This window comes from Pantherophis guttatus, chromosome 1 (assembly GCF_059756535.1).
Source record: "Pantherophis guttatus breed Tessera chromosome 1, ASM5975653v1, whole genome shotgun sequence".
In the NCBI taxonomy this organism is placed as follows: Eukaryota; Metazoa; Chordata; class Lepidosauria; order Squamata; family Colubridae; genus Pantherophis; species Pantherophis guttatus.
The window spans coordinates 7,582,634-7,654,722 of record NC_142063.1 but is presented as its reverse complement, the minus strand read 5'-3'; the positions used below and the strand labels follow the sequence as shown (position 1 = coordinate 7,654,722).

General features: G+C 42.2%; 2 protein-coding genes across 2 annotated transcripts; both read right to left on the bottom strand.

The window, feature by feature from the left end:
- Positions 1-42,529: 42,529 nt before the first annotated feature.
- Positions 42,530-55,691, bottom strand: LOC148116314 (vomeronasal type-2 receptor 26-like). The gene is made up of 4 exons (XM_087872934.1): positions 55,573-55,691; positions 53,457-53,511; positions 53,220-53,390; positions 42,530-43,556 (listed from the first exon to the last, which is right to left on the bottom strand). The coding sequence occupies exons 1-4, from the start codon at positions 55,689-55,691 to the stop codon at positions 42,627-42,629; spliced, it is 1,275 nt and encodes a 424-aa protein (XP_087729060.1). The 3' UTR covers positions 42,530-42,626.
- A 5,348-nt stretch (positions 55,692-61,039) lies between these two features.
- LOC148116313 (vomeronasal type-2 receptor 26-like) lies at positions 61,040-62,138 on the bottom strand. Its single transcript, XM_087872483.1, has one exon. The coding sequence runs from the start codon at positions 61,979-61,981 to the stop codon at positions 61,040-61,042; it is 942 nt and encodes a 313-aa protein (XP_087728609.1). The 5' UTR covers positions 61,982-62,138.
- Positions 62,139-72,089: the final 9,951 nt, after the last annotated feature.

Sequence of the window (72,089 nt, the reverse complement as noted above, 5' to 3'; positions counted from 1 at the left end):
CCAGCAAAATTTCTGACTTTCTATTACCTATTAGAGATTCATGCATATTTTTAAACATCTCAATTAATTTCTCACACATCCAAGACTCCATATTGCCAATTTAACAAATTGTTAAGACTTTTGAATTATGTCACATTTAATTAGAATTTAAAATCCATATAGTCTTTTTGTATTCTCAAATTCTAATGTCCAGTTCAAATATTTGTCCAGCCTAATCCAAGTTGAAGATTTGTTATCTTCCACAGCCATTGAGAATCGAAACCAAGCAATGTAGAAAGACAAACACTCCTTAAAAGTTCTCACAGTTTCCAACTTATCTTTTTCGGAAGTCAAAGTCACAGCTGTACTTTCTCTTCTAACTTCCACCAAGTATTGCAGTACTCTCTTTCCACCAGCAGATGTCTCTCTCAAATTCTCATTGCTCTCAAACCAACTAATTGTTAAAACTGTCAAAAATACTTTAAATCCACATAAAAAATACTTTTCCTCGGGTTCTTTTCTTTCATTATTTTTAGTTTCTCCAAATCCAATTATAGATGCAAAACCTTCTTGGGCTTTGATGTTTTAGTCTCCGCTTTGTCCTTCTCCCTCCGTGGAATTTCCCAAATGCCAATTAGCCAGTCATTTCAGCTCCGGGATACCTTTTAATATCCCTGTTCAAAATTTTCTTTTACCTATGAGTTGGCCAATCATTCACCCGGTACCAGCACTCCGTTCAAACACCGCTCCTGCACAAAAACTTAGTCCAGTTACCCCAGCTTCAGAGCAATCATTTTACAATGGCCACCCCACTCCCCCCCACCCCACTCCCACTGCCAGTCTGAAGAGCTGTTTCTGACCTATCGAGGAGCTTGCCTGTTCCTCTTGGTCATCCAAGATGCCTCTCCTTCTTTGCCATTCCTACAGACGGTTCCAGTCCAAAGACCCAAGAGTGGTTAGTTCGGCTGGATTTTCACAGAGTTCATCAGAGACCGCTATTTTTCCAGCCGGTGTCCCCATGAAGCTTCAGGTTTGTCAAGACTTGCAAATTTCTGTTGCTCTAGCCTAAGGGTAGCAATTGTCCTCTGGGTCTCTCTTTTGGTCTTTCGGAGTACTGCTCCCCAAATTGTCAGGTCTTTTCTTGAAGATTCATTCACAGGGCCAGTTGGAATTGTTACTACTGTACCAGCCTTCTCGCTGCACAGCAGCCTTCATGTCTGAGCCTCTGGAGGGCATGTGACAGTTGACTGTGGGGTTCCCGAGGCTTATGGTCTTGAGGGATATCCATTTGCCATCTCTGGGGCTGGCCTTCGAGGCATTTCACCATGACCACCATCCTTCTTGGCTCAACTCAAAACTGACCACTTCCAACCTGATCTAAGGAGGAGTTGCCCTGGTCCGCTTTGTCCTGGCCAGATCATGGCCTGAAGACTTTGAGATTCTTTTATGCTGCCCCTCTCTGCAGGGGGTGGATCTATTTGATCAGTCTACTCTTTGAGACTGATGGGGTTTCAAATGGAACTGAGGATTATACCCCAGGCTCTGCTGCATGGTCCTTCTGAGGCCTTGGCCACTACCTGGAATAGGAAAGCTACTGAGATCTTGGATAGGATCACTCACATACAACCTCTCTTGGTCCATTGTTCCCAACATGGCCCATGATTCAATTGAGGGAGCTGAAAAGGATCAAGAGACATCCAGAGCTCTGCTAAAGGAACATGAGGGATGAAACTGACTGAACATGAGCTAGATCAGGGGTGTGAAACTCAATTTCATTGAGGGTCAGATCAGGATTGTTGTTGCCCTTGGTGGCCAGGGTGGTGGTGACTGGGTGGTTGCAACTGCCTGGGTGGGCATGGCCAGTGTGGGTGTGACCAGTTCAATGTCCTCTTGTGTTGGGGGTGGGTCCAGGGTGGGCGCCAGGCCCTGATCCACTGGCGGACTCTCACTGATCCTCTCAGGCCACGTGGGCAGGCCCTGGAGGGCAGCATGGGCTACCTGGGGCCCTGGGCAGCAGGCACCCAACACTAGAGTTCCCAGGGCACAGGGACTCTACTGCCCAGCCCCATTTCCCTGAGGGGATGCCCGGGCCTGCTTGCCTCCTGATCCTGGCGGCTGCTGCTGCCACTGCTGCAAGGTGAGGCAGGAAGCAAAGCGGGGGTGGCCTGGCTGTGGGGCCCCAAAATCCATGAGTGCAGGGTGTGTGGGTCAGCTCTGGAGCTGGGTTCGGGTGGTGCAGAGTGGGGAGGGGAGTCCCAACTGCTTCTTGGGGATGAGGCCTTCCTGCCCTCCTGGACTCAGAACTCTTTCTAGTTGCATAATTTCTTAAAGTGTGCCAGTTGGACCTTTTCCTGGATCGTGATTCCCTGGGCTCAGTCACTCATGCCCTGGTCCTCTTGCATTTGAATTCACACAATGGGCTCTACGTAGGGCTACCTTTGAAGAGCATTTGGAAGCTACAGCTGGTGCTGAATGAAGCAGGGTGGACAATGTTATCTATCCCTAGAATGGCTCATGTCATAGCCCTGTTTTACAAGCTGCATTGGTTTCTGCTTTGCATCCATGCCCAACTCAAGGTTATCACATTGAAAGTCCTCCATGGCATCCTCTTTGAAACAATAAACACATCTTTTTGCAGTTTAACGTTTTTTATTAGGTTATTAGATAGAATACAAAATACAAAAGTAAAGAGGAAGACACACTGTGTGTGAGGGGGAAACAGGGAGAGAAAAACGAGGAATAGAATAGAATAACAGAGTTGGAAGGGACCTTGGAGGTTTTCTAGTCCAACCTCCTGCCCAGGCAGGAAACCCTACACCAGGAGAAATTGGGGAAAAGAAAAGAAGAAACATTGACTTCTGACTCCCTCTGTTGAAGAAAGAAAAAAAAAAGCATTAACTTCAAACCACAACTTTTTGTTTTTCCATAGTAATATAAACTAGCCATTTCTAGAAAAACATATCAATCTAATCGGTAAAATCCAAATCAAAGTTTCATTTTTTTCCACCTCAAGCATAAAGTTCAGAATTTCTGTATGTGGAAATAAACATACTTATATTCTTTCCTTTAACCAAAATGATCAATTTTTTCCACTTCTGCCAACTCCATCAGCTTCCTCCATAGTGGGAATCTAAGTCTCCTTCCACTTTTGTGCGTATAATACTCTTGCTGCTTTCAATATATAAAAGATCAATTTTTTTCTCTATTTTTTTTTCTATTAAATCTAAAGGAAAAGTTTCTGGTTTCATTTTTATTTTCCTTTGAAGAATATTCTGTATTATAATATGAACCTTACTCCAAAATTTCTTTGCTTTATCACAGGTCCACCATAAATGGTAAAACTTCCTTTTTTCTTTTTCTTTATTTGAAATACCGTTATACATTCTGGATAACTTATCTGGTGTTAAATGCCAGCGATACATCATCTTATCAAATTTTTCTTTGAAATTATACTTTAGTGTAAATTTTAAACATTTCATCCACATATTTTCCCATTGTTCAAGCATCACATTATATCCGAAATTCCTTAGCCAGTGAATCATACAGTGCTTTACATGTTCACTTTCGAAATTCAATTTCAATAACATTTTATAAATCTTAGCAATAATATGCTCATCATTACCACACAGTAATATTTCCAATTCATTCTTAGCAAAATCAAACCCACAACTCTTTTTATTTGATTTAAGCCATTCTTCCAGTTGTTGGTATGTAAACCAATGGCAAACATAACCTTCTAATTCAAATTCTTCCCTCAACTTTAATGTAGGTTCACCAGAGTTTGAAGATAATATTTTACCACACGTCCAGCCGTCTGGCTTCACCACCATTTATTTTCTTAAAAAAGCTTCTTGTGGGGACACCCAAAAAGGCAACTTCGTATAGAACCTTGTTTTATATTTATTCCAAACTCTAAGTATGGCACATCTAGCAAAGTAATTATTAAAATCAACATTAACTTTAACTTTATCATACCATAAATAACCAAACCTTAATTCGTGGCCCCCTAATCCAAGTAGCCTCTTATTCTGGAGGTTCACCCACTCTTTTAACAAGGCCAGACAACATGCCTCAAAATATAATTTCAAGTCTGGAAAACCCAAGACCCCTTTTTCCTTACAATCTTGCAGTAGTTTGTATCAGATTCTTGGTTTTTTCCTTTGCCATATAAACTTAGAAATATCCAAAATAATAAACACATCTTTAACAAGAAGTTTTCCTTCCATACAGGGCACTGGACCTCACTAAGGACACTTTGAAAACATGAAAAACAAAAGACTGACCAGAGGAATATTGTAAGCAGTTGCAAAACTTGATAAGGAATTCTTTTATGGATAAATTCCTCCTTCATGTCATCATTTATTAGAAATCTTATCACTTTCTAAACATGCCAGAAAGACAAATATAAATGAGGCAACTCCTTGCCTTGGTTAGATATTCTTGTTTCTTACTATATTTTCTCTACAATTGAGATCGGGCCTCAGCAGAATAATGTAGCATTTGGGGAAAAAAATACAAGCCAAGAGACCAGCCCCAGAGGCCAAAATGGAGAAGATCTCCACAGCCACCATGGACTTCCCTTTGGTGCTCAGGTAGGTGGGGAGGAAGCTGATCCAAACACTGCAAAAGACCAGCATGCTAAAAGTAATGAACTTGGCTTCGTTAAAACTATCAGGCAATTTCCTAGCTAGAAATGCCACAGTGAAACTAACAAAAGCCAAAAAAGCTAGATAGATGAGGACAATGTAAAACATTAAAGCTGAACCTTCCTTGCATTCCAAGACGATCTCTCCAAACAAGGAGTGGAAGTCCAAGTTAGGAAATGGGGGAGAAGTTGTCAGCCAGGTGGCACAAAGTACTGCTTGGACCAGAGGACAGGCTAAAACAATGAAGTTGGTCAGTGGTTTTCCTAAGAGTTTCCTTGTCTTGTTCCCCGGTTTGGTGGCCATGAAGGCCAGAACCACCATGACAGTTTTTGCCAACACAGAGGAAACTGCCAGGGAAAAGAGAATGGCAAAGGCAGATTGTTGGAAGAGACAGGTGACCTTCCCTGGTTGACCAATGAAGAGGAAGGAGCAGAGGAAGCAGAGCAGGAGGGAGACCAGGAGGATGTAGGTGAGTTCTCTGTTGTTGGCCTTAACAATCGGTGTGTCATGATATTTATAGAAAATCACCAGGACTGCAGATGTGCTCACAGAGAGAAAAAGAGTGAGAGAAACTAAAGTGTTTCCAATGGTGTCTTGATAGGCAAGGAAGTGGATCTTCTTGGCAATGCATTGGTCCTTGTCCTTGTTGGAATATTCGTCTTCTGGGCAGGGTTCACATTGAGCTGCATCTGAAATCAAGAATCTTTGTTTAAGAAGATGTTTAAGAAGATGTTCATTCATTCAAGGAAATCATGCTGCACTTATAATGATTCTAGAATAGATTAGCCAGTGACGAGGATTAGTTCAGTTCCAGCTATCCATTCACTGTGGACTTCCACAAGTAATGTAGTTTTCAGTTTGAGATTGCTGGCTGTTTTCTCCCTTACTTTATAATGGAACCCAAAGAAGATCGATAGACCTGTTATCCAGGAATGTTGCTATTTGTTTATCTGTACATGATCCCTGCCTTAACCTCTCTGCTTTGTGCTTCAAATCTGTTCATTCACACTTATTTGATTGCTCCTACTCTATCAAAGAGGCACAGATAGATGAATCTCCTCTTTCTCTGGCAGGTCTATTTCCTCGGAGGTTGATAGTATTGATCGATAAAGCATGCATTAAGTAATAAGAATTAAAGCTTGGACTGAAAACCCCACTTCCTCAGGAAAAGATTAGAATTTGGGTTTCATAATCAGATATTAGAAGAGGAGTTGAAATGCAAGTTGGAGATTCATAAATTCTGCCCTAAAACTATCCTGCATGGAACTGCTGAGGATTGGGAAAGGTGACTTCTGTGGCCAGGGCAATTTAGATGCATCAACTGAAAGGTTCTGCTGAAAAGTACGAGTGCATGTCAATCATATCAAAAATGATCACAATAAACAAAATAGATTCAATGAATGTGCTATGGAGGTTTGTAGACCGCAACCTTATCTCTTTATAATTCACCAAACAGACAAGTCTCAGAAGAGCTTAAACTAAACTGTTTTTATTTACACGAATAAAACAAAGTCTATTAAAAGAACATCAGTAGTCAAGTTTCCTTTTGCAATGTCCGGTCAGCTCTTTCTGCAATCGCTCTGTGCGATTGGAGTCCGGGTCTTTCTTCCTCAGAAGGAGGAGGCTTTAGTGACTTCAGCTCTGCCTCTGATCCCGAACTGTTTTGCCTGCTGGCAAGCAGCTCCTTATATACTGTCTCAGTGGCAGTTAGAAAAGCCCGGGAGATTCAAAACTAGGAGCTGCGCTCTGATTGGCTTATTCAATTATTTAAGCCAAAGGTCATTAATAGGCACAGCAACTGGGAGGGAATTTTTCTCTCACAGAATCTCTTCTTTGATCCTGGAAGATAGCTCAACGCACGTTCCTTCCCCCCTCCCTAGAATGGCCTAAGGCACCTTCCTTCCCCACTCCCTTTTTCCCACAAGGTACAGCAAAGCAATGCAAACAAAACCTGCACAACCCCCCACCCCAAGCCTCCCCCTCCCACCAGTATGGCAGCATCCCAATAGAGATCTATGGGACCGGACATGTAACCAGTTGCAGCACATGAAAAGGAATTTTTTAATGGACAAGTTCCTCCTTCTTGTCAACTTTTTTTTTAAAAAAAATCAGATTCTAAATGTGCCTGAAAGACAAATATAAATGAGGCCAATCTTTGCATTAGTTAGAAATTCTTGTTTCTTACTATATTTTCTATTTCCTCAGAGGCTGATAGTGGGGACGGAAGGAGCTTATCCTGAATAATAAAAATTAAAGCTTGGACCTCAAACCCCACTTCCTCAGGAAAGATTGGAAGGCAGTTTTTCCAATTGGATGTTAGAGTAGCAGTGGACATCCAAGTTGGAGATTCATAAATTCTGCCCTAAAGCTATCCTGCATGGAACTGCTGAGGATCGGGAAAGGTGTCTCTGTGGCCAGGGCAGTTTAGATCTGTAAACTGAAAGGTTTTCCTGAAAAAATATTGTTTCATGTCAATCTTCTTAAAATGACAAACATGACATAATGAATGTTTTCTTTGATCCTGGAAGATCTATATTTGAAGTCTTGTCTACCTGTCTGATTAGAAAAGGTCCCTTCGGGACAACCCTCACAATGGTAGCAGCAAACCTGCTTTCCCTCTGGAACTCTTCTCCTCTCTCCTGCATGGCACCTCTTGATGCCACACCTGGCAAAGGGCACCTTCTGAAAGAGAAAAGAGAAACACTTGAGATGACCTAAGCAATCAACCTGCTGCATTCATGCTTTTCCCCATTCCTATTTCCCTCCCTTATTCCTTCTTCTGTGTTCAGATTCTCTTCTAAAGAAACATATTGCCACTGTCTGTCAGAAATCAAGAACAGTCCTGAGGGATTCAGGCCAGTGGCATTCCTGACACACCCATGGATGTGGGAGATTGAAACTGGAGTCTCAGCCTGCAGAGGAAGTCTTGTGATGGGACAAGAGAATTTCTAAAAGAAAGAACTGTCAGGATACAACTGAGAGGAAGTGGTTCGTGGAAATCACTGTTGCTTCCTTTTAATTGCATCCTGTGTTTCAAGCAGAAGTCAATTCCAAGTCTAATTCTTTATGGAATGACATAAATCAGACCTCAAACGTGTTGTGTACAAAGCAGATTTTTCACCAAATGCCATAATTTCTGATTCAATTGATTATTTTTCAAGTTAGGAACATGTGCTGCATCTCAGGAAGAGAATGACTCTTTCCCTGAACTTACAACATTTCGTTGCAGCTCACCTTTCTGGCCCAGACGATTCCATCAGAGTTAATGGTGAAATCTTGGCCTGGGGGAGCCTTAGGATTTACTTGCCCAACTTTTATGGGAACAAAGGATTGATTCGGGAGGAGAATCCAATTCAAAAGATCATAACGAGCAGATCCCAATCCATCTTCTGAGATGGAGACTTCATCTCCAGCGCTGTTGTTGAACTGCACATTCCTCAAATAGGCAAGAATCTGAAATAAAAGAGACCTTTAGAAATAGGACTATTTAGTTAGAGCTACAGTTATGGCCCTCTTTATGGATTACTGCCGTGTTGTGGCAAAGGGGTTTGCATAGCTCAATGAAGCTATGAGCTATGCCATTCAGGGCCACCCAAGATGGACAGGTCATAGTAGAGAGCGCTGACAAAACGTGATCCACTGGAGAAGGAAATGTCAACCCTCTCGAGTATTTTTGCTATGAAAACCCCATGGACAGTAGTACCAAAAGGCAAAAAGATATGACGCTGGAAGATGAGCCCCTCAGGTTGGAAGGTGTCCAATATGCTACTGGGGAAGAGCAGAGGGCTAGTAGTAGTAGCGCCAGAAAGAATGAAGCGACTGGGCTGAAGCCAAAAGGAAACTCTGCTGTGGATGTATCTGGTGGTGAAAGGAAAGTCTGATGCTGAAAAGATTTTTTCTCCATAGGAACCTGGAATGTAAGATCCATAAATCAAGACAAGCTGGACGTGGTCAAACAAGAGATGACAAGACTGAACATCGACATCTTAGGAATCAGCGAACTAAAATAGACAAGAATGGGTGAATTTAATTCAGATGACCATCAGGTATACTACTGTGGGCAAGAATCCCTCAGAAGAAATGGAGTAGCCTTCATAGTCAATAAAAGAGTAGGAAAAGCAATACTGGGACACAATCTCTTTTCATTTTAACTTTAGTAATATTATTAAATAGAATTAGAGCAAACCAAGAGATAAAGGGAATGAAAATTAAAAGAGAAGAATACAAGGCACAGGCCTTTGCTGACGATATGGTATTTATTATTGAGGAACTTCTGGAATCTGGCCCCTCCCTAATACGGGAAATAGAAACATATGGGGAAGTATCAGGACTTAAAATTAATAGAGGGAAAACCAAAATGATAGTTAAAAATCTAACAACAACTCAGAAAAAAAGAATCAGAAAAAGAAATGGACTTACAAATTGTTAAGAAAATTAAATATCTAGGGATATGCTTAAAAGCGAGGTGTTCCTCGCTAAAGGAGGATAACTATATGGTGCTGGTCTAACAAATTAAGAAAGATTTGGAAAAGTGGGAAATGTTACAAATATCGCTTTTAGGTAGGATAGCGACTATTAAGATGAATATCCTATCTAAACTATTACATTTATTTCAAACAATCCCCATCCCATTAGATAGAAATTTTTTTATGGAACTTAATAAAATTATTACTAATCTTTTCTGGTCCGGAAGAAAGGCAAGGATAAAATTACGCTTTCTCCAAGATAGTAGAAATAGGGGTGGTTTTGGTCTTCCAGCATGGGAACTATACCACAAAGCGGCGACGTTAGTTTGGATAAGGGATTGGGTCAATTTAAGGAATAGAAGAATCTTAATTCTGGAAGGACACAATTTACAAAAGGGGTGGCATGCTTTTATGTGGGACAAAGGGAATAGGATACATTCACACTTTTACAGACATAAAATAAGAGATGTACTGATATGAATTAGGGAAGATATAAAGAAGAAACATTATATGAAAATTCCCGGTTGGCTATCTACCATGGAAGCTATGATCCACCCCAACACATTAGACATTAGTAAAATGCCTAGATACACAGAAATCTTACATAAACAGGGAAAGCTGAAAAGTAACCAGGTATTAAACCAGGTATTAAAAGAACAAGGAATATCCATTGACTGGTGGCCATACTTACAACTACAATCCAGATACAAAAACGATAAGGAGGAATATGGAATAGATTTGGAACCAAGACAATTAGATAAATTGCTGATTGGCCCTGAAAGAAAATTAATATCTAAATTATATAATTATTTATTAGAATTTGATAGAGCAGAGGAGGTGGTAAAAGAACTGATGATCGCATGGGCAAAAAATGTAGGGCATAACATAAACCTAGATGATTGGGAAACTATTTGGAATAAAAACTATATATTAACAAAATCAGTGGCTTATAAGGAAAATCAGTATAAAATGCTATATCGTTGGCACCTAGCTCCAGCAAGGCTGGCCAAAATGTACTGTGGGAAATTGGGAGGGGGGATTGTATGGAGCATGGGTGATGTATAGTAATACTAACATTCCTTTCTCAAGAAGTCAAGGACAACTTGCCCTGCACCTGGAAGGCTGGAACTGAGAGGCATCTCCAGTTGGAATGATGTTTGATTGGACCATGTGATGGACATGTGGGTGTTGGACAGGGACTTGAACTTTTCTGTGGGTGGAGAAAACTTGGAAACTTTCAGATTCGGGTTTTCCCAGATGTGCCAATATGACATCTCTAATAAAATGCAACTTTAAGGAAACTCAAGCCTTGGAGTTTTCATTAATTGGGGGTGTTACTTGGAACCCTGACAGGCAAGGGAGAAAGAGAAAGATATACCCAATTGAATGCAAAATTCTAGAGAATAGCTAGAAGAGATAAGAACGCCTTCTTAAATGAAGGGTGCAAAGAAGTAGAAGAAAACAATAGAATCGGGAGGACCAGAGATCTCTTAAGAAAATTGGAGATATGAAGGGAACATTTCATGCAAAGATGGGCATGATAAAGGACCAAAATGGCAGGGACCTAACAGAGGTAGAAGAGATTAAGAAGAGAGGGCAAAATTATACAGAGAGGGCAAAATTATACAAAATTCTTGTATTATTCTTATACAAGAATAAGCTTAGCTTATTCACAATGGGGTGGTCATTGACCTCAAGCCAGACACCCTGGAATGTGAAGTCAAATGGTCCTTAGGAAATCTGAGCAGCAACAAAGCTAGTGGAGATGACGGTATTCCAGCTGAGCTATTCAAAATCTTAAAGACGATGCAGTCAAAGTGCTACACTCAATCTGTCAGCAAATTTGAAAAACTCAACAGTGGCCGCAGGATTGGAAAAAGTCAGTTTACATTCCAATTCCAAAGAAGGGCAATGCCAAAGAATGTTCAAACTATCACACCATTGCACTCATTTCACATCCTAGTAAAGTTCTGCTCAAAATCCTACAGGCTAAACTCCAGCTGTATGTGGATCGAGAACTACCAGAAGTACAGGCAGGATTTTGAAGAGGCAGCGGAACTAGAGATCACATTGCCACCATACGCTGGATTGAGGAGATTCAGCTAGGAAGTTCCAGAAAAACATCTACTTCTGCTTCATAGACTATGCTAAAGCCTTTGATTATGTGGATCACAACAAATTGTGGCAAGTTCTTAAAGAGATGGGAGTACCAGACCATCTTATTTGTCTCTTGAGAAACCTATATGGGGGTCAAGAAGCAACAGTAAGAACTGGACATGGAACCACTGATTGGTTCAAAATTGAGAAAGGAGTTAGTCAAGGCTGTCACCCTGCCTATTTAACTTATATGCAGAGCACATCATGAGAAAGGCAGGGCTAGATGAATCACAAGTTGGAATTAAGATTGTTGGGAGAAATATCAACAACCTCAGATATTCAGAAGATACCACTCTAATGGCAGAAAGTGAAGAGGAACTACAGAGCCTCTTGATGAGGGTGAAGAAGGAGAGTGCAAAAGTTGGCTTGAAACTGAACATTAAGAAAACTAAGATCATGGCATCTGGCCCTCTCAATTCCTGTCAAATAGATGGGGAAGAAATGGAGATAGTGACATATTTTGTTTTCCTGTGCTCCAAGATCACTGCAGATGGGGACTGCAGCTAAGAAATTAAAAGATGCTTGCTCCTGGAGAGGAAAGCTATGGCAAATCTAGATAGGTTACTAAAAAGCAGAGACATCACCCTGCCACCAAAAGTGTGTATAGTCAAGGCTATCTTTTTCCCAGTTGCAATGTGTGGCTGTGAAAGTTGGACCATAAGAAAGGCTGAGCACCAGAGAATTGAGGCCTTTTAACTCTGGTGCTGGAGAAGACTCCTGCGAGTCCCTTGGACTGCAAGGCAATCAAACCAGTCAGTCCTAGAGGAGATCAACCCTGACTGCTCTTTAGAAGGCCAGGTCCTGAAGATGAAACTCAAATACTTTGGCCATCTAATGAGACGAAAGGACTCCCTGGAGAAGAGCCTAATGCTGGGAAAGATTGAAGGCAAAAGAAGAAGGGGACGACAGAGAATGAGGGGACTGGATGGAGTCACTGAAGCAGTAGGCATGAGCTTAAATGGACTTCAGGGGATGGTAGAGGACAGGAAGAATTAGAACAGTGGGACAAACTATGGACAAGGAACTATAAACTTACAACAGCAGTCGCCTACAAAGAAAACCTCTATAAAATGTTTTATAGATGGCATTTGCCCTCAGCGAGATTGGCCAAAATGTACTCAAATTTATCCCCCAAATGCTGGAGATGTAACTACAAATTTGGAACATTCCATCACATGTGGTGGATGTGCTCCATCACAAGGAAATATTGGTGAAAAATTCAAAAATGGCTGGAAGAAATTACAGAGCAAAAAACAGATTTGAAACCAGAACTATTTTTATTAGGAATACCGGACCCGAAAATGAATAAAAAACTTCAATACATCACACTACACATACTCAGTGCAGCAAGAATCATATTTGCAGAAAACTGGAAACAAAGTAATATACCCTCAGACAAAATAATAATTAGAAAAATTCTTGAATGGCACAGCACTAGCAGCCAGCCAGGCATACCACCCCACCAGGCCCTCACCCCCCGCGGCAGCCCACCTGCAATTTACCAAAAATTAGGAAGGCGACGGCAGTCAAGTGGGCGAGGAGCAAAGCAGCTGGGCCTGGGCCGGGTGGTTTGGGCAAGCAGCGACTGATAGCAAGCAAGGAGAGCAATAAGAAAGCATCCAACAGTTCAGTACGTGTGGTAAGAGGAGCTGCCCAGTGGGCATGTGCGCAGCAGGAAACAAACTTTCAGGTTCTGGTGCACACATGCGCACTGGCCAGCTAGTCTGATGATCTGAGCTTCAGGTTGCGAACCCGGAAGAGGAATGGCCGACGCCGCATGAGCCCTCCTCCAGCACTTCTCTGCCACCCCCTTGCCTCTTAGCACCCCCCTGCCGCCCCCCTTGCCTCTTAGCGCTCCCCTAAATCATCCCACTGCCCCCCAGGGGGCAGTACTTTCGTTTATACATTGATGTAAAGTTATTATACTACTATTGAGAAGTAAATAGATACGATAGAATAGAGAACCACAAAAGCAAAATACTTATGTCCATACAGGAAGCTATAAAATGACCTTAGATGGCATATATTGTTTGCTGTGTTTAGTTTAGTTTTTATGTATTTGTGGTTGTTTTTTAGGTTGTTTTTAAAGACAAAATTGTTTAATAAAAATTATTTTAAAATAACAACAACAATGGGTCTTATGGACAGCTGCTTTGCTTGCATCTCTTCCCCCCCCCTAAACCCTTCCAACAAATTCACATTTTTCTAATAATTGTTTTTAATATGCATTGATATAATAACATGCAGATATTTAATCAGTAATTGAAGAAATGCATATGGGAAGCTTCCTCTCAAAGGAAGCCAAAGAAATTACCTGCCATGACTGGATATTTGAGATCCTCTTTCCAAGCCTCATCATGGTCGGTTGGGCTCTGGATCCAAACATTGCATGTAAAGCGTGTGCCACAACATAAATGGCATTGTAGATCTTGTAACTTTCACTTGTCATGCTTGTTTCAAAAACGTAATTTGGCAGTTTCTGCAGATTCTCCTTTCCTGTACATTGTTTTGTCCCGATTGGAGGGATCTTGCCTGGTTTGTGGAGTATGCAATCAAAGACATGTTCCCACAATCCTGGGAGAAAGATGGCTTCTTGTGGGTTCCAGGGGTCTAAAGACAGGAGGAAATGGCTGAATTCGGAGACTTCCCTGATATGGTCCCTAAAATGCAGGACTCCATGGAAAGGCTTTAGAAATAGCAATGTTTCTTCAGATTCATGCAAACTAATTTTCCAATGGAAGGTTAAGATCCAAACATTCTGCAATGTTGTGTTGTTCAATTTTTCATGTAAATATAAATGTGACTGTACAGTGTAACTACAACCATAGTCTCCAAACAGAATAATCACTTCAGTTTTTGACCAAGTCTGTAACTTGAGAAGCATTTTTTCTATTCCAATCTGAAGATCATCTAATTTCAACCTTTCAGTGAAGGCCAGGCAGATCTCCTTCTCCTGGAGCATTGGCGTCAGAATTGAGATGAAATGTTCTCCTCTGTCATCTTCAGGGGCCAGAAGCCCAACCCAGTTCCACTGGAAATACAGGAGCAGCTGGACTAAACGCACATACTGAGGAGATTCCTTGGGATTAATCCGGAAGAAGGAAGGATAAACTCTCCTCTCTCCCTGAGAGAACTCAAAGCCAACATCGAGCTGAAAAACAGTGAAATTCATTTTTCAAAGACAAAGTAAAGTCTTATGGCAACTTTACAAATCACCATTGTGTGGATTTTGCTCCACCAGTCAACCTGGCAAGCTTCATCTCCTTCCCTTCTTAGGGAGAGCCACCACTTCCACATCTTGACTGATTGTCAGAAGACAAGAGAAGAAACCAACAACCTGATGCAGGAAATAAATATCACTAAAATGATGGCTGCCCTTTTATGAAGAATAAACAGAGAGTCACAGGCTCATGTGCCTCCCCCAAACTACCTTCAATTTCCTCTTGGTTTATGTGTGTGTTTTGATCTTTGTCTGTTCCATACTTTATCCAGTGGAGGTCTCTTACCTGTGGGACCTTAAAGATGCTGAAGATGGAGGCCATCTGCCTTGAGAACCTGGCACTGAGATCACCAATGACAGAGAGCAGAGTATCCTGCTGGTCACATTTGTAACCTGGAACCACTTGGCCTCGTGAGGAGAGCATGGAGAGGCTGTTTAAAGAAATAAATATCTCAGTCTGGAAATGTGCATAGATGTGGAAGCCAAGGGAGATGTTGGGGAGCAGAAGAAAATCCTTATTGACCTTGGAGACAGCAAACATCAATGCAAGGAACTGCTGGTAGTTACTGCTGATGAATCTGTAGTGAGCAATACATTGGCAAACATTACAGGAAAGCTTGTACATGGCTGTAGAATTTGCTTCACTGTTTGGGGGGACTTTTGAGGGCAGAAACTCCCAAATTTCAATGGGTTTGGGGTTTTTTTCAGAGGATTTTCCATGGCTAAACTTGGATGACTTTGTGAGAAAGGAGACAAGTTTTTCCATAGATATCATGGACTGTTTTATACTCTCTATCATCCCTGCCATATTCACTTTGCTGCGGTGGCTGTAATCCTATCCAACTGCTTCACTTTCAATGTAATTACTTAAAGTCACTCTTGGAGCAGCTTCTTCAGGTGTGGTAAGGATTGCTCAGCACAGAAAAACAGTGAGGGTCACCTCCAAGATTTACTGAAGGCCACTATTCATCAGCAGTGCTGATTCCAACACTGAGAGCGATTTTTGTAACTCCTGAACACTTGAAGAGTGCTGAGCTTTTATTTGAACTTTCTACCAGAAGTTTCTGTTCAGATTAATATTATAATTCAACTTCGTTACTAGGCCAGCACAGCTTCCCTCTTCATTTTTGTTCTTTATCATCTTCCTGATGAAGAGATTGAGAATTCCAGCCTCTTTGAAGAGCTCACTACTTTATGGAGAAAAGAATAAATGTGAACGACACCAGGACAGTACAAATAGTAGAAGTATTTTTGGAAAAAAGTCCCTGAATTTAAAGCAAAGAGAATAAGTATCTTCATGTTTTCCCTCCAGCTGAAACTTACCCAATTTGGAAACGATGATTCACTTTATTAAAGTCTTGGACAACAGACCCGTAAATGGCTCCCAAGGGCAAATTCCCACCAATAATGAGATCACCAGGCCTATAGGAGCTTTCCTTTAACTGGATATAATCCCTGAGCACACAAATGGTTTGCAGCCCCTTTGCTGTAGTTGGAGTCAGGAGCCAGAAGAGCAGCAGAAGCATCAGCAATGACTCCTGCCTGGTCATTCTTCTCACTTTCCCTCCTAGAAGAGAAATCAAGGTTTATGCAGAAACTGATTTGAAGGTTGCTCCTTCAAAGGAGGACATCACCTGTGCCACCTGGATGTCCCCAGGACCAATTTATAGCAACAATGCTTCCTCTTACCTGTGTTTGGGCTATGACCATAGAGAAACAAAGGGATGTGAGTCTCTTCAAACCCAGGAGTGAGTTCTTTGCAAGGCAGGTTAAGTTGATATGTTCTTCCCCACATCTGGTGAATTCAGAGATATTTTTAAAGCAGGTTTTATCCTGGAAGATCTTTGTGTCTAGAAATCCACAGGGGATACATGAAGAATGACTGTTTTTCTGATAATTACAGGGAAAGCCATTGTCGTATCCCCTTAGTAACAGCTTCTCTTCATACAGCAGAATGGAAATCATGTTTGTGTCTCTTGTAATTCACAGAGCAGATGGAGTGATGGGGAAGTTGTGTTGTTGACCTACATGAAAGTGACCCCTGAACACAAGATGGATTTTGGCTGGTCCCCTAGTTTGGTCAGATAATAGGAGTGCTACTTGGGAATAGTGGCACAAGGCATAAATGGAATTTGAGGAAGAATCTCAGGATATTAACTGCAATTTTTTGGCTAGATTTGAAAATTTCTCTTGCTGGAGCCTAAGGGTAGGAATTGTCATCCAGGTGTCTCTTTTGGAATTCATTCACAGGACCAGTTGGGATTGTTACTACTGTACCGGGGGTGAAATCTAAAATTTGTTACTACCGGTTCTGTTGCCGTGTCTTGGTGTGTGTGGGGGGGTAATGTGATTGGGTGGGCGTTGCCATTTTTTTTTTTTACTTTTAAAACCATTTTTTACATGTAAAACCATGTAAAAAAATGCTTTCAAAAGGCTCTGACGATCCCAGCTGAGTTGCCTGATCAGCAGGCGACTCAGCTGGGATCGTCAGAGCTTGGATCGTCAGAGCCATTTAAAAGGAAAAAAAAAGGCTCTGATGATCGCGTGGCTCAGCTGGGCATGGGGGAGGGGGCGCAGGGATTTTTGCTACCAGTTCTCCGAACTGCCTGCCACCATTGCTACCTACTCACCCGAGCCGGTCCAAACCGGGAGCATTTCACCCCTGTACTGTACCAACCTTCTTGCTGCACAACAACCTCCATGTCTAAGCCTCTGGAGGGCATTTCACAGCTGCTGAGGGACAATGGGGCTCCTGCTGGAGGTCTCTGCTTCTGCTGGTGCCACTGCTTGAAGGTGAGGCAGGGGGTGAGGTGGGGGTGGCCTGGCTGAGGGGTCCCAATGTACGCTGGTGTGGGGCATGTAGGTCAGCTCTAGGGCTTGGCTCAGGCAAGGCAGAGTAGGGAGGGGAGTCCTGACTGCCTCTTGGGGATGGGTCTCCCTGCCCTTCCCATATACTGAGGCCATTGTGGGTGTGAAAGTGAGTGAGAGGCTCATCCCACATGTCTGGTGGAGCTGGAGGAAGAGGTTTGGAAAGCACAGGCTGAGCCCCATGATGGCAGCAGCAGCAGGTGGAAGCAGATCCCTGGGGGAAGGCATGAGGTTTGGTCTACAAGAGGACCATGCAACTGCCTGCCCCGTCCCAGCTGGGATGGCCATGCGACAGAGTGGCTGAGTGAGTGTGCAGCCATCTGGTGCATTCAGCAGGCCTGATCACGTGCCTCCCCCCACGGCTCTGCCTCCCCCTTTTGCTTGGAGGGCCAACCTGGCAGTCCCAGTGCTTGGACCCACCTGCCCAGCATGGGCTGTGACTACTGCCAGACGCTGTTGGACCCTGTGCACTCGTCCCCTCCTGTGTGCGGACTGGGGTGGGGGGGGCCTTGTGTTTGACATATCTGAGCTAGAGCTCCTATTAAGGCCCACCTCATGGCACTACAAGCCTCAAAATGTCAATATTTCTCCATTCTTTTTGCACTTCTTATAACACTGAGTGACACCCGTGGCCTTTTTAAAGATGATCTGGAACCTTCTGGGTAAGGGTCATGTGTAGGTTTTCCTTCAGGCCTCACAGGATGTTATAAAGGTGGTGGACCATAACTTTATATGTTTACAATCTATTAAATAAATGAGCCTCATGAAGATTTTTAAACTAAACTGTTTTATTTACGAAAATAAACAAAGCCTATTCAACAGAATATCAGTTGTCAGTCTCTTCCTTAAGTATCTTGTCAGCTCTTTCTCCAGTCGCCCTGCACGATTGGAGTTTGGGCCTTTCTTCCTCAGAAGGGAGAGGCTTTGGTGACTTCAGCTCTGCCTCTGATCCCGAACTGGGTTAGCCTGCTGGCAAGCAGCTCCTTATATACTGACAGTTAGTGACAGTTAGTGACAGTTAGGGAAGGCATAGAAAAAGCCCGGGAGATTCAAAACCAGGAGCTGCACTCTGATTGGCCTATTCAATTATCTAAGCCAAAGGCCATTAATAGGCACAGCAACTGTGAGGGAATTTTTTTTTCTCACACTCACAGAGGAATTCTGGTTGATAAAATTGCTTGGATCTCTTCCCAGTTGGAGGCCAAGCGTGGTGTGGATCCTATGGAGAAGGCTGGGGAAAGGATTTACCCAGTTATCTAGCAACAGTTTGATCCAGTTAATCCCAAAGATGTCAACAGAGTCCATGGGATGTAGTTGTGACCACCTGTGAACTGGATCTATGCCCCCCACCCCTGTTAATGACATGGTTGTTAAATGAATCTGGCTTCCCCATTGACCTGGCTTGTTGGAAGGTCGCAAAAGGGGATCACGTGACCCCAGGACACTGCAACCGTCATAAATATGAGCCAGTTGCCAAGGGCCCAAATTTTGACCACATGCCCATGGGAATGCTGCAATGGAATATGGAAACTTCCGTCTTCAACATGGCCGCTGCATGTTAAGCCTCTGCCGAGGGGTAGCAATTCTGGTTAAACAGGACTGCCGAGGGGGGCGTTGTTACAGCACCCCCCCCCCCCGACATGGGTGGAGAGAGGTTTTACCAGAGGACCGGACTAGCTGTCTGGGGTCTCTGAGGAGGCTCGCTGCTGCCTGGGCGAGGGGTGAGACGGCTGCGGTGGGACTCAGCAAGTCGCGGATGGCACCCGGGCTCTCAGTGATGGAATCGGGCGGTCGGCGACGGAGCTGCAAGGTCTGGAGAGGCTGGAGCAGTGGAGTCGGCAGGCCAGGTCGTTGGGAGGCCGAGGAATGAGGACGGTGCGGACCCTCCCCAGGAACGTCGGAGAGGGTCTCCTGGAAAGCCTGAGAGGTCTCGAGCCAATCGGCGGAGGAGACGAAGGCTGGAGGGGCAGAGCCGAAGGGAGTTGGAGGTGGCTCTCTGCCCCGGGCCTTGTTCTGCTGATGCCGAAGGCGACTGTGAGGCCTGCTGTACCCATGGAACATCAAGGGACCGCCTCTGCCCTCTGCTGGTTGCCGCTGAGATTACCCACTGGAGCTGTATTAGCTGTGCCCATTGTGTTTCCTGGGCACTCCCTGGGCAAGAGGGGTCTTTGGAGGGCAGTAACCCCACAAGACTTCTCTATCCCCCCCCCGAGAGGGGGCAATAGACCTTGGGCCCCATTTAGTCCATCTGGGGATTCTGCCTAGGACCAGCGAGCTGGAACTCAGATTTGGACGGCTGTGAGGGCGCTGGTTTTACATCTTCCATGGAACTGGCTTGTCCTGTGTGGGGACTCCCACTGCTGTGAGAGGGCAGTGGTGGTTCTATGTCATCGAACTGGCCATGCAGAGGTGGGAGCTCTGCAGGGGCTGAGAAAACTGCTGGACAGAACTCCCAGTTGATGTTCAGGATGCCGTCGTGATGTGAGGACGACGGTAGTTACCAGCTATACCTCACCCAGGTGTTGTGAGGGGATGCCTAGGTGAGGAGGTTCCTGATGTTTGGGAGAATTTTAATCAGTTCCCAGTCCACTATCAACATCTTCTGTTTGCCATTTGTCGCACCCTCTTCCATGGTTGTTATGGCTCCATGACTATATGCAAAATTGGACTTATGGGCTTTGAGGAATGTCCCCATTCCTGGAAGTGGCCTATTGGCCTTGCCAAAAAGTACCTCAAAGACAGGTCCTGGAATCCTGAGAGGTGGCACGAAGGCATTGGGGATTTTAAAAGTGCTTTGTATTCATTTTTAATTCATTTTTTAAGGGGTGGGAGGGAAAATGTAATTTGTACGACCGGAGTGGGTTTGGGGGCCAACCCACAGGTGTCAGAGGGGGTTGGGGGGCTCAGTTCCTATAGGGGGGAGGGTGTTTCCATTGGCATTGTGGGTGGGAGGGGCAGATATGGCGGGAGTAGGGGGCCACATCGTGTTAGGGGAGGACGCACTCGCTACTTGCGAGCGATTGCGTGCTCCGGCCCACAATGCTCTTCTCTCTCCCCAGGTTGTTCAGACCCTCAGGCCCAGGGCCTACGGTTGATGTTGTGCAATGCCAGGTCCATGGTAAATAAAGCCCCCCTCATTTGTGATCTGACTGAGAAGGGGGGTGCGGACCTGGTAGGTATTACCTGGACCTGGTTGGGCCAGGAGGGGGGGTCCCCCTCGTTGAGATGTGCCCACCAGGTTTCTGTGCATTCCATTAACCAAGGGCCCAGGGGAGGGGTGGGGGGGTGGCAGATCTTGTGAAGGAGGGTCTTGTCCCAAGAGAGGCCACTACACCTCAGATAGCCAGATGTGAGTCTCTCCTGGTGAAGTGGGGACAAGGGAGGCAGATGGGCTTGCTGATTACATACCTGGCTCCCTGCCACGTGTCGGCTGCCCTGCCCGAGCTATTCAACGTGATTGCCGAGGTGGCGGTGGAGACCCCCAGGCTTATGGTCATGGGGTACTTCAACCTGCCATCTGTCGGCGAAACGTTGAGGTGGCTCGGGAGTTCATGGCTTCCATGACAGCCATGGACCTGACCCAGTTAATTCATGGACCCACTCACACAGGAGGGCACACTCTAGACTTGATTTTTGTCTCTGGGCAGTGGATGAATGATCTCGAGATAGGGGCAGTAGCGATTGAGCCCTTTTCATAGTTGGATCATTCCCTTCTTAGGCTTCACTTTCTAACCGCTACACCCCGCCGCAGGGAGGCAGAACAAACTAGATGGTTCCGCCCCAGGCGCCCGATGGATCCTGATAGGTTCCAGATAGAGCTTGGGCCATTTCCTGAGGCTCTGACTCATGACTCGACTGAGGAACTGGTGGCCGCCTGGGATAGGGCGGCCGCTGGCACTTTGGACTGAGTCGTGCCTTTGCGGCCTCTGACCTGTCGCCGAGTCTACTTGGTTCCTTGGTTCTCTGAGGAGCTGAGGGAGATGAAGCGCCGGAAAAGACGCCTAGAGAGTAGTTGGAGGTCTAGCCGGTCCGAATCTGACTGAACACGAATAAGAGCTCATATTAAGACCTACCTAGTGGCGATAAAAGCGGCAAAATTTAATTATTTTTCCGCTCTTATCGCATCGTCAGATAATCGCCCAGCCACCCTGTTTAGGGTGACCCGCTCCCTCCTCCATTCGGGAGCATGGGAGGATCCCTTGCAGGGTCGTGCTGAGGATTTTGTTCAGTATCTGCACGATAAAATCACTCAGATTCGGGAAGGCCTGGTCTCCGACTGGGTAGCTACAGGAGGAGTTCGATCCTGTTGCTCCCGAGGACGTGGACAGGATACTGGGGTGGCTGAATGCGACCACATGTTTATTGGACCCGTGTCCCTCCTGGCTGGTACTGGCCTCCCGGGAGGTTACGCGAGACTGGCTCCAGGGTATTATCAACGCTTCTTTGGGTGAGGGTGTCTTGCCATCAGCCTTGAAAGAGGCGGTGGTGAGGCCCCTCCTCAAGAAGCCTGCTCTGGATCCGGCTGTTTTGGCTAACTATCGTCCGGTCTCCAACCTTCCCTTCGTGGCGAAGGTTGTTGAGAGTGTGGTGGCACGACAGCTGCCTGGGTACCTGGATGAAGCTGTCTATCTGGATCCACGCCAGTCTGGCTTCAGGCCTGGGCACAGCTTGGAAACGGCATTGGTCGCATTGGTGGATGATCTCTGGAGGGCTCGGGATAGGGGTTGCTCCTCTATCCTGGTCCTATTAGATCTCTCAGCGGCTTTTGATACCATTGACCATGGTATCATGCTGCGCCGGTTGGAGGGGCTGGGAGTGGGGGGCACCATTCTATGGTGGTTCTCCTCCTATCTCTCCGACCGGATGCAGTCAGTGTTGGCAGGGGGGCAGAGGCCGACCCTGAGGTGCCTTGTGTGTGGGGTGCCGCAGGGATCGGTCCTCTCACCCCTTCTGTTCAACATTTATGTGAAGCCACTGGGCGAGATCATCCGTGGCTTTGGGGTGGAATTCCATCAGTACGCTGACGATACTCAGCTGTAGATCTCCACTCCAGGCCATCCCAACGATGCCCTTGAAGTGATGTCCTGGTGCTTGGAGGTCGTGCGGATCTGGATGGGGAGTAACAGGCTTCAACTCAACCCTTCCAAGACCGAGTGGCTGTGGCTTCCGGCGTCCTGATATAGCCAGCTGGCGCCATCGCTGGCTATTGGGGGCGAGTTATTGGCCCCCACGGAGAGGGCTCGCAACTTGGGTGTCCTCCTGGATGCACGACTGTCTTTAGAAGAGCATATGACGGCTGTGGCCAGGGGGGCTTTTCATCAGGTTCACCTGATTGGCCAGTTGCATCCCATTCTGGATCGGGACTCCTTACGCACAGTCACTCAGGCACTCGTAACTTCCCGCCTGGACTACTGCAATGCTCTCTACATGGGGCTCCCCTTGAGGTGCACCCGGAGGCTCCAGCTGGTCCAGAATGCAGCTGCGCAGGGGATTATGGGAGCAAGAGGGTGCTCCCATGTGACACTTCTCCTGCGCGAGCTGCATTGGCTCCCGGTGGACTTCCGGGTGCGCTTCAAGGTATTGGTTACCACCTTTAAAGCGCTCCATGGCATTGGACCTGGGTATTTGCGGAACCGCCTTCTGCCGCCAATAGCCTCCCACCGGCCAGTACGCTCCCACAGAGAGGGACACCTCAGGGTGCCGTCAGCTAGTCAGTGTCGGCTGGAGACCCCCAGGGGGAGGACCTTCTCTGTGGCAGCACCTGCCCTCTGGAACGATTTGCCCCCGGAGATACGGAGGATATCAGATCTCTGGGCTTTTTGCCACGCCCTAAAAACTTTTTTCTTCCATCAAGCAGGGCTTGCGTGAACCCCCCCCCCGTTTTTGAGATATTAGATTTTTTAATTGTTTAATGGGTTTCAGTCGTAAGGTTCTTAATTTTCGGCCAAAGGATATAATTCTTTTAATTTTTTAAATTTTGTATTGGATGTTTTTTACTTGGCTGTGCACTGCCCTGAATCCACCAGGAGAAGGGCGGTATACAAATTTAAATAAAATAAATAAATAAATAAATAAAATGGTCATAAGTGTGAAAAACGTTCATAAGTCACTTTTTTCAGTGCCTTTGTAACTTTGAACGAGGATGGCCTGTATAATGTCACATAAGGGTTTTAAACTCCTTCTGTGTTTAATTTTTATATTTATTGTATAGTTTTTTATTTATTTTTTATTTAGATCAATAGGCCAATTTTAAATAGCACATTTTCTCCTTTTATTGTAAGATGTTCTGCACTTGGAAAATAAAATAAATAAATGAAATCACCGTTGTTGACCCCCACCTGAAACTTCACCTTCGCTGGAGCTCCAGAGTTTTCTGCAATGCTGCACAAACAGCCAGAGGGAAGCAGAACGAATCACTTTGTCACAAGGCCACATGGTGCAATGACAGAAGCGGCCACCATATTCCAAGGGACCACAATTGAATGAGGCCACTGGTGGCTGCTACCAAAATCATGCTGGAAGTGCTTGCTTAGCGAATCTGTCCCAACATTGATGAAGAACATCATTTTTTTATGCTTTACAGACCTGTGAACATTGTCAATGTGTAGTCTAGGACAATTGGCTACATCCACTTCATCCCAGCCCCCTCACCCCAGCTGACCCGTGGCATTCACCCCTCCCTAGCTGCAATGGTTCATGCTCCCCTCTTTGCAAACTGGATACCCCAGGCTGTGGCAGGAGTGATCATGATGGCCTTTTGACTCCCTTTGAGCTGCCCCACTTTGGTTCAATGCACAGGGTGAGCACATGGGCCAGACAGCTTCTGTTCCCACCATGCAGCAACCAATCCGGAGCTTCGGTTTGCTGATCAATTCCGTGGCCTGAGGTGTGCAGATTGCAAAGAGGGGCCCACAAGCTGTAGCCTGCTGTCAATGCAGGGCAGGACTGGGCTCTCTGTACAACTATCTGGGAGGGGAAAAAATTCAATCTCTCCTGGAGTGACAGAGCCTCTAATTTAGGAAGCATCATCTATGGCTCTCCAGTTGGGACCACCAGTTGCATAATGCCTTTGCTGGCCTTGCTGGTGGACAGAATGTCAGGCCTGTCCCAGCTTAGACATTTAGGAAAGAAAAATCCTTGACTCTATTTGTAGAATTGGGTATACTTTTACTAAAAGTCAAGTGGTTGCAGTGTAAGCAAAGCCAGATCTGAAGATTCCTGAATAAACCATGTGATTTTCCCTTCTCCCAGGACATTCCCCATATGTCATCCTGTTAGTGTCCAATGAAGTTAAAATGAGCTGTTTTGGTTTCTAAAGTTTGAGGCCTGTTTGGTGGCCCTTTGCATTCTGTTCCCATGCCTCTGTCCTTGGATCATTCAGTCATTGTCTCTGGTTGCCTCTTCTCTTACCTGTCATTCCCACCTTCCCTATTTCCCCCATCTCATCCTTTATGGCAGATATGACATAGAGCCTCTTACCGTCTGCAACCCACATGGCCCCGATCCCTCTTTGCTGAGAGTGATTCTCATGTGGGAGGCGATGAAAAAAATGGGGAATGGGCCCCAATTCCAGGAGTCAGTAGAGGAGGACGAGGTTGGTGCAGTGGGAAGGATCTTCTGGAAATAGTTTTGTTCTGGGAAGAGTTGAGACATGCAGGGCTAATTGTCCCATGATGCAAATCTGCCGAGGCAATTTGTACTACAGTGAATCAGGCAGGGTGAGGCAGCGTGAGAGGGTGGCTGGGGAGAATCTGTTGGGGGGCTGATAGGAGGGGATACCAGGGAGGGACTGATGGGGAGGGGTGGCCATGGTGGGTTAGCTGAAATTAGGAGGCTGGAGTGAGGTGGCCGGGGCAAGGCGACTGCAGCCAATTGTCCCATTTCCATCAGTGTGTTGGGTTGCAAAGTTACTATTTCATCATTGTCGCTAAATAAGGACTATCTCTCATGTTTATGCAGCTGTTACAACTGCTTAAGCCTTCAGGCTTCAAATGCAGGACCAAATCAAGTCTAACAGCAGTATTGTTTGTTAAGAGTATGCCCAGGATACATTTTCTCCACAGAATAGTGGGAGGAATGCTTGAAGATCAAAGGATGCATTCATTTTTATACATTTGAGAAAGATGGAGAAAATGATATATGTATAAGGAATAGATGATGTAAGCATACCTATTCATAATGAACAAACTATCAATTATGGTGCCACTTGTCTAGTGTTACTATCGTCAACAGAGAAATATTCTCTTAATAAAAAAGTATGTCAGTTAGATTGCCATAGAAATTTTGATAAAGTTTATGGAAAACCAGAGAATTTGAGTTTGCTGTTTTATGGGCCAATTTGCACACATTCCTCCATTGTTTCCATTTCCCACATGAGAGGCCTTCTGATGGAAATGGAGATGTTATCCTCAACATACCAATTGTGCACTACCCAGGATTAAATGACTACATGTCACAGGACTCTGTGATTTCTAGTTGCCTCCTGACTTTGATGACTGTCATACCTTGTCACACCTTGAATGACATTACTGGGAACTTGTCCTCATTAAAGAAATTTGATTGTGATGTTGGGCATGGATAGAATGATTCCTGTGGAGACCTTCTGTGCACACAGATCTCATGGAACAGCGTAGTTTATCAGGGAAGTCCATGCGATGAAATGTCACAAGAGATGACTAACATACTCCCTGCAATTATGACATTCTTTGCTCATTCCTCTCAGGGAAATTCTGCCCAACATTGATGAGGCAGTACTGCAGATCTGGATGTGAGGAAGATTTAAACTCTGCTATTTCAAAAACAATTGAGTAGTGATAGGGAAGTTCTATAAAGCCTCAAACATCTAAGGAAACAGCCTATATGTTTAAAAACACTGATATTGAACCCAATCCTTTAAAACACTACTTTAAAAATAAACTAAATAAAATAAGAAAATTTCCTCCTTGAAATAATAAAGACATCTTTTTTCAAGTTTAACATTTTTTATTAGGTTATAAGATAAAATACAAAATACAAAAGTAAATAGGAAGACACAGTGTATGTGAGGGGGAAATGGAAAGAAAAGTGAGAAGAAATTGAGGAAAAGAAAAGAAGAAAAAATGACTTCCGACTCCCTCTGTTGCAGTTAAAAAAAAAAAAGCATTAACATCAAACCACAACTTTTTGTTTTTCCATAGTAATATAAACTAGCCATTTCTATAAAAACATATTAATGTAATCATGGATGAAATACTCCTTTTAAACAGATACATTTCTGACTTTTATAATTCAGCAGTAAAACCCAAAATCAAAGTTTCATTTTTTTCCCACTTCAAGCACAAAGTTCAGAAGTGGTTTCCATGTGGAAACAAAGGATATTTATATTCTTTCCTTTAACCAAAATGATCAATTTGGCCACTTCTGCCAACTCCATCAGCTTCTGTAGCCATTCATCCACAGTGGGAATCTAAGGGTCCTTCCATTTTTGTGCGTATAATAGTCCTGCTGCTGTCAACATATATAAGATCAAAATTTTTCTCCAAGTCTTTTTCCATTAAACCCAAAGGAAAAGTTTCTGGTTTTATTTTTATTTTCATTTTAAGAATATTCTGTATTATAGGATGAATCTTACTCTAAAATTTCTTTGCCTTAACACATGTCCACCATAAAAGGCAAAAAGTTCCTTCTTTCCTTTACAAATTCATTTGAAATGCCTTTATGCATTCTTGATAACTTATCCGGTGTTAAATGCCAATGATCTATGATCTTATAAAATTCTTCTTTTAAATTACAGTTTAGTGTAAATTTTAAACCTTTCATTTACATATTTTCCCATAGTTCAAGCATTGCATTATATCCAAAATTCCTTACTCAGTGAATCATACAATGTTTTACATGTTCACTTTCCAAATTCACGTTCAATAACATTTTATAAATCTTAGCAATAATATGCTCATCACTACCACACAGTAAGATTTCCAATGCATTTTTAGCAAAATCAAACCCGCAACTCTTTTTATTTGATTTAAACTTTTCTTTCAGTTCTTGATATGTAAACCAATGGCAAACATAACCTTCTAATTCAAGTTCTTCCCTCAACTTTAATGTAGCTTCACCATGCCATCCAAACCTTAATTCGTGGCCTCCTAATTCAAGCAGTCTCTTATTCTGGAGGTTCACCCACTCAGATAACATGCCACAAAATACAATTTCAGGTCTGGTAAACCCAACCCCCCTTTTTCCTTAGCATCTTGCAGTGGTTTGTATGTAATTCTTGGTGTTTTTCCTTTGCCAAATGAAGGTAGAAATGTCTGAAATAATAAACACATATTTAACCACATGTTTTCCTTCCATACAGGGCACTGGGCCTCACTAAGGACATTTTGAAAACATGAGAAACAAAAGACTGACCACAGGAATATTGTAAGCAGTCAAAGAACTTGATAAGGAATTCTTTTATGGACAAATTCGTCCTTCACGTCATCATTTATTAGAAATCTTATTACATTCTAAACATGCCACAAAGACAAATAAAAATGAGGCAACTCCTAAAATTTTTTGTTTCTTACTATATTTTCTCTACAATTCAGATTGGGCCTCAGCAGAATAATGTAGCATTTGGGAAAAAAGATACAAGCCAAGAGAGCAGCTCCAGAGGCCAAAATTGAGAAGATCTCCACAGCCACCATGGACTTCCCTTTGGTGCTCAGGTAGGTAGGGAGGAAGGAGATCCAAACACTGCAAAAGACCAGCATGCTAAAGGTAATGAACTTGGCTTCATTAAAACTATCAGGCAATTTCCTAGCTAGAAATGCCACTGTGAAACTGACTAGGGCCAAAAGTCCTAGGTAAGAGAGGACACAGTAAAACATTACAGCTGAGCCTTGCTTACATTCCAAGATGGTCTCTCCAAACAAGGAGTGGAAGTCCAAGTTTAGAAACGGGGGAGAGGTTCCTAGCCAGGTGGCACAAAGGACTGCTTGGATCAGGGGACAGGCTATGACAATGGAGTTGGTCAGTGGTTTTCCTAAGAGTTTCCTTGTCTTGTTCCCTGGTTTGGTGGCCATGAAGGCCAAAACCACCATGACAGTCTTTGCCAACACAGCAGAAACTGCAAGGGAAAAGAGAATGGCAAAGGCAGATTGTTGGAAGAGACAGGTGATCTTCCCAGGTTGACCAATGAAGAGGAAGGAGCAGAGGAAGCAAAACAGGAGGGAGACCAGGAGGATGTAGGTGAGATCTCGGTTGTTGGCCTTGACAATTGGTGTGTCATGATGTTTATAGAAAATCAACAGGACTGCAGAAGTGATCAGAGAGAAAAAGAGAGGAAGAAAAACTAAAATGTATCCCAGGGTGTCTTGATAGGAAAGGAAGTGGATCTTCTTGGCAATGCATTGGTCCTTGTCCTTGTTAGGATATTGGTCTTCTGGGCAGGGTTCACAGTGAGCTGCATCTGAAATCAAGAGTCTTAGTTTAAGAATTTCTGGGGCATCTACCAAGCACATTATCTCTCCCGCATAACAGATACGTGTGTTGCCTTTCTGCTATTGCTTACCCACAAAGGGACTGATGAAAGAACCCAACGTGCCATTTATGGGGCATCAAAAAGAGCAAATCAGCCTTCATTTAAGAAGTCCTGGGGATAGAAATGGTGCGCCAGTTGCGCCCCTATTTGGACCGGGATGCCCTACGCACAGTTACTCATGCGCTAGTCACCTCCTGTATTGACTACTGCAATGCTCTCTACTTGGGGCTGCCCTTGAAGACCACTCGGAGGCTTCAGCTGGTGCAGAATGTGGCCGTGCGGGTTGTGATGGGAGGATCCTGATATGCCCATGTTACACCTCTCCTGCGTGACTTGCATTGGCTGCCGGTTGCCCTCCGGGTGAGATTCAAGGTGCTGGTGATGACCTATAAAGCCCTACATGGCTTGGGCCCAGGATATATGTCGGACCATCTGCAACCAGCAACGGCTTCCCATCGCCCGGTGCGTTCTCACAGGGAGGGCCTACTCAGGGTGCCGTCGGCTAGACAATGTCGGCCGGTGACCCCCAGAGGTAGAGCTTTCTCTGTGGGCGCACCCACCCTTTGGAATCAACTCCCCCGAGGGCTCCGGTTGGCCCCTGACCTTCGCACTTTCCGCCGTGAACTAAAAACATGGCTGTTTAAATTGCCCAACCTGGACTGATGGGGTTTTGATTTTTAATGTATTTTAATATGCGTTTAATATGTGTTTTAACATGTTTCTTACTTGGATTGAGATTGTATATCTTAATTGTTGTGAGCCGCCCTGAGTCCTATGGAGATAGGGCGGCATATAAATCTAATTAAAATAAAATAAATAAATAAAATAAATAGATTAGCCAGAGACAAGGATTTATGCAGTTCCAGCTATCCATTCACTGTGTACTTCATGAATATTGTGGCTTTCAGTCTGAGATTCCTGCCTGTTTTTTCTCCTATTTTATAATGGGACCCACAGAAGACTGATAGATCTGTTTTCCAGGAATGTTGCTGTTTTTTTCTGTGTGTGTATATTATCCCTGCCTCAACCTCTCTGCTTTGTATCTCAATCTGTTCATTCAGATGTTTTTTCCCTCCCTCCGGCTCTATCAAAGAGACATAGATAGATGAATGTCCTCTTTCCCTGGCAGGTGGATTTCCTCAGAGGTGGATAGTGCTGATGGAAGGAGCATATTCTGAATAATAAAAATGAAAGCGTGGACCGCATGCCCCACTTCCACAGGAAAGATTGAAAGGCGGTTTTTGCAATTAGATGTTAGAGTAGGAGTGGAAATGCAAATTGGACATTTATCAATTCTGCCCTAAAGCTATCCTACATGGAACTGCTGAGGATCGGGAAAGGTGGCCTCTGTGGCCAACGCAATTTATATCTGTAAACTGAAACGTTTTGCTGAAAAATATGATTTCATGTCACTCTTATCAAAAAAGACAACAATAACAAAAATGACTTAAATAATGTCTTCTTTGATCCTGGAAGATGAACATTTGAAGTCTGCTCTACCTGTCTTGTTAGAAAAGGTCGCTTCTGGACAAGAGTCACACTGGTAGCAGCAAACCTGCTTGCCCTCTGGAACTCTTCTCCTCTCTCCTGCATGGCACCTCTTCATGCCACACCTGGCAATGGGGATCCTCTGAAAGAGAAAAGAGAAACACTTGAGAAAGAGCCTGGTGGCATAGTGGACTAAGTGCTGTTAAAGTAGCACTTAAGTTGCCAGCTGCCTGCAATTACTGCAAGTTCAAATCTCACCAGGCTCAAGGTTGACTCAGCCTTCCATCCTTTCTGAGGTAGGTAAAATTAGGACCCAGATTGTGGGGGCAATAAGCTGACTTTGTATAAATATACAAAAGTATGAAGGCTATTGCTTAACGCATTGTAAGCCGTCCTGAGTCTCCGGAGAAGGGCAGCATATAAATCAAATTTAAAAAAAAATGATCTAAGCAAGGAACCTGCTGCATTCATTCTTTTCCCTATTCCTATTTCCCTTCCTTGTTCCTACTTCTATGTTCAGATTCTCTTCTAAAGAAATAGTTTGCCACCGTCTATCAGATCTCAAGAACAGTCCTGAGGTAATCAGGCCAGGGGCATTCCTGACACACCCATGGATGTGGGAGATTGCATCTGGAATCTCAGCCTGCAGAGGAAGTCTTGTGATGGGACTACAGCATTTCTAAAAGAAAGAACCATGAGGATACAACTGAGTGGAAATGGTCGATGGAAATCATTGTTGCCTGTTGTAATTGCATCCTGCATTTCAAGCAGGAATCATTCCCAAGCCTAAACCTTTGTGGAATGACATAAATCAGAGCTTAAATGTGTTACATTCAGAGCAGATTTTTCATGAAACAACTGCCCTAATTTTTGACTCAATTGATTATTTTATAAGTTAGGAAGGTGTTCTGCATCTCAGGAAGAGAATGAATCTCTCTCTGAATGTACAACATTTCCCTGCAGCTCACCTTTGTGGCCCAGATGATTCCATCAGAGTTAATGGTGAAATCCTGGCCTGGGGGAGCCTCAGGATTTACTTGCCCAACCTTCATGGGGACAAAAGATTGATTGGGGAGGAAAAGCCAATTGAGAAGATCAAAACGAGCAGATGCCAGTCCATCTTCTGAGAAGGAGACTTCATCTCCAGCACTGTTGTTGAACTGCACATTGCTCAAATAGGGAAGGATCTGAAATAAACGAGACCTTTTGATATAGGAGTATGTGGGCTACACCTGAGGAATCTGGTATGTTGAACTCTGAAACTAAGTTTTCCCTTTTTCACTGGGCACTAGTATTTCACCAAAACAGAAGAATTTTAGTTCCACAATATAACTTTAATTTTAGGCTTTTCCTCTTGTGAGACTTGGCTACATGCAATTTCCAATAGTTCCTTTGGCCTGAGGCCTTCTTAACTGATAAATGAATGTTTGAAATGAATAGATCATTTCTATCAGAACAATGGAAAATTCCACTGATATTCTCTGGCTCATTGTCAAAGGCAGCAGAATGCAGGAACCAAGTTTGATCTACTGGGCCATGTGGAAGGGAGCATCTGACCTGGTTGGTCACTTCACTAGTCACAGAGGTCCAACATTTTAGCCTTTGATGCAGAACATTCTAGTGAATTTCAGACCAGGAACCCATTAGGACCACTTTGATTCTTGTCATAGGAACAGAATCAGAGTGTAAGGTCCCCAAATGTACTTGAGTAACCAGAATGCCAAAGAGAGAGACCCAAGAAGAGGCTTGGAAAAGAAACAGCCTTTATTTGTACAAAGAAGAGCTGGGTAGACCATTCCATGAACATACAGGGAAGATACGTGTAAGGAAGGCCACACCTTGGGGAAAGTATGGCGTCCTTTTATACCTTCAGAGACCTCAGCTTATTACCCAGTTCTGGCCCCCTGGCCCATGCCTTCCTTGTAGCCCTGCATTGGCTGTGCAGCAAGCAACAGGGGGGCTGGGGGCTTAGCAACACAGTTACTGGCCCCATGAAACCCTGCCAAACCATGACATACCCCGCTTCTTGTTTGAGATACGTCCCAGGCACCGAGTTATTAAAAAAAAAAAAAAAAAAACCAAGATAGCAGGAGTTAAATCACTGGTAGAAGCAAATGGCAGAGGCAATTCCAATTCTTAGCAAAGCAATTCTTACAGAAGGAAAACAGCAGGTCAAACCAATTCTACTGACTCTACTATTATCTCCCACTAATTCTACCTATTCTGTTGTTGTTGTTGTTGTTGTTGTTGTTGTTGTTATTGTTGTTGTTGTTGTTGTTGTTATTATTATTATTATTATTATTATTATTATTATTATTATTATTATTATTATTATTTCCTTTCAACAGTATTGAAAGGGACAATACTAGTTCAACCCCCTGCCTAAGCAACAGACCCTCTACAGTTTTAGATAAGGGGCTATCCTGTCTCTTCTTCAATGACTCCAGCAGTGTGGGGGTCAAGAAGCAACAGTGAGAACCGGACATGGAACCACTGATTGATTCAAAATTGAGAAAGGAGTTAGGAAAGGCTGTCACCCTGCCTATTTAACTTACATGCAGAGCACATCATGAGAAAGGCAGAGCTGGATGAATCACAAGATGGAATTAAGATTGTTGGGAGAAATATCAACAACCTCAGATATGCAGAAGATACCACTCTAATGGCAGAAAGTGAAGAGGAACTACAGAGCCTCTTAATGAGGGTGAAGAAGGAGAGTGCAAAAGTTGGCTTGAAACTGAACATTAAGAAAACTAAGATCATGGCATCCGGCCCTCTCAATTCCTGTCAAATAGATGGGGAAGAAATGGAGATAGTGACATATTTTGTTTTCCTGTGCTCCAGGATCACTGCAGGTGGGGATTGCAGCGAAGAAATTAAAAGATGCTTGCTCCTGGAGAGGAAAGCTATGGCAAATCTTACTAAAAAGCAGAGACATCACCCTGCCACCAAAAGTGTGTATAGTCAAGGCTATCTTTTTCCCAGTTGCAATGTGTGGCTGTGAAAGTTGGACCATAAGAAAGGCTGAGCACCAGAGAATTGAGGCCTTTTAACTCTGGGGCTGGAGAAGACTCCTGCAAGTCCCTTGGACTGCAAGGCAATCAAATCAGTCAGTCCTAGAGGAGATCAACTGTGACTGCTCTTGAGAAGGCCAGATCCTGAAGATGAAACTCAAATACTTTGGCCACCTAATGAGAAGGAAGGACTCACTGGAGAAGAGCCTAATGCTGGGAAAGATTGAGGGAAAAGAAGAATGGGATGACAGAGAATGAGGGGACTGGATGGAGTCACTGAAGCAGGAGGCATGAGCTTAAATGGACTTCAGGGGATGGTAGAGGACAGAAAGAATTAGAAGAGTGGGACAAACTATGGACAAGGAACCATAAACTTACAACAGCAGTCGCCTACAAAGAAAACTGCTATAAAATGTTTTATAGATGGCATTTGCCCTCAGCGAGATTGGCCAAAATGTATCCAAATTTATCCCCCAAATGCTGGAGATGAAACTACAAATTTGGAACATTCCATCACATGTGGTGGACAAGGAAATATTGGTGCAAAATTCAAAAATGGCTGGAAGAAATTACAGAGCAAAAAACAGATTTGAAACCAGAACTATTTTTATTAGAAATATTGGACCCGAAAATGAATAAAAAACTTCAATACATCACACTACACATACTCACTGCAGCAAGAATCATATTTGCACAAAACTGGAAACAAAATAATATACCCTCAGACAAAATAGTAATTAGAAAAATTCTTGAATGCACAGAAATGGATAAAATGACTATGGAGCTAAAAGAGAGGGATGATACGGACTTTTATGAAGTATGGAATAAAATGTACAGTTGGCTCGAAAATAGAAACCAAAACAGGAAATGTTTAACTTAGTACTCATGAAACCTAAATTGGAGTAATTGAAAAACATTAAACAAAGAGATGTAAATATAAATGAATATAAATCGGTAGACAAGAATAATGAATACTACTATATGTGTTTATACCAGTGGTTCCCAAACTTTTTCAGTCCACCGCCCCCTTGGTGCTACAAACTCATCCTCAGTGCCCCCCACCCCTATAAATAGCATTGTTCGGAATAGTGGTTTGCATGACCCACTAAGGAAGATAGTAACAGCAAAATTCAAAACTGTAACAATGAATTGCACATTTATTCAAAATCCAATTTAAAAATCTTTTGTTAATTCAACAAAATTGTTGAACACGATCCAGTGATACCAGGTTTTCAAAGCCTGATAGTCATTTATCAAGAACCTTAGGAACTACTAACTTAGTAAACTCAGTAAAATTTAGTAACTACTTCACTGTTCAGTAAATTCTTAATGTGATGGGTGGGCTTGATGAAATGATACCAGTTTCCCAATGTCTGGTTTTAAGTCACTTAGCAGGAGTCTTAAATCACCACATTCAGTAATCTGGAGTCGATTTCTTTGCTTGGAGAGAAGTTGGATGACCACACTGAAACCATGTTCCACCAAATATGATGTTGCAAATGCAACAAGGAGCTTCTTAACCACTGTCCATAGTGCAGGATAGCAATCAGAAAATTCGTTCTGTAAGCAAAACTGACCTCCAAGGTCCCTTCCAACTCTTACTGATGCTGGCCCTGGCTTTTCTGGCAGAACGGCAGTGGTGGCACCAGCAGCCAGCCAGGCATGCCACCCCACCAGGCCCTCACCCCCCGCGGCAGCCCACTTGCAATTTACCAAAAATTAGGAAGGCGACGGCAGTCAAGTGGGTGAGGAGCAAAGCAGCTGGGCCTGGGCCGGGTGGTTTGGGCAAGCAGCGACCGATAGCAAGCAAGGAGAGCAATAAGAAAGCATCCAACAGTTCAGCCTCGCACGTGTGGTAAGAGGAGCTGCCCAGTGGGCATGTGCGCAGCAGGAAACAAACTTTCAGGTTCTGGTGCACGCATGCGCACTGGCCAGCTATTCTGATGATCTGAGCTTCAGGTTGCGAACACGGAGGAGGAATGGCCGACGCCGCACGAGCCCTCCTCCAGCACTTCTCTGCCACCCCCTTGCCTCTTAGCACCCCCCTGCCACCCCCCTTGCCTCTTAGAGCTCCCCTAAATCATCCCACTGCCCCCCAGGGGACAGTACTTTGGTTTATACATTGATGTAAAGTTATTATACTACTATCGAGAAGTAAATAGATACGATAGAATAGAGAACCACAAAAGCAAAATACTTATGTCCATACAGGAAGCTATAAAATGACCTTAGATGGCATATATTGTTTGCTGTGTTTAGTTTTGTTTTTATGTATTTGTGGTTGTTTTTTAGGTTGTTTTTAAAGACAAAATTGTTTAATAAAAATTATTTTAAAATAACAACAACAATGGGTCTTATGGATAGCTGCTTTGCTTGCATCTCTTCCCCCCCTCAAACATTTCCAACAAAACATTATTCTTAATTCACATTTTTCTAATAATTGTTTTTAATATGCATTGATATAATAACATGCAGATATGTAATCAGTAATTGAAGGAATGCATATGGGAAGCTTCCTCTCTAAGGAAGCCAAAGAAATTACCTGCCATGACTGGATATTTGAGATCCTCTTTCCAAGCCTCATCATGTTCGGTTGACCTCTGGATCCAAACATTGCATGTAAAGCTTGTGCCACAGCATAAATGGCATTGTAGATCTTGTAACTTTCAGCTGTCATGCTTGTTTCAAAAATGTAATTTGGCAGTTTCTGCAGATTCTCCTTTCCTGTACATTGTTTTGTCCCCATTGGAGGGATCTTGCCTGGTTTGTGGAGCGTGCAATCAAAGACATGTTCCCACAATCCTGGGAGAAAGATGGCTTCTTGTGGGTTCAAGGGGTCTACAGACAGGAGGAAATGGCTGAATTCGGAGACCTCCCCGATGTGGTCCCTAAAATGCAGGACTCCATGGAAAGGCTTTAGAAATAGCAATGTGTCTTCAAATTCCTCCAGACCAAGTTTCCAATGGGAGGTTAAGATCCAAACATTCTGCAATGTTGTGTTGTTCATTTTTTCATGTGAATATAAATGTGACTGTACAGTGTAACTACAACCATAGTCTCCAAACACAATAATCACTTCACTTTTTGACCAAGTCTGTAACTTGAGAAGCATTTTTTCTATTCCAATCTGAAGATCATCTAATTTCAATCTTTCAGTGAAGGCCAGGCAGATCTCCTTCTCCTGGAGCATTGGTTTCAGAGTTGAGATGAAATCTTCTCCTCTGTCATCTTCAGGGGCCAGAAGCCCAACCCAGTTCCACTGGAAATACAGGAGCAGCTGGACTAAACCCACATACTGAGGAGATTCCTTGGCATTAATCCGGAAGAAGGAAGGATAAACTCCTCTCTCTCCCTGAGAGAACTCAAAGCCAACACCGAGCTGAAAAACAATGAGATTCAACTATCAAAGACAAAGTAAAGTCTTAGGACAACTTTAGGAGTCACCATTGTGTGGATTTTGCTTCACCAGTCAACCTGGCAAGCTTCATCTCCTTCCCTTCTTAGGGAGGGCCACCACTTACACATCTTGACTGATTGTGATATGTCAGAAGACAAGAGAAGAAACCAACAACCTGATGCAGGAAATAAATGTCACTAAAATGATGGATACTCTTTAATAAAGAATAAATGAAGAGTCACAGGCTCATGATGTGCCTCCCCAAAACTACTTTTAATTTCCTCTTGGCTTATGTGTGTGTTTTTATCTTTGTCTAATCCACATTGTATCCATGGGAGCTCTCTTACCTGTGGGACCTTGAAGATGCTGAAGATGGAGGCCATCAGCCGTGAGAGTTTGGAGTTGAGATCACCAATGACAGACAGCAGAGTGTCCTGCAGGTCACATTTGTACCCTGGAACCATTTGGCCTCGTGAGGAGAGCATGGAGAGGCTGTTTAAAGAAATAAATATCTCAGTCTGGAAATGTGCATAGATGTGGAAGCCAAGGGAGATGTTGGGGAGCAGAAGAAAATCCTTATTGACCTCGGAGACAGCAAACATCAATGCAAGGAACTGCTGGTAGTAACTGATGATGAATCTGTAGTGAGTAAAACATTGGCAAACATTACAGGAAAGCTTGTGCATGGCTGTAGAATTTGCTTCACTGTTTGGAGGGACTTTTGAGGGCAGAAATTCCCAAATTTCATTGGGTTTGGGTTTTTTTCAGAGGATTTTCCTTGGCTAAACTTGGATGACTTTGTGAGAAAGGAGACAAGTCTTTCCATAGATATCCTGGACTGTTTTATACTCTTTATTGTCCCTTCCATATTCACTTTGCTGCGGTGGCTGCAATCCTTTCCAACTGCTTCACTTTCAATGTAATTATTTAAAGTCTCTCTTGGAGCAGCTTCTTCAGGTGTGGTAAAGATTGCTGAGCACAGAAAAACAGTGAGGGTCACCTCCAAGATTTACTGAAGGCCACTATTCATCAGCAATGCTGATTCCAACACTGAGAGCGATTTTTGTAACTCCTGAACCCTTGAAGAGTGCTGAGCTTTTATTTGAACTTTCTACCAGAATAATATTATAATTCAACTTCTTTACTAGGCCAGCACAGCTTCCCTCTTCATTTTTGTTGTTTATCATCTTCCTGATGAAGAGATTGAGAATTCCAGCCTCTTTGAAGAGCTTGTTACTTTATGGAGAAAAGAATAAAATGTGAACTACACCAGGACAGTACACATAGTAGAAGTATTTTTGGAAAAAAGTCTCTGAATTTAAAGCAAAGAGAAAAATTATCTGCATGTTTCCCTCCAGCTGAAACTTACCCAATATGGAAATGATGATTCACTTTATTAAAGTCTTGGACAACAGACTCGAAAATGTCTCCCATGGGCAAATTCCCACCAATAATGAGATCACCAGGCCTATAGAAGCTTTCCTCTAACTGGATATAATCCCTGAGCACACAAATGGTTTGCAGCCTCTTTGCTGTAGTTGGAGCCAGGAGCCAGAAGAGCAGCAGAAGCATCAGCAATGACTCCTGCCTGGTCATTCTTCTCACTTTCCCTCCTAGAACAGAAATTGAGGTTCATGCAGAAACTGATCTGAAGGTTGGTCCTGAAATCTCACTGGAAGTTTAGCTGATCAGACACCACCTGTGCCACCTGGATGGCCCCAGGACCACTTTATAGCAACAATGTTTTTTCTTACCTGTGTTTGGGCTTTGACCATAGAAGAAATAAAGACATGCGAGTCTCTTCAATCCCAGGAATGAGTTCTTTGCATGGCAGGTTAAGGTGATATGTTCTTCCCCACATCTGGTGAACTCAGAGATATTTTTTAAAGCAGATTTTATCCTGGAAGATCTTTGTGTGTAGAAATCCACAGGGGATACATGAAGAATGACTGTTTTTTCTGATAATTGCAGGGAAAGCCATTGTCCTTTCCCCTTAGCAACAGCTTCTCTTCATGCAGCAGAATGGAAAACATCTTTGTGTCTCTTGTAATTCACAGAGCAGATGGAGTCATGGAGAAGTTGTGTTGTTGACCTACATGAAAGTGACCCCTGCAGAGAAGATAATAGGAGGGCTACTTGAGAATAGTGGCACAAGGCATAAATGGAATTTGAGGAAGAATCTCAGGATATTAACTGCAACTTTTTGGCAAGATTTGAAAATTTCTGTTGCTGTAGCCTAAGGGTAGGAATTGTCATCCGGTTGTCTCTTTTGGTCTTTTGGGGTGCTGCTCCCCAAATTACTAGGTCTGAAATTCTTTTCTAGAAGTTTCATTCACAGGTGCAGTTGGAATCAATAGTACTGTACCAGCCTTCTTGCTGCACAGCAACTTCTATGTCTGAGCCTCTGGAGGGCATTTCATGGTTGACTGTGGGGTTCCCTAGACTTTTTTTTTTTATTTGATTTATATACCACCCTTCTCCGGAGACTCAGGGTGGCTTAGAATGCATTAAGCAATAGCCTTCATACTTTTGTATATTTATACAAAGTCATCTTATTGCCCCCACAAACTGGATCCTCAAGACTTAAGGTCTTGAGATATGTCAATTTGCCATCTCTAGAGCAATCCTTAGAGGCATCTCACCATGGCCACCATCATTCCTGGCTCAATTCAAAACAGACCACTTCCAATGTGATCTGAGGAGGAGCTATCCTGGTCCCCTTTGTCCTGGCCAGATCATGGCCTGATGACTTTGAGATTCTTTTCTGCTGCCCCTCTCTGCAGGGAGGCTGGATCTCTTTGACCAGTCCACTCTTTGTGTCTGATGGGGTTCCAAAGAGAATTGAGGATTATACCCCAAGCTCTGCTGCGTGATCCTCCTGAGGCCTTGGCCACTGCCTGGAATAGGAAAGCTACTGAGGTCTTGGATGGGATCAATCACATTATTTATTTATTTATTTATTAGTTTGATAGTTATTTATTTATTTATTTATTTAGTTAGTTGGTTAGTTAGTTAGTTAGTTAGTTATAATGCAATTTATATGCCACCCTATTTCCAAGGACTCAGGGCGGCTCACAACGTAAAGATGCACAGTTCCTCATTAAAAGACAATATAAAATTAAAATTCCAATTTAAAACCATTTAAAATTCATTAAAAAACCTCCACATCAGTCCAGGCTGTGGAACAACCAGGTCTTCAAATCGCGGCGGAACGAGCGAAGGTCAGGGGCCATCCGGAGCTCCAAAGGAAGTTGGTTCCAGAGGGTGTGTGCGCCCACAGAGAAAGCTCTCCCCCTGGGGGTCGCCAGCCGACACTGTCTGGCCGACGGCACCCTGAGGAGGCCCTGTCTGTGGGAACGCACTGGGCGATTGGGAATTGTCGCTGGCTGCAGGGGGTCCGACAAATATGAAGGGCTTTGTAGGTAATAACCACAGTCTTCTCTGGAGGCTCAGGGTGGCTTACAATGCTTTAAGCAATAGCCTTCATACTTTTGTATATACCTGCTTAGTAGGTCTTTTTGGGGCCCCCCAAGCGTGTTCTATTTTATACAAAGTCAGCTTATTGCCCCCAAAAACTGGATCCTCATTTTACCTATCTCTGTCCCAACACTTATGAAGAACATCATTTGTTTATGCTTTATACACCAGTGAACATTGTCAATGTGTAGTCTGGGACAATTGCCTACATCCACTTCATCCCAGCCCCCTCACCCCAGCTGACCCATGGCATTCACCCCTCCCTAGCTGCTATGTTTCACGCTCCCTTCTTTGCAAACTGGATACCCCAGGCTGTGGCAGGAGTGATCATGGTTGCCTTTTGACTCCCTTTGAGCTGCCCCACTTTGGTTCAATGCAAAGGGTGAGCACATGGGCCAGACAGCTTCTGTTCCCACCATGCAGCAGCCAATCCAGAGTTTCAGTTTTCTGATCAATTCCATGGCCTGAGGTGTGCAGTTTGCAAAGAGGGGCCCACAAGATGTAGCCTGCTGTCAATGCAGGGCAGGACTGTGCTCTCCGTACAACTATCTGGGAGAAAAAATAATTCAATCTCTCCTGGAGTGACAGAGCCTCTAATTTAGGAAGCATCATCTATGGCTCTCCAGTTGGGACCACCGGTTGCATAATGCCTTTGCTGGCCTTGCTGGTGGACAGAATGTCAGGCCTGTCCCAGCTTAGACATTTAGGAAAGAAAAATCCTTGACTCTCTCTGTAGAGTTGGGTATACTTTTACTAAAAGTCAAGTGGTTACTGCGTAAGCAAAGCCAGATCTGAAGATTTCTGTATAAATCATGTGATTTTCCCTTCTCCCAGGCCCTCCCTCATATATCATCTTGTTAGTTTCCAATGAGGTTAAAATTAGTCTTCTTGGTTTCTAAAGTTTGAGGCCTGTTTGGTGGCTCTTTGCATTCTGTTCCCATGCCTCTGTCCTTGGATCGTTCAGTCATTGTCTCTGGTTGCCTCCTCTGTTTCCTGTCATTCCCCCCTTCCCTATCTCCCTCCTCTCAGCCTTGATGGCAGATCTGACCTAGAGCCTGTTACTGTCTGCAACCCACATGGCCCCGATCCCTCTTTGCTGAGAGTGATTCTCATGTGGGGGGCAATGAAAAAAATGGGGAATGGGCCCCAATTCCAGGAGTCAATAGAGGAAGAGGAGGTTGGTGCAGTGGGAAGGACCTTCTGAGAATGGTTTTATTCTGGGAACAGTTGAGACACACAGGGCTAATTGTCCGATGTTGCAAATCTGCCAGGGCAATTTGTACTACAATGTATCACCCAGGGTGAGGCAGTGGGGGAGGGAGGCTGGGGAGGGGTGGCTAGAGAGAATCAGCCGGGGGGGGGGTGGCTGATGGGGAAGGCTACCAGGGAGAGACTGATGGGGAGGGGTGGCCATGGTTGGTTAGCTGAAATGGGGAGGCTGGGTGAGGTGGCCGGGGCAAGGTGACTTCAGCCAATTGTCCCATTTCCATCAGTGTGTTGGGTTGCAAAGTTACTATTTCATCATTGTTGCTAAACAAGCACAATCTGTCATGTTTATGCAGCTATTACAACTGCTTAAGCCTTCAGGCTTCAAATGCAGGACCAAAAACCAATAATCAAGTCTCAGAGCAGAATTGCTTGTTAAGAGTGTGCCCAGGATACATTTTCTCCAGAGAATAGTGGGAGGAACCCTTGAAGACCAAATATTGCACTCATATTATACATTTGAGAAAGAAGGAGAAAATGATTTATGCATAAGGAATAGATGATGTAAGCATACCTATTCATAATTAACAAACTATCAATTATGTTGCCACTCTTATATTGTTATTATCTTCAACAGAGAAATATTGTCTTAATAAAAAAAGTATGTCAGTTAGGTTGCCATAGAAATTTTGATAAAGCTTATTGAAAATCAGAGAATTTGAGTTTGCTATTTTATGGGACAATTTGCACACATTCCTCCACTCTTTCAATTTCCCACACGAGAGACCATTTTATAGAAAGGGAGATGTTATTAAAAATAACTGAATACTGGTAGAGAACTTTATAAAGCCTCAGACGTCTAAGGAAACAACCATATAGGCCTAAAAACACTGATACCAACTCTTTAAAAGACTATTTTAAAACATAATTAAATTAAAAAGAATGGAATGAGAAAATGTCCTCCTTGAAATAATGAATACATCTTTAATAACTAGGTTTGCATCAACATCAGGCACTGGATAACACGAGGATATTTTGAAGGCATGATAAACAAAAGGCTAGGTGATTGCTGTTGACCACAGGTAAATTCTAACCAGTTGCGGCATTTGATAAGGAATTTTTTAATGGAGAAATTACTCTTTGATGACAGCATATTCTAAACACGCCACTAAGAGAAATATAAATGAGGCAGATCCCGGCATTAGTTAGAAATTTTTGTTTCTTACTATATTTTCTCTACAATTCAAATCGGCCCTCAGCAGAATAATGTAGCATTTGGGGAAAAAGATACAAGCCAAGAGAGCAGCTCCAGAGGCCAAAATGGAGAAGATCTCCACAGCCACCATGGACTTCCCTTTGGTGCTCAGGTAGGTAGGGAGGAAGGAGATCCAAACACTGCAAAAGACCAGCATGCTAAAAGTAATGAACTTGGCTTCATTAAAACTATCAGGCAATTTCCTAGCTAGAAATGCTACTGTGAAACTGACAAGGGCCAAAAAAGCTAGATAGATGAGGACCATGTAAAACATTAAAGCTGAACCTTCCTTACATTCCAAGATGGTCTCTCCAAACAAGGAGTGGAAGTCCAAGTTGAGAAATGGAGGAGAGGTTCCAAGCCAGGTGGCACAAAGTACTGCTTGGACCAGGGGACAAGCTAAGACAATAGAGTTAGTCAGTGGTTTTCCTAAGAGTTTCCTTGACCTGTTCCCTGGCTTGTTGGCCATGAAGGCCAGAACCACCATGACAGTTTTTGCCAACACAGAGGAAACTGCCAGGGAAAAGAGAATGGCAAAGGCAGATTGTCGTATTAGACAGGTGACCTTCCCTGGTTGACCAATGAAGAGGAAGGAGCAGAGAAAGCAGAGCAGGAGGGAGACCAGGAGGATGTAGGTGAGTTCTCTGTTGTTGGCCTTAACAATCGGTGTGTCATGATGTTTATAGAAAATCACCAGGACTGCAGATGTGGTCACAGAGAGAAAAAGAGTGAGAGAAACTAAAGTGTATCCCAGGGTGTCTTGATAGGCAAGGAAGTGGATCTTCTTGGCAATGCATTGGTCCTTGTCCTTGTTGGGATATTGGTCTTCTGGGCAGGGGTCACATTGAGCTGCATCTGAAATCAAGAATCTTTGTTTAAGAATTCATTCATTCAAGGAAATCATGCTGCACTTATAATGATTCTAGGATAGATTAGCCAGTGACGAGGATTAGTTCAGTTCCAGCTATCCATTCACTATTTAATTCCACGAGTAATGTGGCTTTCAGTTTGAGATTGCTGCCTTTTTTCTCCCTTACTTTATAATGGAACCCAAAGAAGATCGATAGACCTGTTATCCAGGAATGTTGCTATTTGTTTATCTGTACATGATCCCTGCCTTAACCTCTCTGCTTTGTGCTTCAAATCTGTTCATTCAGACTTATTTGATCACTCCTACTCTATCAAAGAGGCACAGATGGATGAATCTCCTCTTCCTCTGGCAGGTCTATTTCCTCGGAGGTTGATAGTATTGATCGATGAAGCATGCACTAAGTAATAAGAATTAAAGCTTGGACTGAAAACCCCACTTCCTCAGGAAAAGATTAGAATTTGGGTTTCACAATCAGATATTACAGGAGGAGTTGAAATGCAAGTTGGAGATTCATAAATTCTGCCCTAAAACTATCCTGCATGGAACTGCTGAGGATTAGGAAAGGTGACTTCTGTGGCCAGGGCAATTTAGATCCATCAACTGAAAAGTTCTGCTGAAAACAGAACTCAATCAAATCAAAAATGATCACAATAAAGAAAATAGATTTAATGAATGTCTTCTTTGATCCTGGAAGATCTATTTTTGAAGTCTGCTCTACCTGTCTGATTTGAAAATATCCCTTCTGGACAAGGGTCACACTGGTAACAGCAAACTGGCTTGCCCTCTGGAACTCTTCTCCTCTCTCCTGCATGGCACCTCTTTGTGCCACATCTGGCAAAGGGGATGGTCTGAAAGAGAAATATTTGAAATTACTTAAGCAATGAACTTGCTGCATTCATTCTTTCCCTCATTCCTATTTCCCTTTTTTATTCCTACTTCTATTTTCAGATTCTCTTCTTAAGAAATAGATTGCCACCATCTATCAAAAACCAGGAACAGCTGCTGGGGGATTCAGACCATTGGCACTCCCAACCTACCATCAGATGTTGGAGATTGGAACTCGGATCTCAGCCTGTAGAGGAAGGCTTGTGACTGAACTACAGCATTTCTTAAAAAAAGAACCACGAGGATACACTGAGCATCAATGGTCCATGGAAATCACTGTTACTTGCTGTAATTGCATCCTGCATTTCAAGCAGACATTGTTCCCAAGGCTAACCCTTTGTGGAATGACACAAATCAGGCATCAAACGTGTTACATGCAAAGCTGATTTTACACCAAATGACTGCCAAGATTTCTGACTCAATTGATTATTTTTCCAGTTAGAAAGATGTTGTACATCTCAAGAAGAGAATGAATCTTTCCTTGAATTTACAACATTTCCTTTTAGCTCACCTTTGTGGCCCAGACGATTCCATCAGATTTAATGGTGAAATCTTGTCCTGGGAGAGCCTCAGGATTTACTTGCCCAACCTTCTTGGGGAGAAAAGATTGATTGGGGAGGAAAACCCAGTTGAGAAGATCATAACGAGCAGATCCCAGTCCATCTTCTGAGAAGGAGACTTCATCTCCAGCACTGTTGTTGAACTGCACATTCCTCAAATAGGGAAGAATCTGAAAGAAAGGAGACCTTCAGAAATAGGAGTATTTGGGCTAGAGCTATGGTTATGGCTTCTATCAGAACATGGTGACCATCTTGAGAAGATGAGTTCATGTCTGAAAAGCTAGAGGAGTTCCCATGGTGGAGAACTGAGGAATCTGCAGTAACACCAAATATTTAACTCTGAAACTACAAATGGTTTTCCTTTGGTCCTTTGTATCATGGTTTCTTCAAATCAAGCTTTATCAGAATAAGTACAGTGAAAGATTTTAGTGCCACATTTCAAAATTAATCATATTTTTAAAATTAATTAATTAATTAATTAATTAAATTTATTTATTTGTCAATCATATATAAGATAACAGGTAAAAGTATAAACCTAATTTGGATACATGAAAAGATTAAATAAAAAGGAATATTAGGACAGGGACATTAGGCTTGTTGGTATGCTTATGCATGCCACTTACAGACGTCTTGGGAATGAGGTGAGGTCAACAGTAGAAAATCTAAGGTTAAAGTTTTGGGATTTTGGGGAAGTAACCACAGAGTCAGGTATTGCATTCCAGGCATTGAGCACTCTGTTGGTGAAGTCGTATTTTCTGCAATCGAGTTTGGAGCGGTTTACCTTGAGTTTGTATCTATTTTTTTTTTATTGAAAAAGTTTTAAAACAAACACAATTTCCCCACAACCCCCCTCCCAACCCCCCCTTCCCCTCCCCGACTTCCCAGAGCAGAACACAAGGTATTTCTATTGACCTTTAACAATAAACTGAATTGCATAACCAATCATTAAACTAACACCCCCTAAAAAAAAAATTCTTAACCCCCCATATATAAAATCCTATTTCTTAAACATAATACTTCTAATATCACTTATATAGCGCTTATACAAATAAAAGAGATCATTCATAAGCTATTTGATATTTTTTGGTCTGATACTTATTTTGTATATAATCAATCCATCTTCTCCAGTCCTGTATATACCTTTCTTGTGTGTGATCCTTCAGATATGCTGAAATTTTAGCCATTTCAGCTAAATTAGTTACTTTCAATATCCAATCATCAATAGTAGGCAAAAAGTCCTTCTTCCAGTGTTGTGCTACCAACAATCTTGCTGCTGTTATCAAGTTCAAAATCAATTTAGTCTCTGCAACTGTACAGTCCATAGTTATACCCAGTAAGAACAACTGTGGAGTAAATTTCAGTCTCTTTTTAAGAATATTCTGCGTCACCCACCAAATCTTTATCCAAAATGCTTTGATTTTTCTACAAGTCCACCATATATGATAATAAGTTGCATCATCACAGTCACATCTCCAACATTTAGCTTGCACATTAGAATACATACATGATAATTTTTTAGGATCTAAGTGCCATCTATAAAACATTTTATAAAAATTTTCTCTTAAATTTTGTGCTTGTGTAAATTTCACATTTCTAATCCAAATCTTTTCCCAAGTCTCCATCATTACTGGCTCTTGAAAATTTTGTGCCCATTTAATCATACAGTCTTTAACCAATTCCGTCTCAGAATCTATTTCCAATAGAACATTATACAACCTTTTAATATGCATTTGTTTTTGATCTCTAATTTGTTTTACCAAATTCTCCTCATTTTGCACAAAGCCAGTTTTTTGATCTTCCTTCCATCTAGCTTGAAGTTGACCGTACTGAAACCATGTATAAATTATACCTTCTTCTCTCAGTATATCTAAAGATTTCAAATACATTACCCCCCTTTCCATAATAAGAAGCTCTTTATAGGTAATCACCTCCTGTTTTTGTTCTATACTTATATTTTCTATTGCATATCTAGGATTTGCCCATACAGGTATCTTATAATTTAACTTATATTGATATTTTTTCCAAACCCTCAACAAAGCATTTCTTAATATATGAGCCTTAAATACGTTATCCACTTTTTTGTCATATAACAAATAAGCATGCCATCCATATAACAAATCATAACCTTCTAAATTCAAAATTCTCCCCTCAGTTAAATTAAACCAATCACTAATTTGTGATAAAACCGCTGCTTCATAATATAATCTTAAATTAGGCATTTTGAGACCCCCTCTTTCACGTGTATCTTGTATAATTTTCATTTTTATTCTGGGTTTTTTCCCAGCCCAAGTAAAAGTATTAACACCTTTCTGCCATTCTCTTAGATTTTCATCTTTCTTAAGCACAGGTATCATTTGGAACAAAAATAAAAATCTAGGTAAGACATTCATTTTAATTGCTGCAATTCTTCCCAATAAAGACAACTGTAATTTTTTCCAATTTTCCATATCCTTCTGTACCTTCTGCCAAAGAACCTCATAATTGTTTTTGTATAATTTTGTATTTGAAGCTGCTATGTATACCCCTAGATATTTAACCTTTTTAACTATTTCAAAATCTGTTAATCTTGCTAGTTTATCTCTTTCAAGTATAGTCATATTTTTAACTATCATCTTTGTCTTATGTGAGTTAACTTTAAATCCTGATACTTCCCCGTATTGATCAATTATATCCAATATATATGGAGCCGACTCTATAGGTTGGGATAAGGTAATAACCAAGTCATCTGCAAATGCTCTTAATCTATAATCTTGTTGTCTAATTACAATACCCTTCAATTTTTCTGAATCACGTATCTTATTCAATAGTACCTCCAAAGTCAAAATAAATAGTAGTGGGGACAGAGGACACCCCTGCCTTGTTCCTTTCTCAATTTTAAAAGCCTCTGTTAAACCTCCATTAACTATAATTTGTGCTGTTTGCTGCTGATATATCGCTCTAATTGATTGTGTGAAATATTCCCCAAAGTGCATTTTCTCTATTATTTTAAACAAAAACTGCCAGTTCAAACGATCAAATGCCTTCTCTGCATCCAAAAATATAAACGCTGCAGGGACTTGATTATTTTTTTCCAAATATTCCAGTAAATTTACAATTTGTCTAACATTATATCTCATTTGTCTCCCTTTTATAAACCCTGATTGATCATTGTGAATTATTTGTTGCATAACTGGCATTAATCTATTAGCTAATATTTTAGCAAAAATCTTATAATCAGTATTCAGAAGTGAAATTGGCCTGAAATTCTCAGGTTTAATGGAATTTTGGTCCTCCTTTGGAATTAGTGAGACAAAGGCTGTTTTCCAAGAAGGTGGTACTCCTCCTCCTACTTGTATTTTATTAAATAAAATTTTGAGTGGTTCTAACATTTCAGATTGTAAATGTTTATAATAGACAGCTGTTAGTCCATCTGTTCCTGGAGCCTTACCTATTTTTAATTGTTTAATTGCCCCAACAATTTCCTCGGAAGTTATTGGCTGATTCAATCTCTCTCTCTGTTCCAGCGTTAATTCAGGAATCTCCATCTTTAAATATCTATCAATATCAACATCTTGAATTACATCTTTAGCATATAACTTTGTATAGAACTCCAAAAAAGCCTTTTTTATTAAATTCTGTTGATAAATCTCTTTACCTCTAAATTCTATCTTGTCTATAACATGTGATTTTTGTTTTTTCCTCATCGTGTAAGCCAACCATCTCCCAGGTTTATTAGCATTACAAAATGTATTATGTCTGGCATATTGTATGCTGGTTGCTACTTGCGCAGCCATTAACATATTAAATTGCTCTCTTAAAATATTAATCATATCTTTTGCCTTTTTATCTCCCGGGTTAATTATAAGCAATTGTTCTTTCTTTTTAATTTCCTCCTCTATCTCTTTCCGTCTGTTTTGTTGTTTTAGTCTATATTTATTATTCAAGAAAATTAATGTTCCTCTCATATATGCCTTACTTGCATCCCATACCATCTCCATCGAGGTTCCTTTATTCATATTGTTAACAAAAAATTCTTTCATTTGTTTTTTTAAGCTCACACAAGTTATCTTCATATCTAAATAAATTCTCATTTAACCTCCAAGACCTCCTTTCCCCTCTTTCCTGCTCTAGTTCCACCCAAACCGGGCTGTGATCAGTTAAAGTTCTTAGACATATCTTCGTATTCTTCACCCTAGAAAAAAGATCATTTGTAGTTAATATAAAATCAATCCTAGAAAAAGATTGATGCCTATCTGAAAAAAAAGTAAAATCACTCTCTCTCCAAATGTCTCTGAGCTCCATATCCTCCAAAATATCAAAAAAAGATTTAGGCAACTTAGCACGCATGGATATCTTGGAAAGACTTTTTTTAATCTTTCTGAGTATTTATTACCCCATTCCAATCACCCATTAGAAGTAAAGATCTATAATCCCATTGTAATATTTTAGTATGTAAAAGTTTATAAAATTTATCTTGTTGTTGATTAGGTGCGTATACTCCAATTACAAGCAGCTTCCCATTCTGTGTTGTTAATTCGATTGCAATATATCTACCTTGAGTGTCAGCCTCAATTAAATTGGCCACTAAGCCTCTTTTAACGTATATAACTAGGCCATTTTTCTTTTCTGGTGCTGATGCCACAAAATGTGTACCTAATTTCGAATTTATCAAATACTTTTGATCTGAGGATTTAATATGCGTTTCTTGCAAACAAATGACATCGTTCTGAAATTGCTTCAAATAGTGAAATATTTTCTTTCTTTTTTGTGGAGAATTTAAACCGTTGACATTCCAAGATAAAAATTTATTTGCCATCTCTGGGCGCTCCAAGCTTTGAGAGCATCAGGAGAACCTCCTCCGCCATTTTAGACTTTGGCCTAGCTCCTCCCACTGCTTGTGTTTTTTGGACTTGTTGGGTTGAATCTTGAGGCTGTTGTGCCAGATGTTGTTTGTAAGTAGCTCTTGTCAATCGTTGATCTTTTGGCAGCTGTATCATCGTTAATGACTCAAGGGTTGGTGGTGGACCCCCACTCAACAGTAAATCTTCTTCCAAATTGGCTCCTCCAGCTAGTGCTTGAGCGTAAGTTTGTGGTTGCCCTCCATCTTTCTCTTGTTGTGTCATTTCCAATTGCTTTCTAGCACCCCCTGGTGAGGGTGGCCTTCCAGCCTTTAAAACATTGACATAAAAATCTTTTGCCTTTCCAACTGTGTTTAAGCGATGTCTTTGCCCAGCGTATGTCACTATTATCCCAAATGGGACATCCCATCTATACTGGAGCTGCTGGTTTCTTAGTTCATTCACCAAAAAACCAAACTGCTTTCTGTCTCTTAACATTTTAGGAGGAAGCTCTTTCAGAACCACCAGGCATTCCAGGCATTGAGCACTCTGTTGCTGAAGTCGTATTTTCTGCAATTGAGTTTGGAGTGGTTTACCTTGAGTTTGTATCTATTGTGTGCTCGTGTATTATTGTGGTTGAAGCTGAAGTAGTCATTGACAGGTAGGACATTGTAGCAGATAATTTTGTATACTACACTTAGGTCAGACTGAAGGCGGCGTAGTTCTAAATTGTCTAATCCCAAGATTTCGAGCCTGGTAGCATAAGGTATTCTGTTGTGAGCAGAGGAGTGGAGTACTCTTCTCAGGAAATATCTCTGCACTCGCTCAATTGTATTAATGTCTGAAATAAAGTGCGGAGTCCAGGCAGATGAGCTGTATTAAAGAATTGGTCTAGCAAAGGTTTTGTATACCCTAGATTGCAGTATAACATTACCAGAAATGAAGCTTTGCAAGATTAGATTAACAACTCTTAATGCCTTTTTGGCAATGTTGTTACAGTGAGCTCTGGTGCTTAGATCATTTGAGATGAGTACTCCAAGGTCCTTGACAGAGTGAGGGTTGTCTACGAGGTCGTATATGGTTTTCCTCCTGTAATACTTGATTACATGTAGTTTTAAATATGTACTTTGTCCTGGGGTCTTGTAACCAATAAATTCACTTTAGCAACAATGAAATAATTTGTATGAGAACAGAGTACAATTCCTCTGATTTTCTCTGTCTGAGAATTGAACAGAGCAAGAACAATGTCTGATGAAATGGACATCAAGGAAAAGGAAGGGCTTGCCCTGTTTTTTCTCTTCGCTGTCCAGAGAAGTTCAATGTCTATCCATTAATGCAGAAAAGTCTGATGTGTTTGAGACAAACAGCTCATTAAGACTATTTTGAGTCCTGCTTTATGTGCTCAGGTGAACCAAGATTTGCTGCATTCACACTACAACCTGAGCAGTACGATAAATGTAAAACTGGACAAATTGGGTGGGGTCAAACAGGATGTTAACTGATAGAAACATAAACCAAGGTTAAAAGGAATTGAATGTCTTTTTACAAGTTGGATTTGGGTTCCATGCTGAGGGAAACGGAGTTTGTTATGCAACTGTCTCAAGTAAGATTTCTACTGACTTCTGGAAGCTTCTTTCTCAAACACAGCCAGATTGTTCTTTTGCTCTCAGCTGACATCTACTCCCTGTCATGGTTACCTCCTGAAACTCTGGCAAACATTGAAGCCTTTCAGGACTTTATGAAGGTCTTTCTTCTATGGAACTTATGGACAGCTTATTTGGTTTATATTTCTTCTCCCCCCACCCCCAAACTCTTCCAACAAAACATTATTCTTATTTCATCTCTTTCTAATAATTGCTTTTAATATGTTTTCCTTTCTAAGGAAGCCACAGAAATTACCTGCCATGATTGGACAATTGAGATCCTCTTTCCAAGCTTCATCATGGTCAGTTGGGCTCTGGATGCAAACATTGCATGTAAAGCATGTGCCACAGCAAAAATGGCATTGTAGATATTGTAACTTTCACCTGTCATGCTGGTTTCAAAAGTGTAATTTGGCAGATTCTGCAGATTCTCCTTTCCTGTACATTGTTTTTTCCCCTTTGGAAGGATCTTGCCTGGTTGGTGAATCTTGCAGCCAAAGACTATTTCCCACCATGGAGGGAGAAATACATCCCCTTGTGGGCTCAAGGGGTCTAAAGACAGGAGGAAATGATTGAATTCTGAGACATCCCCAGTGTGGTCCCTGAAATGCAAGACTCCATGGAAAGACTTTAGAAACAGCAAGGTCTCTTCAGATTCCTCCACACTCAGTTTCCAATGGGAGGTTAAGATCCAAACATTTTGAAATGTTGTCTTGCTCAATTTTTCCTGGACAGACAAAAGTGCCTGTACACCGGTACTGCAATCAAAGTCTCCAAACAGAATAATCACTTCAGTTTTTGACCAAGTCTGTAAATTGAGAAGTAATTTTTTCATTATAATCCGAATACTATCTAATTTCAACCTTTCAGTGAAGGCCAGGCAGATCTCCTTCTCCTGGAGCATTGGCGTCAGAGTTGAGATGAAACGTTCTCCTCTGTCATCTTCAGGGGCCATAAGACCAACCCAGTTCCACTGGAAATACAGGAACAGCTGCACTAAACCCACATACTGAGGAGATTCCTTGGGATTAATCCGGATGAAGGAAGGATACAGTCTTCTCTCCCCCTGAGAAAACTCAAAGCCAACACCGAGCTGGAGAAAAAGATTATTTTTTCAAAAACAAAGTTAGATATTTGACTTTAGGGGTCATCATTGTGTGGTTTGTGGCCCCAGCAGTCAGGTTGACTCATTTTGAGTGGCAAGATTAATCTCCTCCCCTTTTTAGGAAGATCTCCCAGCAACACTTTTTGATGTCACGTGTTCGTTATATGCCCCCTCCCAGAAAAATCTCCCTCTGTTGCTTCTGAGTATGCTTCTGGTGTTTGTGTCGAGCCCAGCCATGGCTTGCCACAAGAACGTTCACACACACAATGCTCCTGCAATGATTCCAGGAGGGGATGTGCACCGGGTGGCTAGGTTTCGGTTGTGGTGGAGGCACTAATGGACTACTGGTGATGGTTGAACAGGTGCGAGAGGAGGGGATATGTGGCCGACGAATCAACATCATTGTAGCTTTGGGAGTGTCATGATCCCATATCCTGGTTAGAGTGAGAAGGAAGTGGCTGCCAAACAGCTGAGACGCATTACAAGGGTGGGGTGTGGGCGGTGCAGCTTGTTTAAATTGTGCTGAGGTGATTGCTCTCAGTGCCGACATTGTATGGAGCATACTCATGAACCTGCTTTGATTGTTTCGGTGTTCACATAGATGTGGATTGGAAAGTTGAGAGTTTGTCTACTCCATACTCTATCCAAGAGAGCTCGCTTACCTGTGGAACCTTAAAGATGCTGAAGATGGAGGCCATCTGCCTTGAGGATTTGGCACTGAGACCACCAATGACGGAGAACAGAGTGTCCTGCAGGTCACATTTGTACCCTGGAACCACTTGGCCTCGTGAGGAGAGCATGGAGAGGCTGTTTAAGGAAATAGATCTCTCCCTCTGGAAATCGCCATAGATGTGGAAGCCAAGGGTGATGTTGGGGAGCAGAAGAAAATCCTTATTTACCTGGGAGACAGCAAACATCAATGCAAGGAACTGCTGGTAGTTACCGAGGATGAGTCTGTAGTGAGAAAAACATTGGAGAACGTTACAGGAAAGCTTGTGCATGGCTGTAGAATTTGCTTCACTGTTTGGGGGAAAATTTGGGAGCAGAAACTCCCAAATTTTACTGGGTTTGGGTTTTTTTCAAAGGTTTTCCCTTGGCTAAACTTGGATGACTTTGGGAGAAATGAGACAAGCCTTTCCATCAATATCATGGACTATTTTATACTCTCTATCATCCCTTGCATGTTCACTTTGCTTCAGTAGCTGAAGTCCTTTACAACTGCTCCCATTTCAATGTAATTCTTTCAGGTCTCTCTTGGAGCAGCTTCTTCAGGTAGGGTAAAGATTGCTGAGCACAGGAGTACAGTGTGGGTCACCTCATAGGTTTACTGAAGGCCATTATTCATGAGTAATGCTGACTCCAACACTGAGAGGGACTTTTGTATCCTGGACACATGAAGAGTGCTGAGCTTTTATTTGAATTTTCTACCAGAAGTTACTGGTCAGATTAATATTATAATTCAACTTCTTCACTAGGCCAGCACAGCTTCCCTCTTCATTTTTGTTCTTTATATTTCAACAGCTTGCTATTTTATTGAGAAAAGCATAAAATGTGCACTGCACCAGGACAGGACAGACTCTAGAAGTATTTCTGAAAAAACTCCCTGAATTTAAAGCAAAGAAAACAATTATCTGCATATTTCCCCTTCAGTTGAAACTTACCCACTTTTAATAGGAAAATTCATTGTATCAAAGGCTGGGACAATAGACATTACAATGGTTTCCAAGGGCAAATTCCCACCAATAATGAGATCACCACGTCTATAGTAACTTTCCTTTAAGTCGATATAACCCCTGAACACACAGATGGTTTTCAGACTCTTTTCTGTAGTTGGAGCCAGGAGCCAGAAAAGCATCAGCAACAGCAGTAGCATGACTGTCAGTCTCGTCTCCTTCCCTCCTCGAACAGAAATCAAGGTTTATGCAGAAACTGATTTAAAGGTTGCTCCTGAAATCTCACTGGAGCTTTAGCAGATCAGACACCACCTGTGCCTCCTGGATGTCCCCAGGACAAATTTATATCAACCATGCTTCCTCTTATCTGTGTTTGGGCTGTGACCAAAGAGGAAACAAAGGCATGTGAGTCTCTTCCAACCCAGGAGTGAGCTCTTTGCAAGGCAGGCTAACGTGACACGTTCTGCCCCCCAGCTGGTGAATTCAGAGATATTTTTTAAAGCAGGTTTTATCCTTTGTGCCTAGAAATCCACAGGGGATACATGAAGAATGTATCTGTTCTTCTGATAATTGCAGGGAAGAGCCATTGTCGTATCCCCTTAGCAACAGCTTCTCTTCATGCAGCAGAATGGAAAACATGTTTGTGTCTCTTCTTGTAATTCACAGAGCAGATGGAGTCATTGGGAAGCTGTCTAGTTGACCTATGTGAAAGTGACCCCTGCACACAAGATGGATTTTGGCTTATGCTCTAGTTGGGTCAGATAATATGAAGGCTACTTGGGAATAGTGGCACAAGGCAGTAATGTAATTTGAGGAAGAATCTCAGGATATTAACTTTTTGCCAATTTTATGGCAAGATTTGCAAATTTCTGTTGCTGTAGCAATTGTCATCCAGGTGTCTCTTTTGGTCTTTTGGGGTGCTGCTCTGCAAGTTGCCATGTCTGAAATTCTTTTCTTGAAGATTCATTCACAGGACCAGTTGGGATCGTTGCCACTGTACCAATCTTCCTGCTGCACAGCAACCTCCGTGTCTGAGCCTCTGGAGAACATTTCACAGTTGACTGTGGGGTTCCCCAGACTGATGGTCTTGAGAGATGTCAATTTGCTATCCCTGGGGCTGGCCTTACAGGCATCTCACCATGGCCACCATCATTCCTGGCTCAAGTCAAAACAATGATGACACACCCAACATAGTTTTCTTGACAGACTACTAGAACGTGATCTGAGGAGGAGCTATCCTTGTCCTCTTTGTCCTGGCCAGATCATGGCCTGATGACTGTGAGATTCTTTTATGCTGCCCTTCTCTGCAGGGAGACAAGATCCGAGGAACTGAGGATTATACCTGAGGCTCTGATGCATGGTTCTGCTGAGGCCTTGGTTACTGCCTGAAATAGGAAAGATATTGTGGCCTTGGATAGGATCACTTGCATGCAACCTCTCCTGATCCATTGCTTCTAACATGTCCCATGATTCAATAGATGGATCAAAAAGGATCAAGAGGCATCTAGAGCTCTGCTGAAGGAATGAGGGATGAATCTGACTCAACATGAGCTAGAGCTTCTATTAAGGCCTACCTCATGGCAGTAGAAGCTGCAAAATGTCTATATTTCTCCATTCTTGTTGCACTCTTTATTGCACTGAGTGCCACCCATGGCCCTTTAAAAGATTATCCAGAACCTTCTGGGTAAGGGTCACATGAAGGTTTACCTTCTGACCTCCCCGAGGAATTCTCTGTGCATCTGGTTGATAAAATTACATGGATCTATTCCCTGTTGGAGGCCAAGCATGGTATAGATCCTATGGAGATGTCTGGGGAAAGAACTTACCCAGTTATCTAGGAACAGTTTGATCCAGTTGAACCCAAGGAAGTCATCCTAGGGATGTAGATGTGACCACCTGTGAACTAGATCCATGCCCCTCTTGGCTGGTCAAGGCCACCTGGAAGGTCACATGTGGGTGGATCCTAATGATGGTTAATTCATCCTTGAGGAAGAGGGTCTTCCCAGCATCCTTTAAAGAACTGCTGTTATGGCCTCTCTTCAAGAAACCTTTCCTGGACACACCACCATGCTGATTATTTCATCCAGTCTCCCACCTCCTCTTTTAAGAGAAGGTGATTGAGAAAGTGGTAGGGATGCACCTTGAGAGGATCCTGGATTAAGTGGATTATCTAGACTTCATCTGGTCAGATTTCAGGCAACACCATTAGTCACCCTTTTGTATGATCTCTGGTGGAAGCAGGACAGAGGGCTACAGTTTATGAACCCCCTCTTTGCAAACTGGCCACTCTGGGATACAGCAGGACTGATTGTGGTTGCCCCTAAATTCCCCATGAGTTTCCCCCCCTTTGGTTGAAGTGAATGGGATGGGCACGAGGGCAGGGGAGGTTCTGTTCCCACCTTGCAGCAGTCAACCTGGAGCTTCACTTTGCTAATGAATGACAAAGCCCAGACTGCCCAGTTTGCAAAAAGGGGCACATGAGCTGTCATCCACGATGGGTCCAGGGCAGGACTGCATTCTCCTTACAACTACCTGGTGGGAGTTTATTCTTGATCACCCTTGGACAGAAGGAGCTGAGAGGGAAGTGGGGCAAATCACAGGGCATTCAAGAGGGCCCTTCTTTGGAAGGAGCCTCTGATCTAGGAAGCACTCTATATGAGTCTCCATCTGAGACCACCAGTCATCTCCTGCCTTTGCTGGCCTTGCTGGTGGACAGAGCCTCTTCCTGGCTGCAGTCCGCCTGGCCCCAATTCTTCTTTGCCAAGAGCGACTGTCACGTGGGAGGAGATTAAAATATGGGGAGGGCCCCCCAATTCCAGGAAGCGGTGGAAGAGGAGGAGGAGGTCAATGTGGTGGGAAGGACCTTCTGGGACCAGTTTTGTTCTGGGAACAGTTGAGACACATGCAGCTAATTGTTCCATGTGGCAAATCTGCCAGGTCAAATTGTACTGTGACAAAATGCCTGGGGCAAGGCAATAGGGGAAGGGCTGATGGGGAAGGGCTGCCAGAGAAGGGTGGTTGTAGTGGGTTGGTTGGGATGGGGGTGGGGCGAAGTGGGATGACTGGGTGTGATGACTGAGGCCAATTGTCCCATTCCCATGAATGTGATGTATTGCAAAGTTACAATTTCATCCTTGTTGCTAAACAAGGACTATCTGTCATGTTTATATGGCTATTACTAATGCCTAATCCTTAATTGTCCCAAAACCACAGTGGATTCAAATGCAGCACCAAAAACCAATAAGTCTCACAGCAGAATTCCTTGTTAAGAGTGTGCCAAGGATAAATTTTCTCCAGAGAATAGTGGGAGGAACTCTTGAAGACCAAAGGATTCACTCATATTCATACATTTGAGAAAGAAGGAGAAAATGATATATGCATAAGAAATAGATGATGTAAGCCTACCTATTCATAATTAACAAACTATCAATTATGGTGCCACTCGCCTAGTGTTACTATCTTCAACAGAGAAATGTTGTCTTAATAAAAAAGTATGTCAGTTACGTTGCCATAGAAATTTTGATAAAGCTTATTGAAAACCAGAGAATTTGAGTTTGCTATTTTATGGGCCAATCTGCACACATTCCTCCATTGTTTCCATTTCCCACATGAGAGGCCTTCTGATGGAAATGGAGATGTTATCCTCAACATACCAATTAATAATAATAATAATGATAATAATTTTATTTCTATACCGCCCTTCTCCCGAAGGACTCAGGGCGGTGCACTACCCAGGATTAAATGACTACATATCACAGGACTCTGTGATTTCTAGGTGCCTCCTGACTTTGATGACTGTCATACCTTGGCACACCTTGAATGACGTTACTGGGAACTTGTCCTCATTAAAGAAATTTGATTGTGATGTTGGGCATGGATAGAATGATTCCTGTGGAGACCTTCTGTGCACACAGATCTCATAGAAAAGCGTAGTTTACCACGGAAGTCCATGAGATGAAATGTCACAAGAGATGATCAACATACTCCATACAATTATGACATTCTTTGCTCATTCCTTTCAGGGAAATTCTGCCCAACATTGATGAGGCAGTACTGCAGATCTGGATGTGAGGAAGATTTAAACTCTGCTATTTCAAAAACAATTGAGTAGTGGTAGGGAAGTCTACCTACCTCAAACATCTGAGGAAACAGCCATATATGTTTAGAAACACTGATATTGAACCCAAACCTTTATTTATTTATTTTATTTATTTATTATATTTCTATACTGCCCTTCTCCTGCAGGACTCAGGGCGGTGTACAACCAGGATAAAACATAGCGTATATAATTTAAAAACATTTTAAAAAACAATTAAATAATTTTGGCCCGAATTTAAAACAACCCAATTAAAGCTGAATTCGATTAAAAAACTGAGAGGATGGGATCAAAACACTACCTTAAAAATACACTACATAAAGTAAGGAACAAAATAAGAAAATTTCCTCCTTGAAATAATAAACACAATTTTTTCCAGTTTAACATTTTTTATTAAGTTATAAGGTAAAATACAAAAGTAAATAGGAAGACACAGTGTGTGTGAGGGGAAAACAAGGAGAGAAAAGTGAGGAGAAATTGGGAAAAAGAAAAGGAGAAAAAATGACTTCCTGTAGCCATTCATCCATAGTTGGAATCTAAGAGTCCTTCCATTTTTGTGTGTATAATAATCTTGGTGCTGTCAACATATATAAGATCCAAGTTCCAAGTTTTTTCTCCAAATCCTCTTCCATAAACCCAAAAGAAAAGTTTCTGGTTTCATTTTTATTTTCATTTTAAGAATATTCTGTATTATATTACAAATGTTACTCCCAAATTTCTTCACTTTATCACATGTCCACCATAAATGGTAAAAAGTTCCTTATTTGCTTTTCCACTTCCAACATTCATTTGAAATACCCTTATACATTCTGGATAATTTATCCAGTGTTAAATGCCAGCAATACATCATCTTATAAAAAATTCTTTTGAATTATAGTTCATTTTAAACCTTTCATCCATATATTTTCCCATTGTTCAGGCATCACATTGTATCCAAAATTCCTTGCCCATTGAATCATACAATGTTTTACATGTTCACTTTCCAAATTTAATTTCAATAACATTTTCTAAATCTTAGCAATAATATGCTCATCACTACCACATAGTAAGATTTCCAATTTATTCTTAGCAAAATCAAACCCACAACTCTTTTTATTTGATTTAAGCCATTCTTTCAGTTCTTGATATGTAAACCAATGGCAAACATAACCATCTAATTCAAGTTCTTCCCTCAATTTTAATGTAGGTTCACCAGAGTTGAAAGATAATATTTTACCACAATGATTGCATGGGGGGAAATTTTTGGTTATGGAATTGACTTAGAGAAATGGCAAAAACTGTGGCTGCAAAATTATAAAATGACAATGTCAACAGCATATAAGGAAAATTTGTATAAGATGTTTTACAGGTGGCATCTACCCCAAGCAAGAATAGCCAGAATGTTCAAGAACAAATCGGAAAAGTGCTGGAAATGTCATCAGACTCCGGGCTCATATTACTATATGTGATGGACATGTGTAGAAGTTAAAAGATACTGGACTGTAATCCATACATGGTTGGAAAAAGTGATTAAAAAAAACACATAGACTTTAAGCCAGAGATTTTTTTTATTAGGAATTGTGCCAGAAATATACAGTAGAGAATTGAGATATTTGATTGTGAATGTTTTAACAGCGGCTAGAATTGTGTTTGCGAAAAACTGGAAAAATGAAAAAATACCAACGCAAGATGAAGTTATTAAGAAAATTATGGAATGTGCTGAAATGAGTAAATTGACATTTGAAATTAGAGAACAAGAAGATAAAAAATATTATAAGATACAGGATTTATTTTACCAATGGCTAGATAAGAAAGCATGGGAATGAAATATGAAACATGAAATGAATGTTATAAATATAATACTTGAAAATAATTTTTATGAAGCGGTAAAGCCATTGTTAAATAAATGACAAATGAGGATGTTTATTTGTTTGAAAATATGAGAAACTAAATAACTAGTAAATTTTGAATATGGAGATGAAGCACAAAAGATTTGTAACCGACCGACACACTGTTTGAAATTATAATGGAAGATGGATTTATATTTTATGTTTTGTTTAAAAAAAAATTCAAAAAAAAAAAAGATAATATTTTACCATACGTCTAGCAGGCTGCCTTCGCCACCATTTCTTTTCTTTAAAAAGCTTCTTGTGGGGACAACCAAAGAGGCAATTTCGTATAGAACCTTGTTTTATATTTATTCCAAACTCTTAGAATAGCATGTCTAGCAAAGTAATTATTAAAATCAACATGAACTTGAACTTTATCATACCATAAATAACCGTGCCATCCAAACCTTAATTCGTGGCCCTCTAATTCAAGTAGCCTCTTATTCTGGAGGTTCACCCACTCTTTTAACCAGGCCAGACAACATGCCTCAGAATACAATTTCAGGTCTGGTAAACCCAAACCCCCTTTTTCCTTAGCATCTTGCAGTAGTTTGTATCAAATTCTTGGTTTTTTCCTTTGCCATATAAACGTACAAAATATCCAAAATAATAAACACATCTTTAACAACAAGTTTTCCTTCCATACAGGGCACTGGACTTCACTAAGGACACTTTGAAAACATGAGAAACAAAAGACTGACCAGAGGAATATTGTAAGCACTTGCAGAACTTGATAAGGAATTCTTTATGGACAAATTCCTCCTTCACATCATCATTTATTAGAAATCTTATCACATTCTAAACATACCACAAAGACAATTATAAATGGCAACTCCTTGCATTGGTTAGAAATTCTTGTTCCTTACTATATTTTCTCTACAATTGAGATCCGGCCTCTGCAGAATAATGTAGCATTTGGGGAAAAAGATACAAGCCAAGAGAGCAGCTCCAGAGGCCAAAATGGAGAAGATCTCCACAGCCACCATGGACTTCCCTTTGGTGCTCAGGTAGGTGGGGAGGAAGGAGATCCAAACACTGCAAAAGACCAGCATGCTAAAAGTAATGAACTTGGCTTCATTAAAACTATCAGGCAATTTCCTAGCCAGAAAGGCCACTGTGAAACTGATGACGGCCAAAAGTCCTAGGTAAGAGAGGACAATGTAAAACATTACAGCTGAGCCTTGCTTACATTCCAAGATGATCTCTCCAAACAAGGAGTGGAAGTCCAAGTTAAGAAATGGGGGAGAGGTTCCCAGCCAGGTGGCACAAAGGACTGCTTGGATCAGGGGACCGGCTATGACAATGGAGTTGATCAGTTGTTTTCTTAAGAGTTTCCTTGTCTTGTTCCCTGGCTTGGTGGCCATGAAGGCCAAAACCACCATGACAGTTTTTGCCAAAACAGAGGAAACTGCCAGGGAAAAGAGAATGGCAAAGGCAGATTGTTGGAAGAGACAGGTGAGCTTCCCTGGTTGACCAATGAAGAGGAAGGAGCAGAGGAAGCAGAGCAGGAGGGAGGTCAAGAGGAGGTAGGTGAGGTCTCGGTTGTTGGCCTTGACTATTGGTGTGTCATGGTGTTTATAAAAAATTACCAGGACAGCAGAAGTGATCACAGAGAGGAAAAGAGCGAGAAAAACTAAAGTGTATCCCAGGGTGTCCTGATAGGCAAGGAAGTGGATCTTCTTGGCAATGCATTGGTCCTTGTCCTTGTTGGGATATTGGTCTTCTGGGCAGGGTTGACAGTGAGCAGCATCTGAAATCAAGAGTCTATTTAAGAATTTCCGGGGCATCTACCATGCCCATTATCCCTATTTTAAAGAACATATGAGTGTTGCCTTTCTGCTGTTGGCGTGTTGTGAGAACCCATGTGTAATTTATGGGACATCAAAAAGAGCAAATCATTCTTCATTTACGATGATCCTGGGGATAGATTAGCCAGAGATGAGGATTTATCCAGTTCCAGTTATCCATTCACTCTGCAGTTCCATGAGTAACGTGGCTTTCAGTTTAAGGTTGCTGCCTTTTTTTTCTCCCATTTTATAATGGAACCCATAGAAGAAAGACAGATTTGTTATCCAGAAATGCTGCTGTTTTGTTTGTGTGTATATTATCCCTGTTTCAGTGGTGAAATTCAAAATTTTTTACTACTGGTTCTTTGGGTGTTGCTTGGTAGGTGTGGTGTTGCTTGGTGGGTGTACCAGGGGAAGGATACTGCAAAATCCCCATTCCCACCCCACTCTGGGACCAGCTAGAGCTGGTGTTTGCCAGTTCTCTGAACTAATCAAAATTTCCGCTACTGGTTCTCCAGAACCTGCTGGATTTCACCCCTGCCCTGCCTTAACCTCTCTACTTCGTATCTCAAATCTGTCCATTTAGAAGTTTTTTGCTCCCTCCTGCTCTATCAAAGAGACATAAATAAATGAATGTCCTCTTTCCCTGGCAGGTCTATTTCCTCAGAGGTTGATAGTGCTGACAGAAGGAGCTTATTCTGAATAATAAAAATTAAAGCTTGGACTTCACACCCCATTTCCTCAGGTAAGTTTGGAAGGCAGTTTTTGCAATTGGATGTTAAAGTAGCAATGGAAATCTGAGTTGGGATTCATAAATTCAGCCCTAAAGATATCCTGCATGGAACTGCTGAGGATTGGGAAAGGTGGCTTCTGTGACCACTGCAATTTATATCTGGAAACTGATTTCAGCAACGGTTTTCCTGGAAGATATGATTTCATGACAATCTCATAAAAATAACAATAACAAAAAAATGACTTAATGAATGTCTTCTTTGATCCTGGATGATTTACATTTGAAGTCTTGCCTACCTGTCTGATTAGAAATGGTCCCTTCTGGACAAGGGTCACACTGGTAGCAGCAAACCTGCTTGCCCTCTGGAACTCTTCTCCTCTCTCCTGCATGGCACCTCTTCATGCCACACCTGGCAAAGGGCACCTTCTGAAAGAGAAAAGAGAAATACTTGAGATGACCTAAGCAATGAACCTGCTGCATCCATGCTTTTCCCCATTCCTACTTCTATGTTCAGATTTTCTTCTAAAGAGATACATTGCCACCATCTATCAGAAATGTGGAACAGCTCCTGGGGGGTTCAGGCCACTGGAATTCCTGAGACATCAACAGATGTTGGAGATTTTAACTGGGGTTTCATCCTGCAGAGGAAGGATTATGACTGAACCACAGCATTTCTAAAATAAAGAACCATGAGGATACAACTGAGTGACAGTGGTCAATGGAAATCACTGTTACTAGCTGTAATTGCATCCTGCGTTTCAAGCAGAAGTCACTCCCAAGCCTAACTCTTTGTGGAATGACACAAATCAGACCACAAATGTGTTACATACAAAGCAGATTTCTCACCAAATAACTGCCATAATTTCTGACTCAATTGATTATTTTTCAACTTAGAAAGATGTTCTGCACCTCAGGAAGAGAATGAATCTTTCTGTGAATTTAGAACATTTCCTTGCAACTCACCTTTGTGGCCCAGATGATTCCATCAGAGTAAATGGTGAAATCCTGGCCTGGAGGAGCCTCAGGATTTACTTGACCAACCTTCCTGTGGACAAAAGATCGATTGGGGAAGAGAACCCAGTTGAGAAGATCATAACAATCAGATCCCAGTCCATCTTCTGAGAAGGAGACTTCCTCTCCAGCACTGTTGTTGAACTGCACATTACTCACATAGGCAAGAATCTGAAATAAAAGAGACATTCAGAAATTCGAATATTTGGGCTAAAGCTACAAATGAGACATCATGGCTTCTATCATCACATAAAGGGCATCTTGAGAAGATGGGTTTATATTTGAGAAGCTAGTTCTGTCTCTTGCTGGAAATCTGAGGAATCAGGTGTATTTAACTCTGAAACTAAAAGTTTTCTCTTCATCACTGGGCATGGTTTCCAACTCCAATTTGAGCAAAACACAAGAATTTTAGTTCCACAATCTAAATTTAATTGTAGGCTTTTCCTCTTGTGATACTTGGCTACATGCACTTTCAAATAGTTACTTTTTCCCATGGTCTTTTTAATTGATAAAGGAATTTTTGGAATGAATAAACCATTTCTAAGAGAATCATGGAAAATTCCACTGGTTTTCTCTAGCTCATTGTCAAAGGCAGCAGAAGGCAGGAACCAGGTTTGATCAATTGGGCCATGTGGAAGGAAGCATCCGACCTGGTTGATCACTTCACTAGTTAGAGAGGTCCAACATTTCAGGCTTTGATGCAGGAAATTCTGATGAATTTCAGACCAGGAGTCCATTAGGACCCCTTTGAATCTTGCTCTGTGCTGTATATTATCATAGAAAGAGAATCACAGTATTGGAAGGGACATTGGAGGTCTTCTAATCCAACCCCCTGCTCAAGCAACAGATCCTCTACGATTTCAGACAAGTGGCTATCCTGTCTCTTCTTCAATGACTCCAGCAATGAGGCTCCCACAAATTCTAAAGGTAAACCCACCCTTAAGAAATTTCTCCTTAGATCTAGGTTGCTTCTCTCCTTGGTTAGTTTCCATCCATTCTTAATCAGAAGCTGTTTTCACACAACAAGTTGTGTAGCACAACAAATGGTAAACTAAAAAGAGGGGCAGGGTCTCAGATGAATTGGTATGGGAGAACACAGACATTTAATCAGGAACTGAAGAAATTCATATGGGGAGCATCCAATTTAAGTGTCTGTGGACTGAGTCAAAAGCCAAAGAAATTACCTGCCATGACTGGACATTGGAGATCCTCTTTCCAAGCCTCATCATGGTCGGTCGAACTCTGGATCCATGCATTGCATGTAAAGCGTGTGCCAAAGCATAAACAGCATTGTAGATATTGTAACTTTCACCTGTCATTCTTTTTTCAAAAGTGTAATTGGGCACATTCTGCAGATTCTCCTTTCCTGTACATTGTTTTTTCCCCTTTGGAGGGATCTTTCCTGATTTATGGATCTTGCAGCGAAAGACCGCTTCCCACCACGGAGGGAGAAAGACATCTCCTTGGGGGTTCAAGGGGTCTAACGACAGGAGGAAGTGGCTGAATTGAGACACATCCCCGGAGTGGTCCCTAAAATGCAAGACTCCATGGAAAACCTTTAAATATCGCAATATGTATTTAGATTCCTCCACACCAAGTTTCCAATGGGAAGTGAAGATACAAACTTTTCTAAATGATACTTTTATGAATTTTTCAAAAAAATTTACTGCCCCTATTAAACTGCTAGTAACAGCTAAGTCAGCAAATAGAATAAACACTTCTGCTTTAGACCAGGTATGGAAATTGAGAATAAACTTGTCCTGAGTGATTAGAATACTATCCAATTCCAGCATAAGAGTGAAGGCCAGGCAGATCTCCTTCTCCTGGAGCATTGGCATCAGAGTTGAGATGAAACGTTCTCCCCTCTCATCTTGAGGGGCCAGAAGCCCAACCCAGTTCCACTGGAAATACAGGAGCAGCTGGACTAAACCCACATACTGAGGAGATTCCTTGGGATTAATCCGGAAGAAGGAAGGATAAACTCTTCTCTCTCCCTGAGAGAACTCAAAGCCAACACCGAGCTGGAGAAAAAGAGATTCTGTTTTCAAAGACAAAGTAAATGCTTTATGTTGACTTTAGTGGTGACCATTGTGTGGTTGATGGCCCTCCAGTCAGACTGACTCACTTTGACTGGAAAACTTCATCTTCTTCCCTTCTTAGCCATTTTTATTGGTTGTCAGAAGACAAGAGAAGAAACCATATAGAAGAAACTAATACAGAGAATAAATGGCACTAAAATGCTGGTTACCCTTTAATAAAGAATAATCTAAGAGTCAAAAGCTCATTATATGCCCCACCCCACAAAAAAAACTACTTTTAGTTACATGTTTGGCTTCAGTGTGTGATTTTGATCTTTATCTATGCCATAATGCATCCAAGGAAGTTCTCTTACCTGTGGGACCTTAAAGATGCTGAAGATGGAGGCCATCAGCCTTGAGGACTTGGTACTGAGACCACCAATAATGGAGAGCAGAGTGTCCTGCAGGTGATATTTGTAACCTGGGACCACTTGGCCTCGTGAGGAGAGCATGGAGAGGCTGTTTAAGGAAATAATCTTCTCGTTCTGGAAATGTGCATAGATGTGGAAGCCAAGGGTGATGTTGGGGAGCAGAAGAAAATCCTTATTGACCTCGGAGACAGCAAACATCAGTGCAAGGAACTGCTGGTAGTTACTGATGGCGAATCTGTAGTGAGAAAAATGTTACAGTTTTTTTTCAAAGGATTTCCTTTGGCTGAACTTGGATGACTGTGAGAAAGGACAGAAGCCTTTCCATTGATATCATGGACTCTTTTACACTCTCTATCATTCCTTCCATATTCACTTTGCTGCAGTGGCTGTAATCCTTTCCTACTGCTCCCCTTTCACCGTAATTATTTAAGGTCCCTCTTGGAGCAGCTTCTTCAGGTGTGGTAAGGATTGCTGAGCACAGGACTACAGTGGGAGTCACCTCATAGATTTACTGAAGGCCATTACACATGAGCAATGCTGATTCCAATGCTGAGAGGGATTTTTGTAACTTCTGAATACTTGAAGAGTGTTGAGCTTTTATTTGAATTTTCTACCAGAAGTTACCGGTCAGATTAATATCATAATTTGACTTTTTCACTAGGCCAGCACAGCTTCCCTCTTCAATGTTGTTGTTTGTCATCTTCCTGATGAGGAGATTGAGAATTCCAGCCTATTTGAAGAGCTTGCTAATTTATTGAGAAAAGCACAAATGTGCACTACACCAGGACAGTAGAATACACTAGAAGAAGCATTTCTGAAAAAAGTCCCCGAGTTTAAAGCAAAGAGAACAATTATCTGCATGTTTCTCCTTCAGCTGAAACTTACACATTATCAAAAATAAGCTTCACTGTATTGAAGTCTGGGACAGGAGACTTTAACGTTGTTCCCAAGGGCAAATGCCCACCAAGAATGAGATCACCAGGCCTATAGTAGCTTTCATTTAACTGGATATAACACCTGAGCACACAAATGGTTTGCAGCCTCTTTGCTGTAGTCGGAGCCAGGAGCCAGAAGAGCATCAGCATCATCAGAAGTAGCATGACTCCTGCCCGGTCATAATTATCACCTTCCCTCCTAGGACAGAAATCAAGGTTTAGGCAGAAACTGATTTGAAAGTTGCTTCTGAAATCTCATTGGAACTTTAGCAGATCAGACACCACCTGTGCCACCTGGATGGCACTAGGACAAATTTATATCAATAATCCTTCCTCTTACCTGTCTTTGGGCTGTGACCATAGAGAGAACAAAGACATGTGAGTCTCTTCAAACCCAGGAGTGAGCTCTTTGCAAGACAGGCTAAGGTGACACGTTCTGCCCCCCATCTGGTGAACTCAGAGATATTTTTTAAAGCAGGTTTTATCCTGGAAGATCTTTGTGTCTAGAAATCCACAGGGGATAAATGAAGAATGGCTGTTCTTCTGATAATTGCAGGGAAAAGCCATTATCCCATCCCCTTAACAACAGCTTCTCTTCATACAGCAGAATGGAAAACATGTTTGTGTCTCTTCTTGTAATTCACTGAGCAGATGCTGAGCACATTGTAAGCCGCCCTGAGTCTTTGGAGAAGGGCGGCATATAAATCAAATTAAAAAAAAAAATGGAGTCATGGGGAAGGTGTGTAGTTGTCCTCCATGAAAGTGATCCCTGCACACAAGATGGATTTTGGCTTATGCCCTAGTTGGGTCAGATCATTTGAAGACTACTTGGGAATAGTGGCAGAAGGCAGAAATGGAATTTGAGGAACCATCTCAGGATATTAAGTGCAATTATTTTTTGCAAGACTTGCAAATTTCTTTCTTTCTTTCTTTCTTTCTTTCTTTCTTTCTTTCTTTCTTTCTTTCTTTCTTTCTTTCTTTCTTTCTTTCTTTTTTTTTTGTAAACAAGTTTCATTTGAATTTTTCTTTCATCATACGTATTTTATGAACAGATTGTTGACCGGCTCACATTTTATACATTATAATCTTTATAATCTATTCTAATCTTCCCATTTTTTCCATATTCATCTCTTTTATATAATCCTTTATCACCAATTAATCATTTTTCACCATATCTTATTATTTCAGCTTCTGCCATGTTCATTTTTTTTCAAATCCATTTTACATCATATCTCTGTTTCCAATTTCAGCCATAATATTCTCTTTCCACACTTCTTTATCTTATCTTATGTTCTTCTCAATACATAAACAATATCACTACCCACCCTTTAATTCCTAATCTCTTCCAATAACATCTTATTTCTCAATTGCTAAATATATTTCTCAAATTCCCCACCCCACTTTTTAACATTTCAACTTCTTCTCTTAATTTAAATTGTCTTCAAAATTAAACCAAATTGCCGTTTCCCATTTCATCTGCTATTCTGTTTTATTATAAACAATATACATCATCATATTCAAATCTTACATAAAAACCCTTTAACTTAGTTGACTATCCACAATTAATAATATTAATACAATTCCCTTAAATCTACTAATATGTATCTTGTTTTCCTTCCTCCTTTCCACTAATCTTCCCTTCTTTAACCATTTTCTCTTAGTCTCTCCAAAAATCCACTTCTTGATGATTTTCTCCTTTTATTCCATTTTCTTAACTTTTTTTATATGTATTGTATCTTTTTCTCACTTTTAAATATATTATTCAAGTAGTTCTCCCCAAGTTTTTCCTATTCTCTTCCCGCTGTTTCCCTCTTTACCCTTTTTGAGGGGATGTTCCCCCCGTCCACTCATTTTTTGCCACTGTAAATCCCAGTGAAATCATCTAACTGCTTTTTGCTTTCAATTCCTTTTCCTTCAATATTATTTTCTTGCTCCTCATTTATGCTCCTTTTTATCATCTTCTCTCCTATTGCCTGCTCTGTGTATTCCAGCAAAATTTCTGACTTTCTATTACCTATTAGAGATTCATGCATATTTTTAAACATCTCAATTAATTCCTCACACATCCAAGACTCCATATTGCCAATTTAACAAATTGTTAAGACTTTTGAATTATGTCACATTTAATTAGAATTTAAAATCCATATAGTCTTTTTGTATTCTCAAATTCTAATGTCCAGTTCAAATATTTGTCCAGCCTACTCCAAGTTGAAGATTTGTTATCTTCCACAGCCATTGAGAATCGAAACCAAGCAATGTAGAAAGACAAACACTCCTTAAAAGTTCTCACAGTTTCCAACTTATCTTTTTCGGAAGTCAAAGTCACAGCTGTGCTTTCTCTTCTAATTTCCACCAAGTATTGCAGTACTCTCTTTCCACCAGCAGATGTCTCTCTCAAATCCTCATTGCTCTCAAACCAACTAATTGTTAAAACTGTCAAAAATACTTTAAATCCACATAAAAAATACTTTTCCTCGGGTTCTTTTCTTTCATTATTTTTAGTTTCTCCAAATCCAATTATAGATGCAAAAACCTTCTTGGGCTTTGATGTTTTAGTCTCCGCTTTGTCCTTCTCCCTCCGTGGAATTTCCCAAATGCCAATTAGCCAGTCATTTCAGCTCCGGGATACCTTTTAATATCCACGTTCAAAATTTTCTTTTACCTATGAGTTGGCCAATCATTCACCCGGTACCAGCACTCCGTTCAAACACCGCTCCTGCACAAAAACTTAGTCCGGTTACCCCAGCTTCAGAGCAGTCATTTTACAATGGCCACCCCACTCCCCCCCACCCCACTCCCACTGCCAGTCTGAAGAGCTGTCTCTGACCTATCGAGGAGCTTGCCTGTTCCTCTTAGTCATCCAAGATGCCTCTCCTTCTTTGCCATTCCTACAGACGGTTCCAGTCCAAAGACCCAAGAGTGGTTAGTTCGGCTGGATTTTCACAGAGTTCATCAGAGACCGCTATTTTTCCAGCCAGTGTCCCCATGAAGCTTCAGGTTTGTCAAGACTTGCAAATTTCTGTTGCTCTAGCCTAAGAGTAGCAATTGTCCTCTGGGTCTCTCTTTTGGTCTTTCGGGGTACTGCTCCCCAAATTGTCAGGTCTTTTCTTGAAGATTCATTCACAGGGCCAGTTGGAATTGTTACTACTGTACCAGCCTTCTCGCTGCACAGCAACCTCCATGTCTGAGCCTCTGTAGGGCATTTCTCAGTTGACTGTGGGGTTCCCGAGGCTTATGGTCTTGAGAGATGTCCATTTGCCATCTCTGGGGCTCGCCTTCGAGGCATTTCACCATGACCACCATCCTTCTTGGCTCAACTTAAAACAGATCACTTCCAACATGATCTGAGGAGGAGTTGCCCTGGTCCGCTTTGTCCTGGCCAGATCATGGCCCGATGACTTTGAGATTCTTTTATGCTCCCCCTCTCTGCAGGGGGTGGATCTATTTGATCAGTCTACTCTTTGAGACTGATGGGGTTTCAAATGGAACTGAGGATTATACCCCAGGCTCTGCTGCATGGTCCTTCTGAGGCCTTGGCCACTACCTGGAATAGGAAAGCTACTGAGGCCTTGGATAGGATCACTCACATACAACCTCTCTTGGTCCATTGTTCCCAACATGGCCCATGATTCAATTGAGGGAGCTGAAAAGGATCAAGAGACATCCAGAGCTCTGCTGAAGGAACTTGAGGGATGAAGCTGACTGAACATGAGCTAGATCAGGGGTGTGAAACTCAATTTCATTGAGGGTCAGATCAGGATTGTTGTTGCCCTTGGTGGCCAGGGTGGTGGTGACTGGGTGGTTGCAGCTGCCTGGGTGGGCATGGCCAGTGTGGGTGTGGCCAGTTCAATGTCCTCTTGTGTTGGGGGTGGGTCCAGGGTGGGCGCCAGGCCCTGATCCACTGGAGGACTCTCACTGATCCTGTCAGGCCACGTGGGCAGGCCCTGGAGGGCAGCATGGGCTACCTGGGGCCCTGGGCAGCAGGCACCCAACACTAGAGTTCCCAGGGCACAGGGACTCTACTGCCCAGCCTCACTTCCCTGAGGGGATGCCCGGGCATGCTTGCCTCTTGATCCTGGCTGCTGCTGCTGCCACTGCTGCAAGGTGAGGCAGGAAGCAAAGCGGGAGTGGCCTGGCTGTGGGGCCCCAAAATCCATGAGTGCAGGGTGTGTGGGTCAGCTCTGGAGCTGGGTTCGGGTGGTGCAGAGTGGGGAGGGGAGTCCCAACTGCTTCTTGGGGATGAGGCCTTCCTGCCCTCCTGGACTCAGAACTCTTTCTAGTTCCGTAACTTCTTACAGTGTGCCAGTTGGACCTTTTCCTGGATCGTGATTCCCTGGGCTCAGTCACTCATGCCCTGGTCCTCTTGCATTTGAATTCACACAATGGGCTCTACGTAGGGCTACCTTTGAAGAGCATTTGGAAGCTACAGCTGGTGCTGAATGAAGCAGGGTGGACAATGTTATCTATCCCTAGAATGGCTCATGTCATAGCCCTGTTTTACAAGCTGCATTGGTTTCTGCTTTGCATCCATGCCCAACTCAAGGTTATCACATTGAAAGTCCTCCATGGCATCCTCTTTGAAACAATAAACACATCTTTTTGCAGTTTAACGTTTTTTATTAGGTTATTAGATAGAATACAAAATACAAAAGTAAAGAGGAAGACACAGTGTGTGTGAGGGGGAAACAGGGAGAGAAAAGCGAGGAATAGAATAGAATAACAGAGTTGGAAGGGACCTTGGAGGTCTTGTAGTCCAACCCCCTGCCCAGGCAGGAAACCCTACACCAGGAGAAATTGGGGAAAAGAAAAGAAGAAACATTGACTTCTGACTCCCTCTGTTGAAGAAAGAAAAAAAAAAGCATTAACTTCAAACCACAACTTTTTGTTTTTCCATAGTAATATAAACTAGCCATTTCTAGAAAAACATATCAATCTAATCGGTAAAATCCAAATCAAAGTTTCATTTTTTTCCACCTCAAG

What these genes read in the sequence shown, in the direction of transcription:
- LOC148116314 (XM_087872934.1), bottom strand. Translation starts at nt 55,691, where the DNA reads ATGTTAGAAGCAATGGATCAGGAGAGGTTGCATGCAAGTGATCCTATC. An exon ending in ACCATGCATCAGAGCCTCAG is followed by an intron (nt 53,512 to 55,572) that starts GTATAATCCTCA and finishes TTCTCACTACAG; the next exon opens with ACTCATCCTCGGTAACTACC. An exon ending in GCATCTTTAAGGTTCCACAG is followed by an intron (nt 43,557 to 53,219) that starts GTAAGCGAGCTC and finishes AATGAATGAATT; the next exon opens with CTTAAACAAAGATTCTTGAT.
- LOC148116313 (XM_087872483.1), bottom strand. Translation starts at nt 61,981, where the DNA reads ATGCCCCGGAAATTCTTAAATAGACTCTTGATTTCAGATGCTGCTCAC.